The sequence below is a fragment of the Equus quagga genome, chromosome 5 (assembly GCF_021613505.1).
Source record: "Equus quagga isolate Etosha38 chromosome 5, UCLA_HA_Equagga_1.0, whole genome shotgun sequence".
Classification (NCBI taxonomy): Eukaryota; Metazoa; Chordata; class Mammalia; order Perissodactyla; family Equidae; genus Equus; species Equus quagga.
Window position 1 is genome coordinate 27,363,507 of NC_060271.1, and position 72,089 is coordinate 27,435,595.

At 41.8% G+C, this 72,089-nt stretch overlaps 2 protein-coding genes across 6 annotated transcripts in view; both read right to left on the reverse strand.

Moving 5' to 3' along the window:
• Positions 1-10,556: 10,556 nt before the first annotated feature.
• Positions 10,557-43,330, reverse strand: YTHDF2 (YTH N6-methyladenosine RNA binding protein F2). Of its 2 annotated transcripts, none has more exons than XM_046661348.1 (5): positions 42,985-43,330; positions 42,484-42,508; positions 41,830-41,909; positions 38,796-38,997; positions 10,557-14,268 (listed from the first exon to the last, which is right to left on the reverse strand). In XM_046661348.1, exons 1-5 carry the CDS (start codon positions 43,009-43,011, stop codon positions 14,240-14,242), a joined length of 363 nt encoding a protein of 120 aa, XP_046517304.1. In that variant the 5' UTR covers positions 43,012-43,330; the 3' UTR covers positions 10,557-14,239. The 2 variants fall into 2 exon arrangements, with proteins under 2 accessions (XP_046517304.1, XP_046517303.1); XM_046661347.1 differs by lacking the exon at positions 10,557-14,268 and adding an exon at positions 15,398-16,246 and having other exon boundaries at positions 37,411-38,997; positions 42,985-43,326.
• Positions 43,331-54,750: 11,420 nt separating this feature from the next.
• Positions 54,751-72,089, reverse strand: part of GMEB1 (glucocorticoid modulatory element binding protein 1) — a 28,407-nt gene continuing 11,068 nt past the window's right edge. For 3 of the 4 annotated variants that reach the window (XM_046662629.1, XM_046662630.1, XM_046662628.1), the window contains 8 exons: positions 71,298-71,410; positions 70,199-70,323; positions 68,493-68,596; positions 66,106-66,263; positions 64,099-64,230; positions 62,972-63,109; positions 60,600-60,722; positions 54,751-57,741 (listed from right to left, as the gene is read on the reverse strand). In XM_046662629.1, coding sequence (XP_046518585.1) covers positions 57,041-57,741; positions 60,600-60,722; positions 62,972-63,109; positions 64,099-64,230; positions 66,106-66,263; positions 68,493-68,596; positions 70,199-70,323; positions 71,298-71,410 — 1,594 coding nt within the window. In that variant the 3' untranslated portion in view covers positions 54,751-57,040. The remainder of the gene's footprint in view (positions 57,742-60,599; positions 60,723-62,971; positions 63,110-64,098; positions 64,231-66,105; positions 66,264-68,492; positions 68,597-70,198; positions 70,324-71,297; positions 71,411-72,089) is intronic. The other variant, XM_046662631.1, reaches the window with a different exon arrangement.

The following is a 72,089-nucleotide window of genomic DNA, read 5'->3' on the forward strand; positions in this document are numbered from 1 at the left end:
GACAGGCGACCGAGAGCTTGGACTTGGGGCCTTTGTTCTCGTCCGCCTGAAACCCCACGGCCTCATCACCCAAGCAGTCCCTAAGTCTCTGCAAACGGGCCTCAGCACACCCGGGAACTGCTTTCTCCGCGTTACCAAAGACTGGACACCAAAGCCCTTTCTTGGTCCTCATCCTCCTTCTCTCAGGAGCCGCTGACACTGTTGCTCACTAGGTCGGCTGGCCTGGGTCCAGCTCCTCCTGCTTCAGACAGGCCTCTTGTTGGTACCAGGTTATTCTTCCTGAAGTACGAATAGAAAATCTTGTTCCCTTGCTCAAAAACCTTCAAGGATCCTTACTGCCCACCGGTCTAAGTACAAACTCATCACCCAGACGTGCAAGGCTCTTCACAGCGCAGCCTCTGCCTGCACTCCCAGCTGTCTCTCACTGTCCCCCTCCATAAATTGTGTCCCTAAGCACACCCTCGCTGTTCCCTCCCACCTCCCTGCCTCTGCTCGTGCAGTGACTCCCTCCTGGAATCTCCCTTCTCTGCTGGTCAAATTACTTTCTATCATCCATCTCCATGCCACCGCTTCCTGGAAAGTCCATCTTGATCATTCCCAAATGTGCCCGTAATAATTAAACTCCTGAAACAAAGCCAACTTTCTTTTTTTTTTTTTTTTGAGGAAGATTAGCCCTGAGCTAACATCCGTGCCCATCTTCCTCTACTTTATATGTGGGAGGCCTGCCACAGCATGGCTTGCCAAGTGGTGCCATGTCCGCACCCGGGATCCGAACTGGTGAACCCGGGGCCGCCGAAGTGGAATGTGTACACTTAACCGCTGCACCACCGGGCTGGCCCCCCACAAAGCCATATTGAAATACACGAGTTTAAGCCTTCCTTGTCTCCTGCCTGTTTTCTGACCTTAGTTCTCCACGTTGCCTGTTGAGTCTGTGAGCTATTTGACAACTTCCCAATACATTCCTTCTCTGCTTAAGCTGCCCAGAATTGGTTTGTGTTGCTTGCAATCGATGCTCGTGACTGATCCCCCTGCCTTCCTCCTAGACCGCAAGCATCGAGTGAGATGCTGTGTACACAGGTGCTTGGTGAACACTGAAGCCCAGCAGAAATGTGCTTTATCATTCCACTGTGTATTCCCCCATCCATTGCTCCCGTCAGCCAGCCGCCTCCAACAGAAGAGAACCTGCAGAAAACTCGCAATCACATTAGCCAAAGGGAATGAAGGGCCAGCAGAGCTAGCGATGAGGCCAAAAATAGAGCACTCATGTTACACTCGATAATTACCTCCCTAACTATGATTTTTTGCAATTATATAATCCCAAACTTTTTTTTTTTTTTTGCATTGTAAACAGATAGCAAATAATCTCCAAAACCACTTACCAATGATTCCCGACTCCATTAAGGGAAATTTAAGTGCTTTGTTTAGATCCTCTGTTACTGAGTCACCAAGAGAGAGAAAGTAGCCATTTCCCCCCGCGGTTCCTGCTCCAGGCCACGCAGCCTGCCTGTCCACTTAGCCAGAAGAAACTCTCCCTTCTCTAAACAACTCTGGTGCAACTTTTTAAATACAATTTACATAAAGTGCACAGACCATAAGTGCACCACTGGATGAATTTTTACATATTTTCCTTAGACTCAGGGGTGCACTACCCGGATCAAGACAGAGAACGTTTCCAGAAAGTTCCCCCATGCCTTTTCCCAGCCAATACCCCGGCAGGACCCACTCTTCTGACCTCTATCACCATAGATTGTTTTGCCAGTTCTAGAACTTCATAAAAATGGAATCACATAGTATGCACTCTTTTGCTTCTAGCTTCTTTCATTCAACAAGTTTTTAAGTGCCCTGTTCGTTTGTTTTTTAATAATCTTCATCACTTTGCACACAAGAGCTTCCTTCCTTATGTACATGTCTCTCCTATACCAGTGGGGTCCGTGTCGAGTAGGACCCCCCACAGGACCCTCCACGAATTAGATGCTTGATAAATAGTTTCCAAATGAATTCACCAGTGCAGACCAGAACCGTGGACCCCATTTCTCTCTCCACCTTACCATCTCTGTCATGATGCTGTGCATATCTCGTGAGTACTAACTGTGTGCCAGGCTCTGGGCTGAGCCCTGTATACCCATTAGCATCACATAAATGCTTACAACAACCCTAAATGCAGGTATGACTTCGTCCCCATTTTCCCCATAAGGAAACTGAGACTCAGAGATGGCACATCACCTTCTCCAAGATCAGCTCACTAAGAAATGACAGAGCCAGGACTCACGCTCTGGCCTGTCCAACCCAGAACCCAGACTGCTAACCACCAGCCCTGCAGTGCCTTGAGGTTAGGAAAGAAGCTGAGGGTAATGGCCTGCGTGTCCCTTGTGACAGCTCCAGAGCCCCTCGCATCAGCCCAGCAATGCACATGTTATTATGCTTGTCTTTCCTACAGGTAGGAAAGCTGAGGGTCAGAAACGTTGAACCACCTGTTCACACAACTAGTAAGTGGCCAAGACTGAAGAATCCGTAGCAACATAAAGCCCTTGTTCTTGGCGGCACGCTCATGAGCCACCCCTCTGCAGCACGAGCTGACTGCCTGAAGGGCTTTAGCAGCGCGTCTCTGTGCGGGCTGGCTGTTCGCCTTCCTGACCCAGGGAGATGTCAGGATCAACGGCCTGCTTGAAAGCTCAGCACGGGAGCCTGGTAGACTCGCTTGTGCAAGGCTATGACTAGGGTGGCCGTGTCTGTGGCAGCGTTTAAGATCTCATCCTCAAATACTCTAAAAAACCAGATCCAAATGAAAAGGACGCGTCCTTTCATTCAGAGCAATATGTATTGAGTTCATGATGTGAGCCAGGCGTCGTGCCAGGCGTGGGGGAACACGGCAGAGCTGGCTTTTAGGCTCATGGAGCCTCCAGTCCAGCAGGGGAAACAGACACGAGTAATGAAGGGCAAGTTGAGGACCACAGGAATCTGTTACAGGGGTTCCGAACTGAGCCTGAGAGGTCCGGGAAAGCTGCGAGAAGAAATGAGGCTTAATCTTGACCTGAAGATGAGCCGGAGTCAGTAGTGAGGGGAGAAGAGTGTGCTTGTTGGAGGAGGGAGTTCAGGCAGAGGGAGCAGCATGTGACAAGAGCCTGAAGCAGGAAGAGAAAACACAGGCGGCTTCACGAGGGCAGAGACATCCACCTTGCTCACCCCAAGCACCTAATACCACACCTGGCCCAAATGAGGCACTCTATAAACACCTGGTTGCCTGAATGAATGCTTAAAAGAAATTCAAACTAGTTGAAGCAGAGTGGGGAAAAGAGCAGCGTGAGACGGAGCCTGAGAGGTGGACATCAGCCAGATCACGCAGGGCCTTAAAGGTTATGGTTAAAGGGCTTGGATTTTATATAAGAGAAATGGGAGAGTTTGGGAAGAATTTTTGAGACGTGGCATGATCTCATTTGCATTTTTAAAAAGTCGCTTTGGCTACTGAGGAGAGAATGGCCTGGAGAGGGGGCAGCTCAAGATGATGGTAGTGATGGGGATGGAGAGCCGTGGAAAGATTCAGGAGATCTCTGGGGGAACGAGCAGGACTTGAGTCAAGGGTGACTCACACAGGCTTCTGGCTGAAGCAACAGGCTGGGTGATGCGACCGTTCAGCATGATAAGGACCCTAGAGGGGGAGCAAGTGGGGAAGATGAGGAGTTTTTATACATGTTGAGATGAAGATGCCTAAGAAACATCCAGGTGGAAAGGCCGAGGAGGCTGTTGCACAGGGTGTGTGGGCTGGAGCTCAGGGAGAGGGCTGCGGAGAGAGCCCTGAGGACTGCTGACGTCTAGCTGGTAATTGAAACCACCAGCAATGAGATCACCCAGGGAGAGGAGAAAGCGAGCGGAGGCTAGGGCCTGGAACTCCACCTTTAATGACTACAGAGAGGAACAGGAGAAGCTGGCAGATGAAACCAAGAAGAGAGAGAGGCAGGTGGCAAACTGGAGAGCACAGGATCACACAAGCAAAAAGGAGGATGTTTTGAAAAAGAAGCAGTCCTCTGAATTAGGTAAAAATGAAGATTAAAATGTTTACAGTGGATTTAGCAATGTGGAAGGGGTGGATGACATCAGTTGCTGCAGAAACGTGTGACGATTACTGTTGTCTCTCCCGCCCTAAGAAAGGAGACTATCTTCTAGGGCCAGGACTCAGGAATCCCCTGATCAGGCTCTGCATGGGGAGACCTCACAACTTATTGCAATCTTTCCCCCTTTTTTTTAAGATTTTATTTTTCCTTTTTCTCCCCAAAGCCCCCCGGTACATAGTTGTGTATTTTTTTTAGTTGTGGGTCCTTCTAGTTGTGGCATGTAGGATGCCGCCTCAGCATGGCTTGATGAGTGGTGCCATGTCCGCGTCCAGGATCCAAACTGGTGAAGCCCTGGGCCGCCAAAGGGGAGCATGCGGACCCAACCACTCGGCCATGGGGCCGGCCCCTCTTTTCCGCTTTGAAGTTAGCGTTTCGTGTCTTTAGGGGAAAGAGAAGCTGTCTACGAAGAGCTTCAGACACGGGGGAAAGAATCTTGGAAAACATACTCTTAAAGCACCAGCAAGAACATGTGATTTAGCAAAGCAACCACCCGGAGTTCCATGATTCATTCATTCGACATCACGATTGTGCCCCTACTCTTTACCAGACACATAAATCTTAATCCATTGCCTATTTCTTTAGCCCCTACTGTATACGTTGCATAGGTAATTTCATAAGTCTTTTGTCCTTTCATCAAAAATGTAAAACTCTCAGAGAGCAGAACATTTTCTTTACCTTTTTATCTCCCACCAAAACAGGATAACCCAGCCATCCTGGGCAATTCACCATTCTCCCAATTTCCCATGAATCCATTCCCTCTTCCTAGAATGTCCTCCAACTGCATAAATCCCCTTCATTTTCAAGGCCCAGTTCAGATGGCACTTCCTCTACGACCTTTTCCCAAATGCCTCAAAGAAACTGAATCCCCCCCTCTCAGGACTCCTGAGGGCCCGAATATCCCTGGTCTTCCTATATAGAGTTAATGTGAGTGGGGCCTCTGTCCCCCTGGCCCAGCTGTGCCTCTTCTCACAATCCCTAGTTCCCACTGGAGTGCTTAGTAAACTGGTCGACAATCAGCTACCCTCTCCTCTGGTCAAAACAGGCCTCTGGGCCCCAAACTGTAAGGATCAGGGTGAGTTGAGAACTCAGAAGATGCTCCTCCAGTGCCACCTCCTGGCAAAGTGAAGTATGACAGCTCCTGATTTCGCCCCTTCCTCGTTCTGAGGTCCCCTCAACTCTACCTGTATTCTTTCTTTCATTCATTCTTTTGTTCTTTCTGTGCCAGGCTCTGAGCAGCCTGGTGAGCATGAGAGACTCAGTTCCTGCCCTCAGGGAGTTTAGAACCGAGTGCAGCCTCTGACAGAAGAGAACCAGCTTTCTCAGAGAACCAGCAAACCTCAGAACTGGCAGCTAAGCCAATCTCAGAACTGGAGAGTGACAGGAGCCGTGATCCTGAATGTTTGGAGGTGGCAAGAAAGGGGGCTGCTCCGGCTGTGCCTGAGGCTGCCATCTCCAGCGGCCAGGACTGGGGCACGGTCTGAGCAGGACATCGCCCTCTTGTGGCTACGTGGGCTCTCACAGACGGAGGCGCAGCTGTGCCGGGCAGGTCCTCCGCATCCCGCCTCCCACACACTCCCCATCACTTTTTTTTTTTAAGCTTATTAATAACAACAAAGGGAAACAGTACACCACACTACAAAACAATTCAGTGTCTCTCTCACTGCTTCTGAACGGCTGGGTCCTGGAACCCATGTGTTATACTCTTGATGCCCTAAGATTAGAATCTCAACGTTAGAGCTGGAAGAGACCTTCAATCTTTCATTCATTCCTCCCGTAAAGGCTTATCGAGCACCTGATTACGTGCCAGGTGTTGTGTTAAGTGCTGAACACATAAAACAAGAAAGAACATGGTAAACACTTTCGTGATGTTTATGTTCTCTTTGGGGAGATAGGAAAAAAAGCAAGTACACAACTTTTAAATGTTTACTTATTTATTTTTAATAATACCACCTGGTACATTACATGATTCAAAATACAAAACGGTCCACAGCGAAAAGCCTCCCACTCCTGCCCCAAGCCACCTAGTCCCCTCCATAGAGACAAGCAATATGATCGATTTCTTCTGTGCTCATCCAGAGAAAACATACGCAAGTACAAGCAAATATATTCTTTTCCCCCTTATTATACAAATGGTGGTATTCTATACACTCTCTACTGCACCTTGGGGTTTTTTTTCACTTTACAATATATCTTAGGGGCTGGCCCAGTGGCTGAGTGGTTAAGTTCGCACGCTCCACTTCGGTGGCCCAGGGTTCGGATCCTGGGCACCGACATGGCACCACTCATTAGGCCATGTTGAGGTGGCGTCCCACATGCCACAACTGGAAGGACCCACAACTAGAATATACAACTGTGTACTGGGGGGATATGGAGAGAAAAAAAAAGCAGGAAAAAAAAAGAAGATTGGCAACAGTTGTTAGCTCAGGTGCCAATCTTTAAAAAAAATATATATATATATCTTAGGAAATCATTCTATATCAATACATAGATTTCTATCTTTTTTACAGTTGTATGGTATCCCATTGTGTGAATATGGCATGATTTAAAATAATTTTACATTGTGATAAATGTTATGATACAAACAAGATAAGCAGGGAGCTGAATTTTAAAAGAACAAGGGAGATCTGGCTTTAGATAAGGTGGTCAGGAAAGGAAGCTCACACTTGGGAAATGACATTGAAGCTGAGTCCTAAAAAATAAGAGGGGATCCACCAGGGGAACGTGAGGAGGAAGAACACGCAAGCCAAACAAAGGACTGCCAAGGCAGGAGTGAGCTTGGCGTATTGGAGGGGCTGGAAACCACTGCGGCTGGAGCCAGATGAGATGGAGAAGCGCAGAGCCAGATGGTGAGGGACCTTGTAGGCCAGGGTAAGGAGCACAGGAGTGATTCTGAATGCAGTGAGAAGCCACTGGAGGATTCAAGAGAGAACTGGGAGGCTCTGATTTATATTGGTGAGAACCTTCACTTAGGCAGCTGTGTGGAAGGTGCATTAAAGGACAAGGGGGAAAGGAGGAGCTGAGCGAGGCGGCTGATGCAGTAGCCCAGGCAGGAACTAACAACAGCATGGAGAGGGTGGTGGCGGTGGAGATGAGAAACATTGACAGCGTTGGGATTTATTTTGGAGGTAGAGGTGACAGAATTGGAGGTGGGTTAATCTCACAGATCACTGAGCCCAGTTCCCTCTCTTCCCAGCTGACCGAGCCTAGTGACATGCTTGCCCCAGGTCAGAGAGCTCCTCAGTGGTAGGTCCAGGCTAGAAGCCAAGGTTTCTGACTCCTGGGTCAGTGTTCTATCACTCTACAGAAGCAGGAGTTGGAATTTGAGAATAAAAACTGTACTTTTAAAATTTTGTTAACCAGCCATTACTGATACCTTCAATTTTTAAGTTGTTTGACAGCTTCTTATTAGCTTTCTTGACTCCTCACCTCAGTGTAGAAAGAGGCAGGTCTGGGGTGGGTGGAATCTCAGCACTGTCTGTAAGCCTGGAGCAAGGGAAGGAGGCAGTGTGGACGATGGGGATGGCGAATGAAATAGGGTAGTCAGGAGAGACCTCGCTGATAGGTGACCCCTGCTGGAAAACCTGACAGAGGAGGAGGGGGTGGGCCTTGCAGATATCTGAGGGACGGGTATTCCAGGTGGGAGAGGCAGCTGGGGCGAAGACCCACTGACAGGAAGCTGGCATGTTTGAAGGGTAGCAAGGAGGTCAAGATGAGTGGAGTCGATAAGAACAGTGGAAAGGTGAGCAGGGAGAGCAGTGAGAGCAGAGTGGGAATGGGGGTCAGATGGCATAAGGCTTCATGAGCCGCTGAAGGCTTTGGCCTTTACTTTGAGTGAGATGGGAGCCATGAGTGTGAGCTGATAGGCTCTGATGTATACTTTCACAGGCTCCCTCTGCTGCTGTGTGGAGGACGGACTAGAATGCAAAAGTGGAAGTAGAGCCCAGCTAAGAGATTGTTGCTGTCGTTTAGGTGGGACAGGGCGGTGACTTGGCCCACAGACATGGCGAAAATTGGTCAACCAATAAGATTTGCTGACAAATGATACAGGATGTGAGAAAGGGAGTCAAACACTATTCCCAGGGTTTGGCCTGAGAACAGGAGAGATGAATTTGCTATTAAATGAGATGGCACAGATGAGGAAGGAAGGGGTTTGGAAGTCTTGGGTTTGAGACTTGGTGAGACATCCAGTGGAGGGGCCGAGCTGGCAGTTGAATATACCAGAGCTCAGGAGGCAGCCCTGGGCTGGTTATACATTTGGGAGTTGTTGGCACATGGATGGTGTTTAAAGCCACACGACTGGATGAAATCTATTGAGTGTAGAGGGTCAAGGACTGAGCCCTGGATCACTCTGGACTCAAGAGGACAAAAAGCAGAGGAGGAACCAGCCAAGGAGACTAAGTAGGAACAACCAGTGAAATAGGCGGGAAATCAGGAGGGATGCTGTGCTAGAATGCAAGTGAGAAAGTTCATCAAGGAGGAAACAGCAACAATGCCACATGTGTTTATGGGTCAAAAAGATGAAGACTGAGAATTAACCATCCGCCGTCACTAGAGACCATGACAAGACCACTTCTATCAGAATGAAGAGGATGAAAGCCTGGCTGGAGAGAGTTAGAGAGAATGGAAGGAGAAATGGAGCCAGTTTCCTCTTTGGGGTTTTGCTGCAAAGAGGAATGGGGTCACTGGCAGTAGAAATGGGAGAAACAACAGTGTGGTTGTGTGCTGATAGGAATGATCCAACAGAGGTGAAATGGGGCTGTGGAAGAGATGGAGATTTGATGGATCCATGTTCTTGAGTTGGTGAGATTCATGTCTAGTGTACAAGTGGAGGGCTTTTTTCTAGATGAAAACATGCAACGTCCTACGACATTGGTTCTCAAACTCAGATCCATCAGAATCACCTGGTGCACTTATTAAAGCACAAGATTGCTGGGCCCCACTCCCAGAATTTCTGACGCAGTAGGTCTGAAGTGGGGCCCGATAATCTGCATTTCTGATAAGTTCCTGGGTCGTGCGATGCCGCTGGCTGGGAGACGGGGTTTCAAGCAACACTGCTCTCCAATTATGTGAGCTGAGCAGACGTTGCAGAGGGAGTCTGTGATGTTTTGTTCTGATTGCTTCAATTTCCTCAGTCAAGTAGGGTCATTAACTGAGAGTAAAGTTGAGATACAAGATGGAGGTTTGAGGAAAGGGAGAAAGTACCAAATGAGCGTCTTGTGAGTAGGAAAGTGAATAGATGGAGGAAATGATGATTCTCCTCCTGAGGTTGATCGTGCATTTAAAATAAGACACTGGTTGAATGTTTTTTTCCAACCATGTTAAACCGCACAGGCGCAGGGAGGTGGAGTGTTGTATATAGCCAGGATTGTGCTGTGTCGATGAAAACAGATGAAGCAAGAGAAAGGCACAAGGTAGTTGATGGTGAATACAAGATGAGGAGGAGGATTGTGATGGACCCTGGAATCTAGGCTGGGAAAGGAGAAAGATAGGAGGCACGGTGAGGTAAAATGAAAAAGTTGACATACTTTCCTCAAAAGTGGGTGCTTTCTTCTCAAAGCCTTACCCAACTTGTCTTCCTGTCACCTCTCTGGGCTTCTGTTAGCATGACTCTCGTTTCCAGCCTCAAACCTTTCTCTTGTTACTTTTCTCTATAGCACTTATCACCACCTGACAAATCTGTCTCTCCACCAGAATTAAAGTCCCACTGAAGGCAGGTGCTTTTAGTTTTCTGCTGTTGCCCCAGTGCCTAGAACTCTGCCTGGCATGCAGCAGCCCTCCCTCACATTATCCTCTCCATCCAATCATGGCCGCTTACTCTCCAATCACATGTCCAGGACAGGTCCTACACTTCTGCACTGAAATGCCTTGATTTGGAAACATTCATCTAAAAATGGAGTGCCTAACTCTGCAAAAGTTGACAGGCTCTGGGGAAGCAGAAATCTGGAAAAGTCTGGGTTCTAATGCCGAAGAGGAACAAGGCTTGTTAGAAGCTTCTGCCAAGTTGCTTTTGATAATGGAGATGCAGGCCCTTGGGTTGCTGCTCACCCTAGGATCCTAGAAAGCTATCCATATTATGTTGTCATAGAAGAACTGGGTCCTCCTTTAGTCGACTAAAATAGAAAATTCAGAGGCCAGCCCTGTGGCCGAGTGGTTAACTAAGCGCACTCCACTTCAGCAGCCCAGGGTTTCACTGGCTGGGATCCTGGGCACAGACCTGGCACCGCTCATCAGGCCATGCTGAGACGGCGTCCCACATAGCACAACCAGAAGGACCTGCAACTAGAATACACAAGTATGGACTGGGGGACTTTGGGGAAAGAAGGAAAAAAAAAATTTCATGGAATAGTGACTAAGGGGGGCAGGGGAACTCTGCAGATGGTTTGGCATTATTCCATTTTTGTAAAACAACTTAAAATTATGTGGATTATATATATTTAGGAATACACAATGCTATATACGCTGATTTTATGTCATAAAGCAAAAGTTCTTTAATAAAAGGTTTAGAAGGATAGCAAATTGTTATACTATTTACTTTTATTCTATATATGTAACTGTCTGAATTTTTTTATTAGAAAAGCACTACTAGTTAAAATGAATTTAAATCTCTGCAAAAATCATACAAATGGCTTCAGACATCACTTCCTCTTTCCAATGAAGAAACGTGTGCTCAGAGCAATCCCCTGACTTGCCCAACATCACACAGCTGGTTAATGATGGAGCAGAGTAGCCAGGAGTGAGAGCTGAAGCTGTGAAGCAGATGAAGAGGCAAGGGGCTCCTGTGGTTTCCACCGAGATAAGGAAAAGCTAGGAAGGAAAATCCAATAGAGAAAGAGCAATCTTCTGGGTAGATGCCTCTCTTCTCTTCTTACAGGACCCCATGTGTATCTCCCACAACTCCAAATCGTTACAATGTAACCCTTAAACTGAATTCTGAGAGGACAAGAATCTTAGTTCCCGTTCCCCTAGTGACCAATAGCACCAACAGGGGCTCACAAAATACAGGCTGAATGACTGCATAGAAAAAACAGATGACTACACTTACATGCAAAACTGAACCAACCAACAAAATTGAGAGTTTCTTCAGGGAGCTTCACCCTTAAAGTGCAACTTTTAACTTTTTCTTTTTCGAGCACGTGAACAGCGCCTATGGCCAGTAGGTGGGGCCAGAGTAATACCCTTCGAACTTTTAGCCATTATTTTTGAGCATTATTTAAAAAGGTAGAAGCGTAAGCCATGCTTGACACTAATGGCATCTTTGCCCCGCAGCAGGGTAGCTCGAAATCCCATTTCCCCGGCCCTCAGGGGACCTAGCTCACCTGTGAGGCTAAGGGGTTTGGGACGGGGACTGGCTTTTGCGCAGGTGCAAAAGCAATGGCAGACACCATCTTGATCCAGTTTCCCGCAGTAGAATAGGCACTCGGTCAGGGCAGGGGGAAGCGTACAACAGAGGGTCTGTAGAGAGGCCCCGCAGGCTGCAGCGGGCTAGAGTTGGCAGGGTCGCGGGAGCACGGAGAGCATCAGGTTAGCAGGGAGAGCTCCTGCGGGCCACAACGCGGCAGCCAACCACGCGTCTGGGGGCCTCGCGCACGCGCCGTCAGTCCCCGAGCCCCGCGGCCGGGCGGAGCCGGGCGGAGCGGGAGGTGCCGCCCTGAGCACAGTCCCGGAAACCCGGAAGCAGAGCCCAGCAGGTTTGCGGGACCTTCTCCAATCCACTTGACCTCGCTGTGCATGGCTTATCCCATAGCCATGTCAGCTTTCCACGTTGCATGCAAACCCAGCAGCTGTAATGAGTATTACAGTTCCAAGGAAAGGCTTCTCAGGGTTTCACCAGCTGCTCAGAAACCACTAGCAATGAGTGACAGTCATAGGAAAGTGGTATTACTTTACAACGAAAAAAAAAAACATTGTAAACCCTGTCAGATCTGAACCCTAGGGACACTTACTCTCAGTCTCATTTTCAGAACGAAGGGTCCTACATTCGTGACAGACATTTCAAATAAATCATTTTTCAATTAAAGATCAAAATAAGCAATACTCAAGTGCTATATTAGCTCTATAATAAACAACAGAAAACTTTAGTATATGACCATTTATTTTCTCACAGGTAGAAAAAGCTCTGAACCTCTAAAATAGTTGTGGGGTAGAAACTAGGACTTCCAACACCTTGGCTCTCTATTCACAAGGCTAAAGGTAGAAATTATGGAAGGGTGCAAACCAGGCCACATTCTTTGGGCCTCACTCTAGGTGAAGGAGTATGTCAAGTGAACGCCCTCTCCATGACTCCAGAAGATTCATACATGGCACTAGGAAACGGAGGAAGAACTGAAGTGGTTAGGTGCTCTGATTAGGCTAAATAATTCTGCACGCACACCAGTGATAAAAACCTCACTTTACAATCTGTTGCTACTTAAAGAATTGCTTTAAAAAAAAAAAGTCAAAGATGGTTCCTAAATATTCTCCCAAAAAAGGAACCTTTGTTTCTTGGAAAAATAAGGCTGGGGCAGGGAAAATATAAGACTAGCTAGGAAGAGAAAGTAAGGAAGGGCTCCAAAAAACACTGGGAGCATGTCAAAAAGACACAGGAGCCACCTTGCAGGAGCTCCCAATGGCCAAAGCTGGGACAAATTTGAGGAAAAAAATAAGTAACACTGTCCCCTGGAATAAAATATCCCTAAGTAAACACTGATATAACTGAATAAATAAAATGGGAAGAAGGGACAGCTCCTCCTCATAGGATTCTAATTCTTATAAATGTAGAATAACAACATACACAGTGAATTAACATTTGGCAAACACCATGGTAATACTTGTTGCAGGCAATAACAATCCAAAGATGTCAAAATTAGAGAACCAAAGACTGATAGTTTTAAAGTATCTCTCGCCACGAGTTACTTATTAATTACAAAGGGAAAATCAGAAACTTTACAGTGGAGAAATTTGGCAAACACTACCTTAACCAATGATCAAAGTTAACACCACCAGTAAGAAGACATATGGACATCATGTATCCTGATATAATGCAGACAAGGGTACATGACTTTTGCGGTATTCTAGTCAAAAAATAATCTCAATCAATAGTATGAAATGTGAGACGAATCCAGTTCTGCAGTCTATAAAATAACTGGCTAGTACTCTGTAAAAGTGTCAAAATCATAAAAGGTAAAGACTGAAGAACTCACAGGTTAGAGGCTAAGGACAATTACATACAATGTGGGATCCTGGATTGGACGCTGAGCCAGAAAAAAAAGACATTCCTTGGACAACTGGCACAATCCAGATAAGATCTGTTGATTAGTTAATGGTACTGTATCAATATTTACCGTTTTTGATAACCACATTAAGGTTATATAAAATGTTGACATTTGGGGGAAGCTGAGGAAAGGGTACATGAGAACTCCCCATACTATTTTCATAACGGTCTAAAATTATTCCAAAATAATTTTTAAAAAATGGAACATGTTGAGGGAAGATAGCCAGTCAAATATAACTAAGATTAAATTGAGTGAATGTAAGATTTATACATTTTGGGGCCGGGCCCGTGGCTGAGCGGTTAAGCTCACACGCTCTGATTTGGCGGCCCAGGGTTTCACTGGTTCGGATCCTGGTCACGGACATGGCGCTGCTCATCAGGCCACGCTAGAAGGACCCACAACTAAAATATACAACTATGTACCGGGGGTTTTGGGGAGAAAAACGAAAAACAGAACCTTTAAAAAAAAAGATTTATACATTTTGTTCATATTAAAGGTTTAAAATGCTTTGAATTGACACTAATGGTATGTGGTGAGATTATTCAGGTTCCCCTCATCTTTAACAAAGGAGAAAAATAAACAAACATGGCTATCCAAAGTCTTACATTCACAAATGACAGAAGTATTGAGTGCAAATAGTCAAAAGTCAACAATTTCCACTAGCAAAGCTGTCATTAGTAAATAAAAAAATTAGTTTAGCTGCATTTTGGGGTCTTCACCAAACCAACTTTTAGAACAAACTCTTTTTTATACTAAAGGCCAATATGTTCGGATTTTTTGTTTTGTTTTTTTAACACACAAATCCAACATCCCAACCCCCTCAGCACTCAGGGAGAGCTAGACGAGCAGCCTTGTCTTGTCAGGGGCTCCAAATTCCCTTCAGTGTGCTCCCAAAGCCATACCAGAATCTGTGACATGAAAAGAAAGAGTGAGAAGCACTGACTTTAACATTCAAATTGCAAAAAAGCATCTTGAATATCTCCAACTTGAATGTCCAACTTGAATACAAGGTAGGAAAATCTAGGTAAAATTGCTTTTGACTTTGCTTTTCTCAGGATATTTTCCCTTTTGAAGGTGAAGTACTAAACAATTAAGTCCATGGGAGTCCTCTAGAAGTCACAGAAGTTTGAGTTAAAATTGAAAACACTGAATGTTACATTTCTAATTCAGAAATTGGGCATCTTCAAACTGATGAAAATACAAAGGATGCCCCTGTTTAAGGGGAATCTATTTCAAAAAGCTTGGCAAATAGGAATAAAAAATTTAGGTGTACTGTACTGTGCCTCAAGCAGCAAAAAGTTCTCACCTAGACTATAATGCTAATTACAAATCAGCATTTATTACTTTTATCACACCCTTGATTTAGTAGCCTGGGATGTGTAGAATAATATGAATAAGTTATTTGAGGGCAAACACTATACAACAGTATTAAAACCCATTTTCAGAACCCCCTTTTATTATGTAAGTTCTCACACATTTAACTAACTCTCCAAAAGTGGGACATCTTAAGGGCTAAAAATCTTTAAGGCAGAGAAGCCTTAAACCTTAGAAAATAAAAAAGGATGAATCAAATACCATTACGGTTATACGGTTGGTTCACAAAGACCCAGGCCACTGCAATTTCTTATTCTTGGACCTGCATCCATGCGGAATCCTATCTAAATAAGCCGTATTTCAGATGAAACGCTTACATCCTTGATACTGGGCTCTAGCTATTTTACACATAAGCTATCTGGCCAGGCTTCCACACGGTGAGCACAGTGCCTGGCATCTAATAAACACAGTCAAATATCTGTCCAATGATTTAGCTCTACCTTCTCTGGGAAGTATCCAGAAATAAAGCATTACAAATTCTGGCCCACCTTGCTTTGCAGAGGTTATGGTTATCCAGCCTTGGGTACAAAAGCAAGTCTGAACTATTTTGTCTCAACAAACTTTCTAAAAATAGTCACCATCTCACCTCTTAAAGCTCCTTACACTCCAAATCCTTCATAAAATATAGCAAACTCAAATAATACTAAGAAATGGTACTAGAAGTGATGCTCAACAGGATCTCACGTTTATTGAGAAGTGATTAATGGTAAAAAGAAAGGCAATGCCCTTTCCTCATTGGCTGAACAAGAAACTGAAGAAACATTCACTACACGTTTTACAATATTTTTCTCTTCCAAAATGCATTTCTGTAAACAGGTTTTTACCACTGTTCTTAGCTTTGAAATCAAATTAATCCTGACTTAATCGGTATAATGTACAAGAACAGAACATTTCTTAGGACTCCTAGTACTTTACTTCGAGTAACAAAGGATCAGAGAAAATGAACCACCCTTAAAGACACAACCTTGGGTAACACTGTTAAATTCTCCAAGACAAAAATTCTTCATAAAAATGTTCTTCCAGTTCGGAAGGGAAAAACCAAATTCCCACTTTCTGGGGTGGAGGCCCAAAACCTTCGAAACTCAAGTGTTCTCCAAGTGCAAATGTCAAAATGGGGGGAGGAAAGGGTTTAAAAATTAGAGAAAACTGTATGCACTTACGGACTTTAAAATCCGGAAAAACATAGTAAAAAGACAAAAAACAAAGCATTATGCTCTGAAATCACAACCAAAGCCAAAATAAAAGGGACATTTTTCACCTAAGCTACCTAGAGGGATTTTTTGTTTAGTTTTTTTCTTTTTCTTTTTTTTTTCATTTTCCAGTTAAGTCCTATGTCTTTTGTGAAATTCCAATACTTAAACTGCAAGTCTGCAATCGTCTCTGAAGTCAATGAAATTAAGAAAAAAGTCCTAATTCTCTTGAAGGTCATTTTTTTCCTCTTAGGATATGCAGATGCAACCGTTGCTGCAGTCTGTGCGGAACTGCCTTTTATTTCCCACGACCTTGACGTTCCTACAGAGGTTAAAAAAAAAAAAAACCAAAGAATTAGTTAAAACTTATCTGAACAGTCTTGCTTAAGAATTAAAACTTCATAGAATAACAATAGAAATTTAACTATTTGTGCTAGATAGAATATAGTCCACAAAAAGTGACTTTAACTTCTTATATTTTAAACCATAGTAGTAACACTCAAGCATCCCAATTAATATAAAACTATTTTTCTTCGACTTTAAAATTTCTTAGATGACTAAACAGAGTTGTTTTCCTATTATAGATGGTTTAGGCTAATACTTCTCAGTCCCTCAAAATATGGGCCTAATGGAAGTAATTCAAACATACATCAATAGCCTGAAGGAGGGAAGCAGCATATAAACCCTAACAGTATTACGAGAGTCTTCTCATACTAGTCCCAAGGCCTTAGATCCATAAACCTCAATGTTCTTGTTTGTAAACGAGGATCCGTATCTTACAGGGCTGTGGGAGAATTAATGAGCTGACATACAGAAAGCTTAGTCCACGACAAGAACATCATTCCCTTTCCCTAGGGAGAGGTTAAAATCCACTTAAGAGGTGGTTTTTGAAAACTGACTGCAGTACTTGTTTTCCCTGAAATAAATCTAACTGCTCATTTAAGAATCTCTTTTTTTTTCTCCCCAAAGCCCCCCAGTACATAGTTGCATATTTTTAGCTGTGGGTCCTTCTAGTTGTGGCATGTGGGATGCCGCCTCAGCATGGCCTGATGAGCGGTACCACGTCCACACCCAGGATCTGAACCGGCGAAACCCTGGGCCGCCGAAGCAGAGCACACAAACTTAACCAACTGGCCAGGGGGCCGGCCCCTAACAATGATTCATTATGAGCCTTTCATAAATTCATCCTAAACAGTCTTCCATTTCACACACTATCTCATGTATTGGAATTTTTAAAAATATGACTCAATTGACATGCTTTTTAAAAGCAAAAGCATTAAGTGGTTAGGAGCACACACGCCTGAACTTACACTTGATTCATCAATCTCTTTGAGTAGAGTCATTTGCTCCCATCCACCCTATGGTAGCTATGGTTCTAAAGTTAAATATGACTCAAAATGAATGGGCTTCCATGTTCCAGGCACTGTACATAGTAATTTTTATAACCACCCTGTAAGAGCTGTATTATTCCTGCTTTAGAGATAAGAAAACTAAAGTTCAATAAAGTTACTTGAGCAAGGTTACCTAACTAAATAACAACCAAGATTCAAATGTAGAGCCATATGGCTCTTTCTCTACACCATGTTATTACAAATATTTACATAAAAGTCAACAAATTTAAGTGAGGCTTTCTGATGGACTAACTATTCTACCACTAAATTACTCCATGGACATAAAAACAGCAAATTGTTTATTCAGAAAGAACAGTCTTCTTTTTGTGATGTCTCACTTCATGTATCTAGAATTCAGGGATAAACTCACCAACACACCAAGATCTGGGATATTATTTTTTAAGTAAGCCATTTTGAAATTTCAAATTTAATAAAATAACTCACCCATACACTCCTATCTCTGGAAATCAAACTCAATTCAAGAAAAAAAATTCAGGGGCTGGCCCCATGGCCGAGTGGTTAAGTTCGTGCACTCTGCTTCGGCAGCCCAGGGTTTGGATCCTGGGCACAGACATGGCACCGCTCATTAGGCCATGTTGAGGCAGCGTCCCACATGCCACAACTAGAAGGACCCACAACTAAAATATACAACTATGTACTGGGAGGATTTGGGGAGGAAAAAAAAAAAGCAGGAAAAAAATTAAGAAATGAAAAAAAGAAAAAAATTCAGTCCAACATAAAAGAGATGTCAAAAATTTTAAAGTTCCTGGGCTGCGGTACTGATGCCCTCACCCTTTTTTTGCCCTTTCTATATACATTCCCAAAGTTTTGATAATGAATATATCATTTGTAATAGAAAAAAACATAATTTTAAAAAAATCTCTGGGGGCCTGGTCCCGTGGCCAAGTGGTTAACTCTGCGCACTCCACTCCAGCAGCCCAGAGTTTCACTGGTTCGGATCCTGGGTGCGGGCGTGGCACCGCTCATCAGGCCATGCTGAAGCAGCGTCCCACATGCCACAACTAGAAGGACCAACTAAAACTACACAATTATGTACCAGGGGGCTTTGGGGAGAAAAAGGAAAAAGCATAAAATAAAATCTTTAGAATGCTTCCAGCATTCTTAAAAATAAATAAAAAAAAAAACTGGAAAAAAAAATTCTGCCTATTATCACTTATTTTAATGTACTGTAACCCCAGGAATACAAATAAACTTACGTGCCCCAAATTTACCACTAAATTAAAAAACCCAGACTTTGCGAAATCCGTTTTTCCCTAAGCAACACACTTATATGTAAGTTCATTAGCATGCTTAATAATGATATTTAAAATATTTAGTCAGAATAAATTCAAAACAGCATTGTGGGGGCCAGTCCCGTGGCTGAGTGGTTAAGTTCACGCACTCCACTTTGGCAGCCCAGAGTTTCATCTGTTCGCATCCTGGGCGCAGACAGGGCACTGCTCATCAAGCCATATTGAGGCAGCATCCTACATAGCAGAACTAGAAGGACCAACAACTAGAATATAGAACTATGTACTGAGGGGCTTTGGGGAGAAGAAGGGAAAAGAAAAGATTGGCAACATGTTAGCTCAGGTGCCGATCTTAAAAAAAAAAAACAACAACACAGCATTGTGTAACTGCACTTACTGCGTCATCTTATTTTTTAAACAGAAAGTTTGTTCCTCTTTATAATGTGCTACTATGCCCCACAAATGCCTCTCTGTTCAATTTTGCCCCAAACATAATGTAAAACTATTCCTGAATCTTAAATACACAATGATACCAAGAAGGCAAGTACAACCTGCATCATAATGTACAGCCATATGCCATAAAGTTTATTTTAAATTATGGAAATTATACAAGTGACATTAGCTGCCTTAATCTCCTGACCAACAACAAGAAAACATCACTTTGATAGAATTCAGCAAGCTGAATTGCTCTTCTCTTTCCAAATACAGTTTTGCTGTGTACATAAAAAATAAGCTTATATATTTACAAATAATAAAGATAACATCCATCTTCTGAGAGATTACAAAGATACTTAAGCATTTACATCCTTGGTTGTTAGTGCCATCGAGTTGATTCTGACTGCTAGCGACCCTGTGTACAGCAGAGGGGACCTCTTTTTGGGCCATCCTCTCACCTTCCGGCTCTATATCAGACAATGTTCCACTGCAATTCATAGGGTTTTCATGGACAAGTTTTTCAGAAGTGGGTGGTCAGGTCCTTTTTCCTAGTCTGTCTAGTTTGGAGGCTTTGCTGAAACCTGTCCACTATGGGTGACCCTGGTATTTGAAATACTGGTGGCATAGCTTTCAGCATCACAGCAACACATGGCTTTCAGAATATGACAACCAACAAACAGGTGGTTTGGTTCCCTGAAACAAACTTGGGATGATGAGGTGGTGAGAACACCGAATCTTAACCACTAGACCACCAATTCACATCACACTATCTTGAAAAATAAAATAAATTAATTTGGCATGAATAAAAAAAAAAAACGGTAAATGACTCACAAGATTTTAAATATCAGATTAGGTTTTTTAAACATTAGTCTCATTAAAAGTATAGATTAGGGCCAGCCCCAGTGGCCTAGTGGTTAAGTTTGGCGCGCTCCACTTTGGCAGCCCAGGTTTGGTTTCCAGGTGTGGACCTCACCACTTATCTGTCAGCAGCCATGCTGTGGTGGCAGCTCATACACAAAAAGAGGAAAACTGGCAGTGGATGTTAGCTCAAGGCAAATCTTCCTCAGCAAAAAAAAAAACAAGTACAGATTATAAACAGGATCCTCCCACTGCCCAAATGTGTGACAATTTGAGCATTATATAACTTTAAGGATAAGTAAGTAACAGCATAGTAATATCTGAACTAGGCTAGAATTAGCAATGGATGCTAAAACTGAAGGGTGAAAATTTGATGAAGAATAAGATATTTATACACTCTCTATTTTCCCACTTACTAAAAGGAAATAGCTTTACAGTGGAGAACCTGATGAACACCTTAAATAAGTGATCAAAGTTAACTGTCCCAATAACGGCATAAACAGACATCTTATACCTGCTAATGTGATGCAATGAGGACACAAAGTCGCTTATGTAGTATTCCTGCCAAAGCAGCATAATCTGAATGTACATAGTGAGGAAACCTTAGACAAACTGAGGGACATTTTACAAAAATAAACAGCATCTACACTCATAAAACTTATATAATATTACAAACCAATGTTACCTGAATAAAAATAAATAAATAGCATACACTCTTCAGAAATGTCAGTGACATAAAGCGAAACAGGTGGCTGGGTGGGGTATGGGTGCATATAATCTTTGCAGATAAAGAGACATTGAAAACTAAAAGATCCTGTACTGGACCACAAAAAACCTGCTATCAAGGACATTACAACTACTGGTAAAATATGAGTAAGACCTGTAGATTATAGTATTCTGTCAATGTTAAACTTCCTGATTTTGATAACTGCACTGTGATTATCAGTGCATGTTCTTGTTCTCAGGAACTACACAGCAAAATATTTAGATGAAAGGGGTATGATGTCTAGAACTTGCTCTCAAATGGTTCAGAAAAAAAAATTACACATAACAAAAAGAATGATAAAGCAAATGTGGCAAAGTATTACATTGGTAAATCTGGGTGAAGAGTATGTCAGACTTCTTTGTACTATTCTTGAAATTTCTCTAAGATTGAAATTATTTCAAAATAAAAAAAGTAGAAGGAAAAATGACAGTTTTTACTTAATTTTTCCGCAAAAATCAGCTGCACAAAATGTTTAACAATTCATAAAACTTTGAAATGTGTTTATTTTCTCAGACCTACACTAAAAGTCATCAAACACAAGGGTATTCTGGCAAAAATGAAAATAAAGCCTGCCTAGCAGCTTTTTACAAGTCTTTTAGAATGAGAAAAGATGACAGGGAGAAGGTTCTAACACAAGGATCAATATTTTTTTAACCACTTTTGGCTACTAAAAATCTTTTAGTTTCTTTTCTTTGTCCTCCTTCTTTCCAAAGCCCCCCAGCACTCAGCTGTATACTCTAATTGTAGGTCCTTCTTCTTGTGTTATATGAGACACCACCTGAACAAGGCCTGATGAGCGGTGCCACGTCCGCACCCAGGATCTGAACCAGCAAGATCCTGGGCCACCAGAGCTGGAGCACACAAACTTAACCACTCGGCCACAGGGCTGGCTCCATAAAACCTTTCAGTTTCTTTTTTCTTTTTCTTTTTTTTGAGGCAGGTTAGCCCTCAGCTAACTACTCCCAATCTTCCTCTTTTTGCTGAGGAAGACTAGCCCTGAGCTAACATCCATGCCCATCTTCCTCTATTCTATACGTGGGACGCCTACCACAGCACGGCTTGCCAAGCGGTGCCACGTCTGCACCCAGGATCCGAAGTGGCAAACCCCAGGCCGCCGACAAGTGGAACGTGCGCACTGGCCCCAAAACCTTTTAATTTCTATAAAAATTTCTCTTACAGGTTTTCTTTCACTTTTGTGACTACTTCCTATCACCACTGAGAACAACTCCACTAAATGCTCTGACCATATTTATGGTCAAAGGGCTTCACTTATAGGTCAGCTGTATTAACTGACATTTCTAATCAACCAGTCGTACTCTGGTAATATTCAATAAAGAAACGGTAAGGGGCAGGAGAATGATGATGGATACACAACAAAGGGAAAAGAACAGAACAACACATAAAAGAAAACTTGGATCTCCAAAGAGTACAAGTCCCAGCCAGAACTGCCATAAGCACAACATACATTTGTGTCTTGTTGGACACTCCATAAAAATATTTGAAGATGCTACTAAGCCCCTGTAGCAGGGCAAGTGGTATGGCAAGTTGGTTTTCCCCATGGTGTTGTCACATGAAGCCTGCCTAACACTTTCTTAACCTAGTGCCCCTACAGCCAGGTACAAGGCAGCTACAGTGAGACCTGTGGTAGGAACAGGTTGGACTGGCCAGTCCAGATTAAGCTCCTACTACAGAGTGGCTGTCCAGAGGAGCAAAGAGGTAAACATAAGATCCTCAAGCACAAACACGAAATTAATTACAAAGTCCCAGTTAACCAGAAAATAGCTCAAATGCTAAAGCGAAGGGAAGATGCATTCCTAGAGCTCAAGGATACCATGATGGTAATAAGCAAAGAGTAGAGGAAAACAGCAAAGCCAAGATTTTCCTGAATTCACAACCCACCCCAAAATTCCCACTAGGACATTCATCCAAATCTTCAAATCAGTCGACAATCTCAAAAAAGAAAGAAAATTAAAGAAAGTATAAACTAGGGTAAGAAGTTTTTAGCCTTCAATATCTGGTTTGTCACTTAAATAACTAAGGCAAAACTCACACTATCCACCCTCCTCACCTCAGCCCCTCTCGACTTCACATCTATGATTATAAAATACTTCATCTCTAGAAGAAATATCCTAAAAGCCACAAGGTGGCAATGTTACTTAAAGTCTGCACATTTGAAATCTTTTCCTTTAATACATACAGTAGATCTCTCTGCTTATTTACTTTTCCTCTATTTAGCTTATGATCCTTTCTCATTTCTACTACCACCCCTCTCCCTCCACTTTTAAGTGGACCATAAAACACAACTGGAGCATATTTCTATTTATCTGTTGGGGATAACTTTAAAACCTGATGATTAACCCCCCAAATTTAAATTTACTTATATAGCCCTCAACTAATTTTTCCTATGTCCCCATGGGCTTTGTTAGAAAAGAACACAAATTTTAGCGCCTCTGGCTAAAAATAAGAAAATGCTTAGATAGGCTAACATGAAAAAATGTGCTTATACTAAAATCACTCTCAGTGCTTTATATGGTTTATCAGATTATCTTTATAGTCTCCGACACTGTGAATAAAAGCTAAATGAGTATAATAGCAGAAAGACTGAACATATATACTATTCTGCCTTCTACAGCTGAGAGAACAAAAACATTTTCCATCACTTCTCCAACTTAAAGTAGGACTGTGATATTTTATTCAAAATATCTTCTACCTTCTCATCCCCTTTTGAGTTTCCTAGGTGCAGAAATAAACATTCAACTGGAACAAATTTCTGGAACTGAAGTAGGAGCACCAAGATGAAGTAAATGCATTAATTAAGAACCTTTCCTACCATAAAATTCTTCTCCAAGACTGTTAATTAGTAGCTGAACTCGAGTATACATTTCACCAAAGAATCAGAAGTAAAAAGCCTGAATAATCCATTATTATCAGTACCTGAATAATAAATCTGACTAGTAACAGAACAAAGGGTAAGATAAACAGATACATTAACATTTTTCAGCTTAACTAAAAGTAAAATGAGAAAACACCAGTTCTAAACCAAATGAAATACTCTGACAGGCTGGACTATTCTCTGAATCACTCCTTGGCTCCCCGATAAGAACATGTGAACCAAAACTAATTTCACAAATAACACCAATTTCTCACAACACTTCAGGTAAATAAGGTTTTTAATAGCTTGTCAAATCCCCTACTCCCAGCATAAGCATATTCTGCATGTCACAGATAAGTTCAGAAAGAAACAATCAATCATTAGAACATGCTTTCCAGCTACCTGATAAATGATACTCTCTTTCAGCTCCACCTTCAAAAATTTCCAAAGGAACCCTCCTCAACACCTCCATTAATACCTCTCTAGTCCAAGCTAGTCATCTCTCACCTGGACTTTCCCTCAGATTCTTAACTGACCTCCCTTTCACTCTTGTGCCTTCGAGTCTATTCCAAGGATTGAACCCCAAAACGGAAACCCAGTAGCACTATTAAGTACCATGCCAAAAGTTACTGAAGAATTTGATGACTGATTCAAAGTAAATAAAGGTGTGTATATTTATGCATATATAAAAATACACATATATATGCCTTACGGATCATAATAATCATTCAGAAAAGACTTGTATGCAAACACTTCATTTATATATTTAATCCTCCTAAGAAACTGATAAGGTGTTCTCCCTATTTTTAAAAAAATGCTAAGACTCAGAGAAGTTTACTTGTTCAAATCAGTGATAGTGGAGATAAGACACCAGGTCTTCTGGGGCTGGCCCAGTGGCCGAATGGTTAGGTTCGCGTGCTCCGCTGCAGTGGCCCAGTGTTTTGCCGGTTCAGTTCGAATCCTGGGCGTGGACATGGCACCACTCATCAAGCCATGCTGAGGCAGCATCCCACACGCCACAACTAGAAGGACCCACAACTAAGAATATACAACTATGTACCGGGGGACTTTGGGGAGAAAAAGGAAAATCTTAAAAAAAAAAAAAAAAAAAGACACCAGGTCTTCTAGAGCCCTGAGAGCCTTTCCGCTACTATACATGATATGTTAATAAGATCACAGAATCTAGGATTCATGCTCTATTGATAATATCAACCTAATATATACATACACCTACATATTTTTTAAACACCCATCATATGTAATATCCTTAATAGATTCCCTTCTCACATGCCAAAGAACTGACTACCTTTAAAAATCAGCCTTTAACATCTCAGTTTGAGCAACCTAAAGACAGCTAGCAGCCACTAAATCTTTTTTTTTTAAGATTGGCACCTGAGCTAACGACTGTTGCCAATCTTTTTTTTTTTTCCTGCTTTTTTCCTCCCCAAATCCCCCCAGTACATAGTTGTATATTTTAGTTGTGGATCCTTCTAGTTGTGGCATGTGGGATGCCGCCTCGACATGGCCTAATGAGCAGTGCCATGTCCGCGCCCAGGATCCGAAACCTGGGCCACTGAAGCAGAGCACAAAAACTCAACCACTTGGCCACGGGGCTGGCCCCAAAATTGAATTTACTGATGAATTTTTTTTTTTTTTGAGGAAGATCAGCCCTGAGCTAACATCTGCTGCCAATCCTCTTCTTTTTGCTGAGGAAGACTGGCCCTGAGCCAACATCTGTGCCCATCTTCCTCTATTTTATATGTGGGACACCTGCCACAGCATGGCTTGATAAACAGTGCCATGTCTGCACCCGGGATCCGAACTGGCGGACCCGAGGCCACCAAAGCAGAACGTGCAAGCTTAACTGCCGCACCACCAGGCCAGCCCCATCCACTAAATCTTATAGCTTAAAATTATCTAACCACTCTCTCAAATATTAATATGTTCATAAAAAGGAAGATACAATAAAAAGAAGACTAAATAGGGTTTGCCCAGTGGCGCAGTGGTTAAGTTCATGTGCTCTGCTTTGCCAGCCCAGCCCAGGGTCCACTGGCTCAGATCCTGGGCGTGGACCAATGCACCGCTCGTTAACCCATGCTGTGGTGGCATCCCACACAGAACAGCTGGAAGGACTTACAACTAGGATACACAACTACGTACTGGGGCTTGGGGAGGAAAAAAAGAAAAACACTAAATAATGTAAAACTTCAAACATTAATGCCTCTTAGAAGTAGCCATAATGCCTCTAAAAGAGTAGCTGATAACATGAAGTTACACGTGTAGGATATTAAGCCAAAGACAAGGCCACCTTTTAATGGACAAAAGTGCAGACAATTCACTGGAAGCTCATAACATTGACAGCTGATGGAAAGTAGGCAAACTATTCAAAGAACTCTTTTAGCCTTTATATAAGACACAGTACTGAAATGCACAGCCAGGCTTATCAGACACATGGTGAATTCTAACACTGTTTCTAAAGATTCAGTCCTGAGTCTAGTAGGTAACAGAAACTTGCCATGGGGGGGGAGGCTGGACTACAGTACAAAGGAAGAAATTTTAGAAAGAAAACTTAAGAGGTAAAATAAGCATGAAAAATTGGAGGTGGGGGGCACACAAAACACTAATGACACACATAATCTAAGAGTTCTCAAACTTTAAATACAAGAGATCATCTACAAAGCTGATAAAATGCAGATTGAAAAGCCTCACCTCCAAAGATGCTCCTTTAGTAGGTGAGGGAGCACAAGAATCTGTAGTGTAAGTACTCTCAGATGGTAACTCGCACAAACTGAGGAACTTCTCGTCAAGCATTTCTAATCCTGTAAAAAATACCTAGGGAGCCTACTAAACAAAATTTCTAGTTTAGTAAGTCTGGGAGTAGAGCCTAGTTATCAGTAATTTTGTAAATACTTTCCAGATGACTCAAAGTTTGTTTTAAATCATTGTTACCATTTTTTTGGAGTTTATGCTCTGAAGCTCTCACTCAGGTCCACCCTGCTCCCCCCTCCCATCCCTCTGCAGGTTCACGGACTCCAAGCAAAGCAACATTTGTCATAAATGACTTTGAATTACTCAAGAACTTGTCTGGGTTCTAGTTCTAGCTCTGCCACTAAAGTGGGGTAATCTTGCAGTTTGTGTACAAAATAAGAGTGGGGTAGACTAAAACTTTCTCAATTTTATAATCTTTCAGAGTACATTATCCATTCTCCTTTACTTCTGCTGCCCGGCACTGGCAGCAACTTTCACAAGGTTAGGTAGAGCAGATCCAATTCACTCCATATTGATGCTTGTGATGAGGGAAGATTCAACTTGAGTGCTTAAATAAAGGTTTAAATTTCAATTAATTATGTTCTCATATACCCACAGAGACAACTGGCTACAGGCATCAGCAGATAACAGAACACTGTTGGTAGCTATTTTAAATGATAAATGTGAAGATGCAGCAAGGATAAGAACAAAAAAAGCTTTGGGGAAAAACAAATTCCAGCTCTTCCACACTTCTATAACCTAGCTAGTGATCTTGAGAAAGTTACTCCTTTTTGAATCTCCGTTCCCTAAGTGTAAAATAAAGATACTGCAAGGGATCAAAGATATGAAAAGTGCCTAGATGTCAAAAAAAACGGCTAAATACGGGCCAGCCAGGTGGTACAGCAGTTCATGCGCCCTGCTTCAGCAACCTAGGGTTCGCCGGTTTGGATCCTAGGCACGGACCTATGCACTGCTTATCAAGCTATGCTGTGGCAGGCTTATAAAACAGAGGAAAATGAGGGGGAAGGCCCTGTTGTGGAATGGTTGGCAGAATGGTTGGGTTGACATGCTCCGCTGCAGCAGCCTGCGGTTTCACCAGTTCAGGTCCTGGGTGCAGATGTGGCACCACTCGTTAGGCCATGTTGGGGTGGCATCCCACACACCACAACTAGAGGGACCCGCAACTAAAATATACAACTATGTACTGGGGGGAATTTGGGGAGGAAAAAAAGCAGAAAAATAAACAGAGGAAAATGAACACAAACGTTAGCTCAGGGCCAATCTTCTGCAGCAAAAAAAAAAAGGGGGGAGGGCTAAATATGGGTAAATGCCTGAAATATTAAGGGGAAAAAGCAGGATAAAATAAATACTATATAGAATGATTGTAACTGTATAAACTACCTGTGTAGGTAAAAGATGACAAGGAAAAATGCCAAAATGATTAAGTTTTGTTAGAGGAGAGGAATTATGGATGATTTTTCTTTCATTTCCTACACTTTCTGTAATTTGGCTATATTTTACAGTGAAACAAATGCAAGGGCAAAATCTGCAAATATTAATATAAAATTTGCACATTGTAAATTTCTTACATGCACTTTAAAAATTCTACATGCTATCCACACCCTGATTACCAAAAAAAGTTCACATGAAGTCAAAAGGTTATAAAAGTCTACCCTTTTCTAAATGGCTTCATGTATTATTACACTAGTGTAATACACAGCCAACTTTTTAACTTTGACATACATAGCAGAGTACCAAATATCTCCTAAGACCCATCAGATATTAGAATAGCAGTAAGTGCAAATGAGTTGGAAAGAAAAGCAACTGCCCGGCTCTTCCCTTTCCCCTCCATATCCAACAGCTCAAACTTGGGGATTTAGCCATTTTCTTCCTTCATCTCTCCACTACCTTTTCCTATCTATCCTTCCAGACCCAACTCAAATCCAGTCTTCCAAAAAATGTCTTGACTCTAGTCATAACTGGTCTTGCTATTCTGTACTTGGTCTCATAGTATAACAGCCCATAATAACTAAATGAAAGCTGGTCTTACTTCACCTAAATCTCTTTAAGGCTTGGAAGATTTTGTGGGTGGGAAGGGGCTAGAACAATAAAGAAACAAATACAGAGTCTGTTGAATGATGTGCGGAGACCAAAACCTTCAAACCCCTAACAACAAAGCACTCATGTTACTTTTATTCCAGATAGCTGTTGGCATTTGCAATCCTCATCTGCTACCTCTCCGCAGTCTCTGAATAAACTGATTACACCCCACTGCCTGAAATTCTATTCAAAATATAGCCCTTTCCTTGTTCTTTCTAAAGCTCAGACTATGCCCTCTCAAACTCTCACTTGCTCCCTCTTTAACCCATGCTTTAAATTTTACTTCTGGGAGTTCTTTGTTAGGCCCTCTTCTCTCACTGTGTGTTGGCTCTAGAAACTCACTACAAAAGTAGGAATACCAGCTCTGCTTTCTTAGCTTGTGTGACTACTCTGCAAAGTTATTTACCCTTTTCTGTGCTTCAATGTCTTCATCCATAACATTGAGAGTTGCACATACTTCACAACGAGAATTAAAGGAAAACTTACGTACAAATATGTAAAGTATTCAGGACGGCTGTGTGATAGACACTGTACAGAACATTGAATAATATCAGCCATTTTTTATTACCAATACTCTTGAATAATCTTAAATTCTCCCATAACATTACCTATTCTGAGGGCTGAAAACTCCCAAATTTCTATCAACAGATCTCTCTCCTGAGCTCCAGATCTGTCACCTTACTACCTACTTTCACCTTACTGCCCCACAGGCACCCCAAACGGTATTTCCAAAAGCCAACATATTTCCACCCCTAACCATAACCTGCTGCTCTTCCCATATTCTCTAAAATTTTTCTAAAATAACTAATCAACAAATACGTGTACCACATTCTTCAAACCCAACTTCCCCATCCCCATTGTCTTGGTTCAGGTTCTCAATGTCTTTTTCTCCCACTATTGTAAAAGCCTCTCATTTTGTCTTTGAGCCATCTACACCTCTCTCTTTATCAGATGAGTTTAGGTAAGTTGCTAACTTGAGTTTCCATTTACCTATCTGTAAATATAGAATATTGCCTCCCAGGATTGGTGTGAGGGTTAAAGACAGACTATAAAAGCACCTAACAAAGTCAGTGCTCAGTAAATGTTTCATCCTTCTATCTTCCAAACTGTCACTCCACACTAACCACCCTCTCTTACAATCCAACTAAAATAAAAGTATAGGATAAAAATCCAAAGCCCTTCATATACTGGACCCAACCAACCTCTCCAGCTTTATCACTTACCATTCTTTTCCACATTAAAACTTCTCATTATTCTAAAAACACAAGTATTCACAAGACCATGTTTCTGAACATGCTGTCTCCTTTTCCCAGAACGCCCTTCTCCACATTGTTCTACCTGACAGACTCCATATACCACAACAGAAGTCCATGGGCTTTAGGGTGAGAGACTCTGTGGCTCTTTGGGTGTAGTTCCAACACACTTGCATTTGTCACTTACTTATTAAGACAAAAGTGAAACAACAAATACATATGTCAGAACTTCACTGGTTCATCAATGATTTTGAGCAACTTCTCTGCTAAAATGGATAATAAATTTTCAAATTCTAGAAGACTATTTCCTCAAATTTTTGTGTTATTCAAAATATGTCAGAGCTACAGACATGACACACTGAGTTTAACCTGCATTAATATTTTCTCCGTCACTTTAAGTCTAGAAAATAAACAAAAATCAAGTCCTGATTTGTATATAACATTTACCAATTCCTATTGTGTAAATAATATGGCTGAGCTCAAGCTACCAATGTGATGTTACTGAATGTGGGGTTGAGAAGAGATGTGCAATAGCACAGTTACTATATATTGATACAATAGATGTAAATAACCTCGAGTGATGATTTTGAATATTTATTAGTTTAATGGTAATAACAATGGTAGCCTAAGTTTATGTAGTTTAATTGTAATTTATAATGTTACAGACTGTAGTTTATAACATAAATTAACGTAAATAGAAAAGCATTTAAAACTTTTTACTACAATGTATTTGTTTATGTAATTTGTTAATAATGACTGTTAACAACCAGCTTGCTAAAATTCTTGAAAGCTCAACAGTTGGCTCACACTTAGCCAGCTCCAGCACATCACCACACCTACAATGAAATACCAACTTCACCGCTTACTGTAAGACCTTGTATAAATAAGCTCTTTGAGCCTGCTTCCTCATCTGAGATATGAGAATGATATATTAGATGATAGCTAAACATTTTTGTGCACTATGTGCCAAGCACTGTGCCATCATCTGAGTGCTTCTTACTTATTCTATTTGGCACGGCTCAAATGTTATTTACTCCATGAAGCCTTTCTTAATTTTTCCAAATTTATCACTCTTCTCCATAAAGCCAAAACATTTCTTCATTCTCCTATTACAATTCTTACCCCATATTTTATCCATTTTGTTGTCCTCCTAACAAGAGGGTCTGGTCCTAGAGCAAAGATGGTGCTGTGTTGACCTGTTCTATCCCAGCAATTAACACAACATTTGTTGAAAGATGGATACAAAGGGCATGGTTCAAAGAGATTCAAATTCAGTGTCATCTACTCTCTTCTAGTCCTCCTTTAAGGAGGCTCAGAAAGACATTTTATCTATCCACAAAGCAAAGCAGGTAATGAGTAACACAAACTGAATTCCCTCGACATTTTGGCAGAGAGACAAGTACATTTGTCTGCAAGACAGAAGCAGACATAGCCTTAAAATTTTACGAAAAGTTCAGGTTTGCCATGCTAATTAAAACAGGATGCCCATTCACTAGTTCTGAAGAAGCAATTTAAAACAGCAATGGAGTGGGGAAATGCTAAATGGAAAGGAAAAACACCCCATGGTTATTTATTTCCTAAGGATTTAATAATAAGAAAACAATATATTTAACTCAAGTGATGTTTTCTTCCTGATATATCTCTCTATATATTTATTTTTTTTAGTTTTTGGTGAGGAAGATCGGCCCCAAGTTAACATCTGTTGCCAATCTTCCTCCTTTTGCTTGAGGAAGATTGGCACAGATGGCAGCTCAGCAACAAACTTCCTCCATTTTGTAAGTAGGATGCCTGCACAATGTGGTTTGATGAGCAATATGCAGGTCCATGCCCAAGATCCGAACCCACAAACCCTGGGCCACTGAGGTGGAGCACGCTAACTTAACCCTATGCCACCGGGCCGCCCCCTTCCTTTCTGACTTTTCTATCACTAAAACTTGGATATTTTAAATTTTTTCTATTGTAGAAAATAGAGCCAAGGTGATTACCTCAAATATTTCTCAACAAGGGACTAAATGTTCAAATTAAAGGGTTAAAGAGGAGCGCCAACCCTAGTGGCCTAGTGGTGCAAGTTCAGCATACTCTGCTTCGGGCGGCCCAAGTTCAGTTCCTGGGTGCAGAACATCAGTCATCTGTCGGTAGTCATGCTGTGGTGGCAGCTCACACAGAAGAACTAGAAGGATACAACTAGAACACAACTGTGTAGTGGTGCGTTGGGGAGACAAAATAAAAAAGAGAGGAAGATTGGCAACAGATGTTAGCTCAGGGCGAATCCTTCCCACTGAAAAAAAGGGGGGGCTTAGGAGGAAAAAGATGGTTGTAGGAAAAAAAAAAAAAACTTCCTTATAAAGAGAAACATTACTCGTGCCAACACTGTAGGAAAACTACATTAAAAAAAAAGGAAACATTTCTCTTAAATAATGACTTCTATGTTCCTTTGACAAGTAAATCTCTAAACATCCTTGGTAACAATTTTCTCATTAATACACAGTAAATACATTAAAAAATAACTACCCATATATCTAACCTATACTAATATTCACTGGGAATCCACCAATCCTTTCTGTCACCCATGTCCTTCTAGCCTCAAGTCCTTTCTTATTTTTTATAAGTATTTAGGTCAGAAATTATAGAATAGAAACAATAACCTTCCTAAAAAAGACCTGTTTAGTAACATCAATTCCTCTCCATGAACCTCAAATATTCTGTTGGGCCAGCTAACTCTTCTCTTATCCTTGGTTTCTCTGGTCTACACTACCCCATATAAGAATCTTCTCTAGAACTTTTTTTTTTTTTTGAGGAAGATTAGCCCTGAGCTAACATCTGCTGCCAATCCTCCTCTTTTTGCTGAGGAAGACTGGCCCTGAGCTAACATCCATGCCCATCTTCCTCCACTTTTTATATGTGGGACACCTGCCACAGCACGGCTCGCCAAGCAGTGCCATGTCCGCCCCCGGGATCTGAACCAGTGAACCCCAGGCTGCCGAAGCACAACGTGTGAACCTAACTGCTGCACCACCAGGCCGGCCCTCTAGAACATATTTTAATAAAAGTTCTTTCAGTCTCTTCTTGAAATTCTCCTGTGACTAAGAACTCCATTTTTAGAAAGTTCTCCTTTTCATTTACAAAAATCTTCCTCCTTATAACATCTACCCATTGGTTCTAGCAGTGTATTTTGGTAAGGAGAATAAACCTATCAGAATTTTAGAAGCATCTGATAACAGCTATCATATTCCCCTTCTAAATTCATCTCTTCTATGCTAAATACTCTGCTAAACACTAGGCATATTATGATGAGAAATAAGACGGCTCCTCCATCCTGATTCAAATTACACCTTACTCCTCATTCTTTTAAAATCTAGTCCTTTTTTCTTAAAGCCAACTTTGTACCTGTCTCAGCAGATTCCTTCCACATCAAACTACATAAACTTTTCATTCAACTCCCTTTTCCTAATGTAATCTCCAAAGTTCCCTTTTGGGAAACCCATTCCACAAATACCAATTACACTTGTTCTTGAATTGTACAGAAATTCCTGTTCCAAGTTATCATCTATACAGTGTCACAGATTTGGGCTGTTCTGAACCTATCTTCACTCTTTCCAAAACACCTCTGGCTATCTTCTATACATCTTTCAAGGCTCAGCTCAGAGATCACTTCTTCCAGGATTCTTCTACAACCAATCCACCCATGCCCCAGGCTGGGTTAGGCAATCTTCAAGCTTCCAAATTGGTACCCTGTGCATACCTTGAGAAAACACTTTCTGTTTTGTACTGTTACCTGTCACTAATGTAAGGCTCCCTGACAATACACTCCTGGTTTCTCTGTAGTGTCTAGCACACAGTAAAGTTGTTTGAAGAAAAGATGAATAGCTTCATCTCAATTCTTAACATAAAGCATAAATTTTAAGCATACCCAAACACACTCCAAGTCACTACTTTTAGATCTTCTGCCTGAAAACAGGAATAATTCCAGAGGTTATTTAAGAAATCCTGCTATTCTCACTTAATAGCAATGAAATTTTTAAAAATATATGCCTTAAGCTATTGTCACTATAATCATATCTTATCTAGATCTCACTCTCTCTCCCTACTCTCCCATTAGCTTTCCAATTATTCAGAAAAATCATTTACCCAAGTGCCTGACTGAGTCTAACATTGGGCTAACCTTTAAGAGAATTATACAGTCCTTAGTTCCCTCTACTACGTTCTTCTTATTTTTACCTATAGTTAAAAGGCTAGAAACGAAAGACAAAAATTAAACCAATATTAGTAGATTTATAAAAAGCCTATCATTAATGGAGGCAATAACTCTCCCTTTATGCCAGACTATTCCAAAGTTGAGACAAAGAGAAAACTCACTTTTCTGAAGAGCTGACAGTAATTCTCTCAAAAAATTTTTCAGTAAGAAAAAGGCCTATATGGCAATATTTAGCACAGCCAAGACCTTCTAAAAGCACACATCCCTTGACCCAGCAATAACACTAAAGGACAGATGTGAATCAATATTTATATCAAAGAATTTCACTGTACTGTTACTTTACCTAGAAAAATTAAAAAGTAGCTGATATATTCAACAACGGACTGGTAAATTATAATAAATCTATGATAGAATACTATGAAGCCATCAAAAGTGATGTCACAGAAGAACATTTAACCTTTAGGGAAAGGTTCTAAACAAAAGCAGAAAGCAGGTTGCAAAATAGTATCTGAAGTATACAATAGAGTAACCAAATATGGAAGATGTCACTAAATTTTGCTGGAAGTTTCAAGCCAGGCAGATCCAATGCTTGAAGGTTCTATGATATTGAATTAGATCAGGTGACAGAAGAAATCAGTAATACTAGGCAAAAACGGCTTTAGTTCCCGTTCAGGGTCTTCTGCCAAATACACGCCCATACACAGAACTTTAGAATAGCTGTGACGTTTTCAGGACGACGTTTAAGTTATTTCCGTACTTATCGTGTTACTATGCTCATTTGGCATTAAGATTTTTTGCAATATTATAAATACAAAGGAACACCAACACCCCACCTAAGGGAGTCTACTGCCTCAAAGAGCTATCCGTCCGTTCTCATGAAACTTGTTTTGTCTTGAAAGCCTAATAAAGACTGGAAGAACAGTTTACAGTCAGTTACGTAAGGATGTTAAGGATAATAGTGGGCAAACATAGGAGTTAAGGCAATACTGACTGAAACGGTAACTGGGTCTAGAAGCAATCGTAGGGACCTTCCTGAAACCTCAGCAAGCTCTTCTTACAGAAGGTAAACTAAAAAGTAATCTGACACAAGTAAAAATCGAAGTTTTTTTTATTTCTCTTTTTGGTGGTCTGTTTACCAGCCTCAGAACAATGAGGATATTCATTCATCAAAAGTCTTTATGGAATGGTGTTAAGAAAGATCCATTAGTTAGCTTAACAAAGACGCTAAACCTTGATTATTATCACAGTCTATGAAAACACCACAAGGCTGGTCAATTCCAACATATGAATCTTACACCTACTTATTAAGTTCAATTACCATTCAATGAACCACTCAAGCGAATTTAATACAAATACATACCTGATTAAAAGTTTACATAAATTAACAGTCCTCAAATGTGCTACTTCGTTTTTCTTTTTTTTTTTTTAAGGAAGATTACCCCTGAGCTAACATCTGCTGTCAATCCTCCTCTTTTTGCTGAGGAAGACTGGCCCTGAGCTAACATCTGTACCCGTCTTCCTCCACTACTATATGGGGGACATCTGTTACAGTATGGCTTGATAAGCGGTGCTAGGCCCACACCCAGGATCCGAATCAGCAAACTCCGGGCCACCAAAGCGGAGTGTGCAAACTTAATTGCTATGCCACCAGGCTGGCCCCTGCTACTTCATTTTTAAACCCAAGTTTCCTCACTAGTTCTAATACACCCAAGTTTATCTTAGTATCTATGCTGCGCATTCTTAAAAATATTCCTCTCTGCCTTTCTGCTTTTAATCACAAGATGCAGGACAAAACTTTGCAGATGAAAGCAAGCAGATTCTTAATATGGGATAGATATTATGCACGGTTCAAGTGGTTAAACCAAGCACTAGAATGCCCCTCACACCCGTTAATAATCTGTCATGCCACTACATGATGCCTAAAGGATCATGGCCTCCTTCCCTGTTCCCCTAGAAAGAGGAGCCTGTGAAGACATCTTTAGAGCCTTTCAGATGTCTGGTAAAAACAATCAGTAAACTAGCTTTTTCTGCAAGATTATGGCAGATTTCAGGTTAAACTGTTAAACTTTGGGGAAAGGAAGAAGAGAATTTAAAAGACAAAAAAGGACAAAGTTTTTTCTGACAGCCAACTTTTCAGTAATCTGGCTCCATATCCCCAATACTTTTAGCATCACTGACAAGCATATCTTCATTTCTTAATCATCTACACACACTAGAAGACAAGATGGAAACCATCCTACTTTAGTTAAACGACTATGCACCTGATTTTCTGTTCTGGAGGTGCAGACTCTACCAAAGAGCCCTCCTACTGCTCAAAGGAACACACGTTTATAGAGGCATAACAAGTGCTTCGGATCCTAAAGCAAAGATGTAAGATCCCTAGGAACTCATGACAAATTTAAGGAAAACATATTTATATAAGCTTGTTAGCTTTGGGTTTTTACTTTAGATTTGAAGCTAACTGCTCAGGATTCTCTCAACCATTAATATACAGATTTTTTTTTTTTTTTTAAGATTTTATTTTTCCTTTTCCTTCCCAAAGACCCCTGGTACATAGTTGTATATTTTTAGTTGTGGGTCCTTCTAGTTGTGGCATGTGGGATGCCGCCTCACCATGGCTTGATGAGCAGTGCCATGTCTGCGCCCAGGATCCAAACCCGCAAAACCCTGGGCTGCCGAAGCAGAGTGCGCAAATTTCACCACTCAGCCATGGGGCCGGCCCCTATATATAGATCTGTTAAAAAAATTTTCTCCTTGCCCATAATCTTTTCACCTACTTCCTACATTTAAATACAGCTAAGTCCTAGATAACATATGGTCTGCCCCAAAATTTTACCATTCTCTAAATGGTAAAAGTTTACATTCACTCAATACTCAAGGACCCAGCATTACTAACTTTCAAAATAAGTTCAACTCTCTAGTTTGGACCTATTTTCCATCACTCCGCCCAAGATTACCACTTGTACAGAGGAAACAAAAGAGAGTGAGTCTTCAGGAATACAACAAAATGTTAAGAGCAAGAGGCCAGCTTTTTCTGATTATCTTGTTTTCCAAGTTTTATATAATAAACATTAATGGGAAAAAGGTTCTGAAAAAAGTAATTAAGCAGAACACTAGGAAGGATAGGAGCAAGGAAGAAAGTTCTGAAAAACATCCCCATAACACTGCCCGTCGTCAGAAAGCAGGCTCAAAAAGCTATGTCAGGACTTGGTGACACAACTCCTCTTGAAAATAACCACAGTACTCTAGGTCAAACGTTAATTGCAACAACACTTTCATCTTTTTCTATGCCATTTTACAGTCTCAATCTTTTCCTACTTTAATTTTCATTATTCTGTCACTTCGATTATTCCCTCTGCATTTCTTTCAGGCTCATTCTTCACCAACATTGTTTCTGCTTTCCTTTAAGCCCACATTTCTGTCCTCCATTAATGTTCCCACATTCCTTCACACTGAGGTTCAAATAGTTAAGACCAACTATACTTCCATAAAGGGTTCAACTGTTAAGTGATAAGTGTGTTGTTTACAGAGCTCTTATTAATGGTTCAGTATAATACCTCTCCTGTTCTCTCTAGTTCCTTCTCCTTCCCTAAGTCTTAAGAATGGTAAGCTGGTTACCTTTTTAACACTTTCTTCCTCCTCTTGGCGTTTCTCATAGTGTGAGAAGTCATCAAAAATGGAAGTGGTGTGCTTGTAGCTGGCTATGATTTTCAACACCTGCTTAGCCTTTTCCAGAGGCACTTCCTGAGTGTCCCTGGAGTTGGTCACTGGTTTATTCTCGTTGTTCTCTAGGCGAATGTGTCGCAGTTGGCTATTGGGAACGTCCTTCACAAAAATCCATCTGACATCAAAACGACCCTTCCATTTGTCCTGGGACCACACACCTGCACATGTGTTGTAGTCCACAGCAGATTTCATTTCTGCAACGCCACAGAAGTGTCCACTGCCGTTGACACTGAAAAGTAAGTAAACGGGGCCTTTCCCGTTCATGGAGCGATAAGCAGCATCCAGTCTCTTGTTACCATGCTCTGTGCTGCACCAGATATTATACTTAATGGAACGGTGGATATCGTCCTCAGAGTAGCTCTTAATGATGAAAACCCGGCCATGTTTCAGATTCCAGTCAAAATCCTTGGGGTTATAGTTATTAATGGATCGCAGCTTCTCCAACACTGGGTGAGGTTCTGAAGGAGTAGATCCAGATCCGGCCTGAGACTGTCCTACTCCATTACCATCCACCCCATTATGACCGAACCCACTGCCACGGTTCCGAGGTGCTACCCAGCGGGTTGGCTGAGCTGCCTGTTGCTGAACTGAGAGCTGGGCAGGCTGTGGTGGAGGTGGGGGCAATGGCTGTGTCTGTTGCCCTACTGATGCCTGAGCCACTGGTGGGCTATTGTTAGCCTGCTGACCTACAGGCTGGGGAGACCCCTGGGTTGACTGCTGACCTATATTCTGAACCAAAGCCTGTGAGGGGGCTTTTGCCACAGGACCCTTGTTATCCCAAGTTCCAATATCCATGTTATGTTTTATTGGGGGTGGTGGAAGACTTGACCCTGCAATACCATTCTTGGTCTTCAACTTAGGTTGCTGTTTTGCAGGCTTGCTAGCAATATCAGCCCAAGATGCTGGTTTTGGAGGAGCAATGGTAGCTGGAGGCAAACTATTGGAAGCCACGATGTTACTAGTAATGGACCCACTACCAACAGCAGAGCCTACAACTTTTGGAACATTGCTTGCAACTTCTGTGCTACCCAACTTCAGTGCTGCCATCCCTTGGTCTATGGTATTCATGCCAGGAGCCTTATTGAGGGTCTCACTAGCAAAAGCTGACTGTCCATCAATCATGGCTCCACCTAAGGAGCTAGGTGCATAAGCATAATTGCTACTATATCCAGAGCTCTGAGTAGACTGTCCCTGAGAACTGTTATTTCCCCAAGCTGAGAAGTCAATCCCACTGGGAAAGAAATTAAAACCATGCTGACCAAGAAATGGAGTGCTACCTAGGGCTCCTGGCTGTCCAAACATTGCATCTGGTAGGAAGTGAGGCTCTCCGTTGCTCAGCTGTCCATAAGAAGTTAGATAGGGCATGGCTGTGTCACCCCCAGTAGACCAAGCAGCTTCGCCCAAAGAATAGGGGAAGCCGATGGAGGGACTGTAGTAGCTGGGTAAGTAGGAATCTGACATGGCAGTATACGCGTTATTCTGTGGAGGAAAAAAAAAAACGGTAAATCAAAACTAAACACAAAAATAAATGAAACAATAACCAGGACATTTCCTCTCCCAATTATTTACACAACTCAAAGGTTTAAGCCACTAATATAAACAAGGAGAGTGACCATTTCAAACGGTCTCTTCCCATGAACTTGCTGGTATTTTTATATCATAAGATATTTTGGCTTAATAACTGAAACGTTTAAACATTTAAAGTTAAGATGACATACAAATGAATATGGGCCTTAACTTTAGCACAATTTGGAAAAGGGAAAAGCCATTATCTCACCAACAGAGTAAGTCTTGCTCTATAGAAGTGCTGAGATGAGGCTTTTAATAAAACCAGCATCTCTGGATTGAAGGAATGGGAATTTTGGCATAATGGAGGAGTGTTCAAAAGAGCTTCCTACCAAAACCATACTATACTAAGGAAGACAACAAAATGAAAAGAAAAGAACTGGAAGTTTCAAATTCTATCCCAAAAAACTGTGCAACCATTCCTCAACCATAAACCAAAATGCAAGGTTCACTATATCTAGTTTAGCGTTAGCCTCTTGCCAAACCATCTGGGAACATCAGTAGATGACATTATTTAATTATAACCTGGAAAGGAAATGCACCATGGCTTCCAGAGGATTTAAAATGTTACTCACTGTTCTGCTTCACCTATGAAATTAATGACTGTAAGCTGAAATGTACTTAAAAATAGGAGTATAATTCTAAAGACACCATACAATCCGTATCTTTAAAAAAGGAATCATCCTAAAGAATAACAACCAGAAATATAAACTTACACCAACTAGTCTTTACATTAGAAGACATTACACTGCAAAACCCCCAATCATTCTTGATCTTTAGTTTGTGCTGAAAAGTATTTTAACTTTTTTAAAGCTTTATAGCTCAAAGAACAGTCCCTAAACAAGAAGTGAGAGGTATATAAAACTGGCCCCTATAGATGTAGATACAGCTCAACTCAAAAAAGAGAGTACTTTATCGTAACTTCAAAACAGCTCTGGTATAAAAGAATCCACTGACTAATCAATAGGGAATTTTGCTCTTAAGAGACTTGGATGACCATAACTATGTCAGGTCTTAAATCTGTACTGTCAAAGCCAACAGTACTTCTCCCTAGCCACTAAAACACATCTCTTGAAGATTGAGTGTTTCAACTGATGTGGTTTGATAAAACGGTGCTTTTCTCTGCTAATTTAAAATTTTCCTTAAACAAAGAAAAGTCTTTTCACACACTCTGAAGTTTAAGAGAAGTTATTTCTTGAAGATAATGCTAAAACTTTAACAGACCCAAACTCATTATGTAGAGAAAAGCAGTCTATAATCAATGGATTAAATCTAAAGGATTATTCCAACACAAGGCAATGAAAAATTGGTTAAAAAGTAGATGAAATACTCTTGACAATAAACTACAATGGACAAAGATTCTCAAGTTATTTATCTATTCAACCAAGATCTGTATTTTCCCCTCAAATTTTCAAAAGACATGTAAGCTTTAGCTTGAGAAATAAAAAACAAACACTTAATATCACAGGTTATGCCACTATATTCCTGAATGCCTACACCTTAACTGGCAGGTTCCCACATGCCCCTGAGCTCACAAATCTGAATTAATTACACAATGTTTCACAAGAACTACCTAGAATTCTGTTTCCAAATGCTCCCACTCTCCCTGTTATAACGATTATGTAAGCAAACTACTTCAATAGCAGGAAACTATTAATAGTTCATTCCTTTACTTCCTTTCCTACTTTTCCTGATTAACTGGTTGTCTTCTGTGAAAACTTTTCTCCTATCACTTGCTTAAGCGGTTTCTGTACTTTCAGTGCAAAAAATTTTACATAGAGAATGTGAAAACTTTATGTAAGAATTAGGTCCAAAAATGGGCATGCACTATCATGTGAACTTATTCAAGACTATTATACATGTCAGACAGCATCTGTTCAGAATTTACACAAATGTTCCATAAGCTTCTTCACCTTTTAGAATATTTTGGATAAGTTATTGTCAATTTTCCTTTTGGTTTATTAGTCTGGAGAGTTCTATTTATTAGCTAAAACTTTGTGACCACGTCTTTGGGATCCAAGATGTTAATATGAAAGAACCGCCAAATCAAACAAGTTTCCACATGCACAGGTCACATCAACATGTGAACTTATATGCAACTAATCTACACGTTGGACGACTGATTGCACTGCAAAAATCTCAATCTTAGTTTGTGCTAAAGTATTCTGTGCTTAGTATTTCATCTTCCTTTAACTCCATTTCGTAAGTCCTATAGTTCTCTTAAGTGAGAAGCCAGAGGTTTACAAAGTTGGTCTCTATAGATACAGCTCAACTCTACAACGAGCACCTAACTCCAAAATAGTTCTGATAATCTAAGAACCCGCTAACTAGTTCTGCAGCACCGAATAAAGTTCAGGTGATTTTATATCAGTTTTCCCAACACACATGAATCCAATTTTCCTAAAAGAAAAAGGGTTAGGGGATGAAAATTCAGAACACCTAACACTGGGAAGTATTTGTAAGTTTTGCACTCTTCTATTCTTGGTAAGGAGGAAGAATTACTCAAACAAGTGTTACTGTTACTACGCTGTAAAATGTTATCAATATTAGTCTCAGGATACAATGTCTGCTGACAACAGAGGTGGGGATCTTAAAAGTCTATTAACATTTGTAACAACTGTTTTTACAACACATTGACTGGAATTAAGAAAGTCACCCCCGGAAAAGAGATTTACTGACAGGGCGGAGAAGGTATAACGGTATACTAGACCCTTTGATCAGGCATGTAAATGGTTAACTACTCACTGGCCTTGCCTGCGGACTCAAGTAAGGTTCAAAATCATCATCGTTTAATCCATCCTTTTGATGTACAGATCCATTTTGTACTAAAGGAAAAAAACTCAAATTAGGAGTGTCTCCATCGCACAACCTCCCCCCCAAATTAATCAAACATATTCTAACCAGAGGAAAAAACCTTACTAAACAGAGCAAATCAGTTTGAATTTCAGAACGATAAAGACGAGAGCGAATGCTGAGCAACATCCGTCACTGAAAATGTCTCCCTCCACCCAGAGCAAGTTGATCTAAAAAGGTCATTTTATTGGCTCCTCTCGATTTCAATTCCCTCCCGCTTCCCCTCCCCCATCACATGTGAGTACTTCCAGAGTGCGATCCACGAGGATGAAAAACAAAGGCCTTCTAAGACCTACAGGAAACTAAGGACCTGGGACATTTCAAAACCGCATCCACCCCCACCCTTAATGAATTACTCCTTGTTCACTAAAAAGCTGTTGGCCAGCTGCAAGAACACACCAAAAGGGTCAAATACTTAAGTGGCAGGCACCTGCGAACTAAGCGGCTTCCGAAAGGTCCTCTCCCCGGGGCGCTTCCCGGAGACCCCGCCCCCACCACTCGGGGGCCCCCCTCCCGGCCCGGGGCCACCGGCGGAGCTGGGCTCACCTTTGTTTCCTTGACCTTTTGGTCTCTGCGGGCGAAGGAAACGTCGCCGAGCAGCAAGTCGTCCGAGGAAGAAATCGAAAAGGGAAGACAAATTAAAGCCGGGCCCGAAAGGAGATAAAGGAGCAGGCCTGAGGGGAGGCGTCAGGGATGGGGGCAAGGGGGAGGCTGGAAGCGGGAGGCGGGGGAACGCGCCAGGCCGGCGGGCCCGCGGAGGACGCGCCAGAAGCGCCGCGAGGAAACCGGCGCTTCAAGGAAGGGGAAGGAAACAAGGAAGAAAACGCGGCCCGCTGAGAGGAGGGAGCGCGGCGCGGCCGGGGGCCCGGAGACGCGGGCAGAGGCGGCTGAGCGCGAGGCGCTGGGTGCGGCCAGCCTGCGAGGCCCGAAACCCGGCCCGCCAGAGGCGCCGCCTGGGCTCGGCCCGACCGGGGGCGGCGGGCCCGGGCCTAGTCAGGCTCCCTCTCGCCTCACACAATGGCCGAGGCATGCGGGCCGGGCCTGTACCTGCTCCAAGAGGCTGCTGGCCGACATGGCTCTCGGATCCTCACGGGTGGCGACGGCGGCGGACTCTCCTCAGGGCTGCGGCGGCGGCGGCGGATGAACCCCGGCGGCGGGAGCAGGCAGCGCGGCGGCGGCTTTTGTCCCTGACACTCGGGGGCCTCGGCGGACGCAGCGGAGACACAGCGCGCGGCTCGGGCTCCGGCTCCGATTCGGCGACGCTCTAGCCCGACAGCTCAACGCCCGTCTCTATGCCTTTACGCGCGCGCCCGCCCCTCGCAGCCGAAATAAGGGCGCCGAGCGGCGGAGGCGGGCGGCGCGCGCGGCGCGACGCTGACTCTCACATTCACTCACCCACGCGGAAGGGGCCCGGCGCGAAGCACCCCGGGAATGAAGAGGCGGGGCCGCAGCGCCCTCTGCTGGGCTGGAGGAGCGGAAGCGGCGTGCGCTGCCTCCCCGCCCCCACAGCCTCGGGATTGGGGCCTAGGAGGGTGGGGGCGTTCGGGGTCGCACCGCGAGGTTTTGACTAACACCAGGAGAGGGTAGCTTTAGCCTGAGGAAACACACAAAAGCCGGTTTTTCAGTGAGGAAGCAATTCCCGAAGTCTGAGAGACCTTAAAATAAACCTTCCCAGCTACAGATGGCACCCCACCCCCATCTGGGGGGGAACCCAAAGAGGGGTCACAGAGCCCCTAGGGAAACGTAATGGGGACCCTGCCCCGAGAAAGACATGGTTGGGGGCCCCAGGGGCCTGATTATCTTCTTCTGTTAGCAGACTGCAAAAAGAGTGCCCAGAGAACAAAAACATCCACAAAAAATCTTGTCCCTTGAAAAGGAGATTCACCCTTTGGCATTGCACGGAGGAGAATCTACAATTCTTTCTTAGCCAAGTCACTGGCCTCCGTGATAATCTGTTAAACTGTGGGCTTTTTTTCCAAGAAAAACACACTTCATACATCTACACAAAATTTTACATGTACTTTCAGTCCTGAGAACCTATAAATCTATGGACATCAAGAGGGAATGTCCTTATTTGGGAAGGAGGAAATTTAACGCTATTTGAATACCTGCTGTGAGTTAGGCTTCCTTGTTAGGTGCTTTCAAACAGAGGCTTTCCGCATCTTCAAAGTAGCTAACAGTTTCTCCATTTAAAACTGGGGAAACAGGTTAAGTAATGTGCCCAAGGTCACAAAGCTTTTAAATAGCCGGTGTATCTGACACGAAGAGGAACACAACAGTGTCCCTCCACCCCCGAGAGACATCCTGTTTTCAGGACCCAGAATCCAGAGATCCAAAGGATGGGCAAAAGCATTTTTAATCAGAGGCAAACCCAAGTGAGGCAGGGATATTTGATATGAGGACAGCGCATCTCCTGGTAGCTTTTGTTATTGCAAATAGTAGTAAGCAGATAAATAATGCACTATTCAGGGTCAACCTGATACCATCCACTCCCTGGATACAGGAGGCTTTGGTGGACTCACTAGTAAAATAAATAACATAGCATCTTGGATTTTGCAACATAATTTTGCTCAAAGTGCTCAAAGCATTTTCTCTGCCCATGATCACATTTATGGTTGGAATGAATAAGGTCAGGCATCAAATGTGATGGACTTCTGGCAGACAGTAAAATGTCAAATTTCAGAACATAGATGCCACCAAGGGAATTAAAAAAAAAACCTAGTAATCCTTTTTTTTGTTAAGATACTCAGCCAGTTAACCCCACGGCCAAGATTTATGTATAAACTGGAAGCAGTTGCGTACACTTACCCTTGAAAGCAGCATGGTATGGGAAAAAAGAGGATTAGACCAGGAGTCATATCCTCGGAGGGGGAGGAATAAATAGTGGCCTCCCCACCAGATTTACAATACTAGGTAAATTATTAAACCGTCCAGAGATTCCCTCATTTGATAAAGGGGTAATAAAATCTACCTAACAGATTTGTTATGAAGGTAAATTTTTTAAAAACATAAAACAACACAGACATTAAAGTAAGTCTGGTACACTGAAGTTCCTTTCGTATAATCTCATTAAGGGATGATGGTGAACATTCCCTCCTTCCAATGATATCTTCATAGTGCCTGAAATTTCTATTCCTTTGGGATTACTCTCTGTCCTCCAGGAGCTCCCAGTTAAAATGCAAATATGCTTGGGAAAGGATAATTTCTAAACCTGGATTAGTTTACCAGACTGGCTTTAACAGGCTCCTGAACAGAACGCACGTAACTCATATATTTAATCACTGGGAGAGAAGAGGGAGAGGAAGTCTGGAGAGTAGGGTATCAGTTTATGGGGACAGACCCTTAATGGTTTGAGAAAAGAATACGATGCTGGAAATGGTTTTGGGTTTGAGTTTCAGCTCTGCCACTGGGTAGATTCAGCATTCAATCCATCTTTTAACATGTGTTTACTGAGGGCCACGCAATGTGCTGGACAGAGTCTTAAGAGTTCACATCCCCTTGAAGCTTATAGACTAGTCAGAAAAACTGACAGTAAGCAAATAGTTATTCAAATAGTTATTCAATTACACTTGTGCAAAGTGCAAGGAGAAGGCATAGGTGGACCTGCCCTATGGTGGGGGGGGGGGGGGGGCAAGGAAGTTTTCCCTAAGGTCATGAGCTTCAGCTAAAACCTGAAGGATGACCAGAAATTGACCAGACAATGAGGGAAAGGAAATGCGAGAGCAATGTGTGCAAAGGCCCCAAGCAGGGAAGGAACTTGGCACTCGTGAGGAACTGAAAGAAGGCCAGCATGACTGATGCATAATGAGAGACAGGGTGGCAGCAGGTAAGACTGGAGAATTGGGCAGAAAGGAGAAAAATACGAACGTTAGTCGTTAGCTGCAAATGATGATCAGCTAGTAAAGGGTTGATAGGAGCATAGCATTCCCAGGTTTATGTTTTAAGAATTTCACTCTCGTTGCAGTGCAGAAAATACATTTAGGGATAAAAGAGTAGATTAGGAGTTAGAAGAGCATTGCAGTAAGTCCAGGCAAAAGATAATGGTGTAATATAGTGGTACTGAAGACAGTGAGAAATGGACAAACCAGACATTTTAGGGGGTAAAATAAGAGGTCTTGGTGATTGGATTTGGGGGAGGACACTAAAGGAGAAAGAGGTATCAAGGATGATACCTGATTTGATTTGAGCTAATTGGGTGGATGAGGGGCCATTTTCTTTTTTTTTTCTTTCTTTCTTTCTTTTTTTTTTTTTGGTGAGGAAGATTTGCCCTGAGCTAACATCTGTACCAGACTTCCTCTATTTTGTATGTGGGATGCCTCCACAGCGTGGCTGATGAATGGAATAGGACTGTGCCCAGGATCCAAACCCATGAACCCAGGCCACCAAAGCAGAGCGCCTGGAACTTTAACCACTCTGCCATGGGGCTGGCCCCAAGGTGCCATTTTCTAATGTGGGGAACACCAGAGGAGATTCGTAGGAGTGGAGAAAGATTTACCTTTGGACATGCTGAGTTTCAGGAGAACATAAAACATCACATAGAAACGTTCTGTAGACAAAGGGTTTGGGGCTTAGAGAGAAAAAATAGGGCTGGGAATACAAATCTTGGAGTCTTTGGTACAGGGATACTAGTTGAAGCCAAAGGAGTCCATGAGATTTCCTGAGAAGAGAGAGAGAAGAGCAAAAGACCCCACACCAAGCCAGAGATAGAAGGGGAGACACGGAGAGTAAATCATTTCCTCACTCAGAATCTATTTCCAAGACTGTAAAATAAGGAAGTTGGACCAAAATAACTCCTAAGTCCCTTATAGTTCCACCATTTTAGACCTCTGGAAGATGGAAACCAAAGAGATCCTGGGCATACGAAGGGCGAGGAAGGGATAGGAGAGAGAAAAGAAGTAGGAAAAGATGGCAGATTTTACATATTCTTCAGAATTTTGCCATGGGCTGGGCTGGGTCCTAGAGCTCTGGTTCTCCAACTTTTCCAGCCTTCAGGAACAGTAGACCTCATTGCCCAAGTCACCTGCTTAGTAAGGCAGGAAGAGAAGAGATCTCGTTAGAAATGTTTATATACTTCACACAACTGCCAGTGTAAAAACCTATTTTTAAAGATTTCTCCTGGCTCTCTACAGTCCACACAGTGTACAAAGCTTGCCGGTCTCTGGCCCTGTATATTTCTCACTGCGTACTCGTGCTCCTCAACTTTTTCCCAAATACTCTTTTTTTTTTTCGAGAACCCATTATTTTGCATATGTAGTTCTTTCTGCCTGAGATGCCCTTGCCATCTGTGCCACTCAAGTCTTATCTGTTCTTCAAGACCCTGACCAACAAAGCCTTCCTCCAAGCAGAAAGAAGGTGCTCTATTCTTTGTTTACCCATAATATTGGTCATATCTCATTATTGTAACATTTTAGTGTATTAAAACTATCTGCTTACATCAATATTTGTTTTTCTTTTGGAAGTCTTGAGTTGATAATCTAATGAGAGTAATGAATCTTCGCAGAAAAATGCACATACATCCAAATTTCTGCCAATGATCTCATTAAGTAGCCCCTTCCCCAAGTCCATCCAGCCCATGGACCCCAGGTTAAGAGGACCATCCCCTAGCTTACATATTGCCTCTCCAATCAATCTATGACTGCTTGCTGGACAAAGAACATTTTTATTAATCTTTATAATCCAAAGCTAAGTAAATGTTGAATTAATTTATCGCACTCATTTTCAAAATTCTCCCTAGTAATGTCAATCCCCATTTTATTAATGAAAACCTGGTGGGGGCCAGCCTGGTGGTGTAGCAGCTAAGTTCACACGTTCTGCTTCAGGGGCCTGGGGTTTGCTGCTTCAGATCTGGGGGGGCGGACCTATGCACCACTTGTCAAGCCATGCTGTGGAAGGCATCCCACATATAAAGTAGAGGAAAATGGGCACGGATGTTAGCTCAGGGCCAGTCTTCCTCAGCAAAAAGAGGAGGATTGGTGGCAGATGTTAGCTCAGGGCTAATCTTCCTCAAAAAAGAAAACTTGGTAGGGCCAACATTTGTGTTAAAAAGTTAAAAGCGCAGACTTAACTAGCTTAATTGAATGTTAAAGGAAAGGCACTGTGGAAATCCCTAGAGAAGTTGATGATTGGCTTTGTCATGTGCAGGTGTGTTTTATGAATTGCTGAATGGAGGTATCAAGAGAGCAATGTGAGAATGAGGCTAAAGGAAGAAAAGGCCTACAGCTGGGCCAGATGGCCTTAAGACACTAGGAATTCACAGCTGTGTGTAACCAAGGGAAGCTGTTAGAGACATCATGGGCAGGAAAGAACAAGAACCAAGAAAGAGCCAGCAGTAAAGGAGCCTTGAAGATTCAATTCAGAGTCTAGAGGTGAGAGCAGAAATTTTCATCGGTCCTCCAGGAAGTGAGAAAGGTGATAACAATGTAATGTGGTTTTTTTTTTGAGGAAGATTAGCCCTGAACTAACTACCACCAATCCTCCTCTTTTTGCTGAGGAAGACTGGCCCTGAGCTAACATCCATGCCCATCTTCCTCTACTTTATACGTGGGATGCCTACCACAGTATGGCATTTGCCAAGCGGTGCCAGCTCCACACCCAGGATCCGAACCGGTGAACCCCGGGCTGCAGAGAAGCAGAATGTGTGAACTTAACTGCTGTGCCACCAGGCTGGGCCCTATAATGAGCTTTTTATAAAGCTAAACTTATTCAATGTAAAGGACTGTTCTTTATTCTGACGTTATTTCTCTTTTTGATATAAAAATGCCTTTTCTTTTCAAATGATGCCAATATGGGTTGACCACTAAAAAAATCCTTATGGGCAAGCTCGTGGTGTAGTGGTTAAGTTCGTGTGCTCCACTTCAGCAGCCTGGGGTTTGCTAGTTCAGTGCAGACTTAACACACTTGTCAAGCTGTGCTGTGGTGGCGTCCCACACACAAAATAGAGGAAGATTGGCAACAGATGTTAGCTGAGGGCCAATCTTCCTCACCAAAAAATAAATAAATAAAATCCTTCTTTGTTAAAACATAATGTTGGGAACTCCATGTTGGTTCCCCTCTTTATTAATACATGGAATCTAAAAGTGCGAGTAGCACTGTGGTAGGGAACACCTTACAGTCTCAATCTAAGACAGAAGGCTAGAGAGAAGAAAGAAGGGCAAACCAAATTTCTGGAGATAACACCAAGGGGAAATGAAGCCAGGAAACCCCTAGAAGGACTGGTTCAATTATATGTCTGTGCCAAGAAAAAAGTAGTTAAACCAATGAATGTGTGTCTGAACTATTTGTGACAATGTTTTACACATAAATCCTTCCCCTTTGATCCTTGGGTGGTAACTGCAGAGAACTTAAACAAGGCAAGAATGTGAGAGCTGTGTTCAGTTTGCTCAGAAAGGCTAACCAGAATGTCTCAGTCAGTGGAAGTGTCAGCTTAGCATTTCTGAGGCATAGTAGATACATTTTTGTCCCTGGAGCAGGGAATATTTGCTTTTTGCTCAGTTGGCACAGGCTTTGCAGTACTACCAACGTTCTATGGAGTAGGTTCCTTGTGTAACAGTTGGCATGTGGGGTTGGGCTCTGCACAGTAGGAGCTTAGCAAAGAAATGAAGGAGTTCTAACCAGGGACTGTGACATCAGCATCATCTCAAACAGGGTTATTAACAAAGTGATAAATCAGAGCTTCTTGTGACAGACAGATGATCTGGGTTCTAAAATCCTTCATCAGGTAAGTGGACTTTCCCTCCCTCCACTACTCCCTCTCCAGAACTCGTGAGAGATGGTCGACAAGACTTGCTGCCCATCACAGATAGCAGAATCTGATCAGTTAACACTGCCCCAGATCTCTGAAATCCCAGCTAAGTTGCGTCCTGATCTAGGCCCAGTCCTATAACTGAAAATTTTAATATACTAAAAGTTGAGGGCCGGCCCAGTGGCGCAGCAGTTAAGTTCACATGCTCAGCTTCTGTGGCCCAGGGTTTGCCATTTCAGATCCTGGGTGTAGACCTACACACCGCTTATCAAGCCATGCTGGGCAGGCATCCCACATATAAAGTAGAGGAAGATGGGCACGGATGTTAGCTCAGGGCCAGGCTTCCTCAGCAAAAAAAGGAGGATTAGCAGTAGATGTTAGCTCAGGGCTAATCTTCCTCAAAAAAAAAAAAGTTAGGGGGCCGGCCCCGTGGCCGAGCGGTTAAGTTCGTGCCCTCTGCTTCAGCGGCCCAGGGTTTCACAGGGTCAGATCCTGGGCGCGGACATGGCGCCACTCCTCATCAGGCCAGCTGAGGCGGTGTCCCACATGCCACAACTAGAAGGACCCACAGCTAAAAATACACAACTATGTACCGGGGGTCTTTGGGGAGAAAAAGGAAAAATAAAATCTTTAAAAAAAAAAGTTGAATGTAAACAAAACAACTTAAGTAATGACTAAACATGTTACCAATAAAATACCATCATTATGAAATGATTTGTTGAAGGGTTCCTTTTAGGTATTAAGCTTCTCTAGTACATTTAAAGACACTGTTTAATAAATTTGATTGGTATACAATGCTTCAAATGTATCTATTGTTTAAAGTAGAATATAAATGTTAGTTTCTTCATTGTATTGTTTTGTTTTTTTAAAGATAGGCACCTGCACTAACATCTGTTGCCAATCTTCTTTTTCTTTTTTCTTCTTCGCCCCAAAGCCCCCCGGTACATAGTTGTATACTCTAGTTGTGAGTGCCTCTGGTTGTGCTATGTGGGACGCCGCCTCAGCGTGGCCTGATGAGGAGTGGTGCCATGTCCTCGCCCAGGATCTGACCCTGTGAAACCCTGGGCCGCTGAAGCAGAGAGTGCAAACTTAACTGTTCGGCCACAGGGCCGGCCCCTCGTTTCCTCATTGTAAAATGAAGTAAATAAGGCTATCCACCACAAAGGATGGTTGTGAGAACCAAATGGATTAACATGTATAAAGTGCTCAGAACAATGCTTGGTACACCGTTACCCTTCAATAAGTATTGGCTGTTAGTAGCATTATTATTCATGCACCGGATATCTACTGAGTTTCCACTACATGCCAAGCACCATTCCAGAGACTGTAGAAACAGCAGTGACTAAGACACAAGAAAGGTCCCTGCTCTCATAGAGCTTCCATTCTAGTTGGGGAAGAAAAAATAAATGTACGTCAGATGATAAGTAAAAAGGAGAAAAATAAAGCTGGGTAAAAGGAAAAAAGGAAGCACAGTGCAGGGGGAAGTTGCCATTTTTATAGGGTGGGTGGTCAGGGAAGTCCTCTCTGATAAGGTAACGTGAACAGAGACTTGAAGGAAGTGAGGAAATAAGCTTTGCAGTTATCTGGGGGAAGAGTGTCCTAAGAGATTATTGAATCAAAAAAATAAATTACCTGAATAAGTAGTTCTAGGTTTGTAATAGGGAGTGACAGGGTCCGTGAAGAAGCCATGCCCCACCTAAGACGGGCCTCAGTTCCAGTCAAGTGTGGCTGTGAGGAAATGTGGACCCAATGTTGTCAGATCTTCTGGGTTTCTGTGGGTTTTGTTTTTTGTTTTTTGTTTTTTTTAAAGATTTTATTTTTCCTTTTTCTCCCCAAAGCCCCCCGGTACATAGTTGTGTATTCTTCGTTGTGGGTTCCTCTAGTTGTGGCATGTGGGATGCCGCCTCAGCGTGGTCTGATGAGCAGTGCCATGTCCGCGCCCAGGATTCGAACCAACGAAACACTGGGCTGCCTGCAGTGGAGCGCGCGAACTTAACCACTCGGCCATGGGGCCAGCCCCCTGGTTTTTGTTTTTTGAAGAAAAACTGTATCTTGAACTTTTCACATGGACTGTCCAACTGTTTGAAACTCTGTGCAGGCATAAATGCATATACCTGTATATGCTCATCAAAAGACATGTACGAGAATCTTTGGAGGCATTATTCACAATAGCCCCAAACTGGAAACTACCCAAGCGCCCATCATTAGAATGGGTCAGCTGCGGCATAGTCACTGTTTCTACACAGCAACGAGAAGGAACCAACTACAACTTCAGACAATATTATGGGTGAATCTCAAACACAATGTTGACTGAAAAACAGCTAGCTACAGAAGAGTTCAAAAATAGGTAAAACTAAGCTATGGAGTTAAAGAACTAGGTAGTGGTTACCCTGGCTGGGTGAGATGCTGGTAATATTTTTTTTCTTGATTTGGAAGCTGATTCCAGGGGTGGGTTCAGTTCATTAAATTTACCAAAATGAACAGTGATTTGTGAACTTTCCTGTATGCATTTATACTTCAATAAAAAGTTAAAACAAAACAAAACAAAAAAAATGTGGGCCAGAGTAGGTATTCAGGCTGGATTAGGGCTGTGGGCTTCCAGTTTGCTCTCTAATTCATAGATTTCTTTAGAGAAAATAGCAGAGATGTTTTAAAAAACCAAATTTATACTTTGAAATACAGGTAAATCCCCCTGTGTATGCTTCCCTTAGAGAAGCTCCTACAAAGCCCCATGAGGAACTCGTCCTTCCTTCTGGGTTATTACCCAGCCTTACATTTACCCTTATATGTGATCCAATACTATTGTTCCTTCTTGTTCTCAAATCAGAAAAATAAATCCATATATACTACATTATAAGCCATAACTTTCAGTAAAGCTACAGAATTGGAAACCACAGATGCAGGAGGAGAACTCAGAAGCAATTTCCAAGTAGGGTGTGGCCTCCTTTACGTTGAGAGGGTATCAGGACTCTTTAGACTGAGAGGCTCATAAGATGTAACAGAAATTTCAGGCAGTTGTGAAGACGTAGCAGGAATCATACTGGGCTGAAATAATTTATCCAAGAAACAGGCATGTCTTAGCCTGGGCCACAGACCATAGGTCGAGAATGAATTGGGTGTAAAAGAGAGGTTTTTGATTCTAGATGTTCTGGGGAAGTTGCCTATAAGTCACTGCACAAGCACATCCCAAAGGTGCTTTCAATTCAGGTGATTGATAGAGTTAGGAAGGGTGTTTTAGGTGGTGAAGCCTGTGATCTATGGTTGTATGCTGAGGTTTGGGTCTTGGCAGTGCCTTGAGTAGAAATGATTGTCTTGAGTTGAATGTGTTACTGACACAGCACTAAGGTACTTACTAACATGGCAGAATTTGGTAACCAAATAACGTTTGGTTCCCAAAAGCAAGGGCTAGAGATGTAGGATTATGGATAAGGAAGTTTGAGCAATGTAGAACCTTCTAGAGGAAGTCAAACTGCATAGCTCAGGACTAAGAAAGGTGTTCCAGGATTGGGAAGGAGACCTGGAGCAAAGAGAGTCCAAATCTGGCAGAACTGGTCCCTTGGAATCCCTTGTCTAGTACAACAACTTTGGTTGTTATTGGAGGACATTACGAGAATTTGTCTCTGAGAGGACTGTTTCCTCTGGAGTATTGCCCAAAGTGAATCACAACCTCACGCCTATTTTGAGAATTCAAACTTTTCTTTGTCCTTTCCACCTCCTTGATAGTACTAAACCCTGGACCAGTTACAACTCAATGAACTAGTAATTCCATATTTCATGCTCGATTTTACAATCTTTCTAATCAAATTTTACCAATACCAATACTTCCCACTATACAGACTTACCTTTAGAGCCTTTCACGAAATGGGATAAAATGCCACCATTAAAGGGTGTCAGACCACCGGAACTGAATATTAATTTCCATGGTATTTGGATTAACACTGGTCCTCCTTCCCTAATATGGGCAGAGGTGTGAAAAAAACTTCACATGAAGTGGTTTTGAAGCTTGAATATTCAAGTCTGTTGTCCATTTCCAGAATGACTGGGAGTTTTTTTGTTTTGTTTTGGTTGTTTGAGGCGGGAGGGGCAGGAAGGAAAAGAGAACAAGGCAGGGGCCAAGCAGGGACATGGCCAAGGCGAGGCAGTGGTACAGTTGACTCTGAGGGCTTTGTGGAAACCATGTGGCAGGAAGGTTTGGGGCATTTACCTTCTATAAGCTAAACTCCAGTTCTGCACTGGATTCATCTGGTGGAAACCCAGAGAAGCCAACACATGGCTTGGCTTTCTCTAGTCCGGTACTCTCAGGAGAGACTGCCCATACTGCTGACTCTGCCTAGCTCTGGAGGCAGAAGCAGCAAGAGACTAAGGAGTATTTTTTCTTATATAAATAAGAGAAATAAATTAAATTTCAACTACTTGAAAATGGAGTACAGAAAAACTAGCTAAAAATGGTCTCTCCTAACTCAGCTTAGGTATACACCTTCTCCAGGGAGTGCTCCCATCTTTGCTGACCCCTGCCCTAAGCTAGGTTAGGTGCTCAATCCTTTGTTCTCACAGCTTCCAGCCAATAGCTCTATCTCCATACTTACCCCAATATGATGATCTGTTTCAGTCTCTCACTAGAGAAGGCCTTAACTTTTTGTGCCTTTGGTAGTCCTCTGAAACCTATGGACCAATTCTCAGAATGTTTTTCAATGCATGAAATAAAATATATAGAATTACAAAGGAAACCAATTATATTGAAATATAGTTCTTAACTCCAGATAACCTCTGGAGTACGAATTCCTTGAGTGCAGGGACTATGTCTTCATCTCTGTACTGCCAGTGCCTAGCACAAAGCCTGGCACATAGATGGTACTTACAAATGTTTATTTAATGAATGAACAGAAAGATAGATGGCTACTGCCAAGTTAGCCTGAGGAATGATTCATTGCAACTGCTTGCGCACATACCAATGGCTTGCATATGTCTCACCCGGTCTGAGATCATCTAGACCAGGGCTGTGAGGGAACCCACACTCAACAACAAGTGCCATAGCATCTAGCAATAATGACAGGCTATTGGAAGACCAGGAAAACAACAAGGCTCATGTATTTCCACCAGTCAGAATATTCAGATAGTGAAAGTAAACACGCTGTCTTTAGGAGGAGGAGCTCTCTTGACTTTGGAAGCATGTTGTTCGTACTACTTTAAAACACTGCCAACAGCTCTGACGGAGGAAAGAAAGGGACCTGAGCTAGCATGTAGGTGTTCTCCAGGGCTCCTGCTCTGTCCTGAATTGGGCCTCTTGTCTCTGCGAAAGAGAAGTGTCCCTAAAAACCACAATAGGGATTACCTGCGCCTTTCTAGGTTCAAGTAGTAGTTTTAGGCTTAGTCAGAAATTTTGTTTTTGTTTATGTACCAAGAGAAAATGTAAAGAAGCAAGAAATAAAAGCCACTTCCCTCACTAAAGATACATAAATGGCCAAAGGTTTGTTCTAAGCTGGTTGCTATGTCTGTTGAATGTTTCAAGGAAAATAAAACCCCAGATAATTTTAAAGCTGAAAACCACAACTGTATGGGGTTCAGAAATCTCATACTTAAGGCTTTCAAGATTGTCCCTCCCAAATTAGTGGGCTTCTCTAACTATATAGAGCCATCTGAAGGATGGCAGAACGCGGTTTTCACGTGTTTGACGACAGGGTTTCCAACATCTGTTGGAAGAAACATGGCTTCAGGTGGCTGCCCTCTTTAAAAAAAAAAAAGGAAACTACAGGTCAAAGTTTTGCTTTTAATTAAAAAAAAAAAACAAAAATCCTCCCACTCCTAAGGTGTGTGCTTTCTTTTTTGACCTATTTTTCCTTTAAATTGTCTGCAGTTTCCCTATGTTTTTCCTAGTGCAGTAAACAATGCAATCAAAGAAATAAAAACCAGGGTCCACTCTTGCCCCCAAACACTGACGATGGTCAAAGAGAAGGAATCACAGCACGGAAAATGGCCCAGCTCTAAATACACAAACAACATAAAAAAATCCCCCCAAAGACATCATTATTGACATTGCTGTACATTTCCTACAATGTAACGTGGCAGACAATGCTTCTTTCCCAGGGAGTCCAGCTCGCTCAGGAGGAGACATCTACTCAGTGCCTCAGGATAGGCTGGGGGTGTTGAGTCTTCCCTGCCAAGCCTAAGGTTTTTTTATGAGCTCAATATCTCACAGAAACATCTGTGGTATAAATGGTATAAATGAATCTAAAAGGGGATGAAGGCAGGCAGGCACCTGTCACTGTTCTCAGAATCAGCCAAAAAGCTGAAGAGCGTGGGATCCAGAAGACAGATGCCATTAACAGTTGAAGGATGGAGGGCTGAACAAGAGGAAGCACCAAATGAGTGGCTGCTTTTGGTTCCAAAGCCAAAACATGGCCCCACCAAAGAGGGCAGCTGGTCTGGATGAGGAACTCCCCCGCTCCTGGGGTCATGCAGTAAAAATGATGGCCTTGGAGCCCCACCCCCATGACAGCCACAGTCCAAGAACCAGAGCAATTTACACCACAAAACACACTTTGCAAAGGAATGGACTGATCCTAGTTTAGAAGGGTTAAGTGCTTTGACAAAGTCGGGGGCAAGGTGAGCTTCAATCCCAAAGCACAGCTGTGACATCCCTGGATTGCTATTTCTGTAAAGCCGCAGGCCCCTGATGCTGCTTGTTCCATGGAGACGTACCCTTCCACTTATCACTGCCCTCTCCTCAAAACGGCACCCATGGTGGTAACCCTCAGAGATATCAAGAGGCATCAGTTGCACTTCTGGAAGTAAGATAATTTCCTTGCCCCATCCTGGCCAAAGCACTTCCCTTTTTAAGCCGCTGCTGGCATGCCACCTTCCCCTCCAAGCAGAGTTCAACTTCCTTTTGTTTCAGTTTTGCACTGGCCTCTGAGGGCCCTTTCCAAGATACAAAATAAAGTATCCTTCTGCATCCATGTGTGAGTGGGTTGCCTTCCAGTGTCAGATCTCTGTTCCAGAGTTTGGTCAATGCATCTTTATGAGAATAAAAACACATGCGTACACAGATAGACTAGTCTGGAAAGAGCTTTCTGGATAGGGTTTCCGGTTATCTTGATGCCTCCCCTAAAAGAAATAACTTTCTTGGTGTAAGAGGCTTAGGACATTGAGTGACCTACTCTCAAATTCTGGAAAGGCAGCTTGTTTTTGTCCATTTTTCAATGAGGGTGTGGGAGGGACCCAACATTTTCAATTATAACAACGAGATTTTGTTTTAAAAAAAAGGATCCTACGTGGAAATGAGTGGGACAATGATAAAAAAAAAAAACCACAAATAATTAAAATTTGAAACCAAAACATATCTCCTGGCCCCAAGATCCCCAGTTAATCCTCTAAGACTACAATCTCCACGTTGTGAACTTGATGCTGGTGTTCTTCCATCTCAGCTACAACTTTCTCCTCAGTCCTCAGTTCTGTCTCCAAAATGACTGCTTTGCCCTCAGTATCCTCAGCCTCTGGGTCTGGGGCTGGGTCAATCTCAATGATGGTCTGCCCATCCTCTGAGGTGCTTTCAACAGCCTGGATTGCCGAGGTCAGGCCAGACTCCATGGCCACCAATTCCACAGGGCTCACCATAGTGGTCATGTTGCCCAGGGTACTCCCATCCTGCATGGCGGTGGAGCTTAGCAGTGCCAAGCTAGATGAAGGGTGGATGGTCACTGTTTCTGGTGAGCTGCTCTTGGCAGAGGAGACCACTGTGGCATAGCGGAAGAGCTGAGGGCCAGAAGGCAGTGTGTGGACAGTCACAGGACTGGAGCCCTGGCTGAGGGTAGCCACTGGAATATTGCCCATGGAAAACGACTGACCCACTGGGGTGATGGTGATGGGTGAGATGACTGTGAACTGAGGCTGCTGGACAGGAGGAGAAGGGCTCAGGACAGTGGTGGAGGCTGGCCGCTGGAGCCGGGGCCTTTTTGGAGGCTTAGGAGTGCTCACAGGCATCAGTACCACATTTTGAACCGTCTGGGACTTCAGCCTGTGATCCTGAGCTTGCTTCTTCTGCTCTTCCAACTGGCGTTCCAAGTCTATGGAAAAAAAGACAGACTTTGTGTGGAGGGAAGTCTAATCTTGGGAACAGTAAACTTGGAGTGAGGAGACCTGGAGCCTTGTCCTGGTTTTGCCACTATGTAGCCTCAGGCAAGTCACTTGATTGTTTTCAAGAAGAAACTAGACTGGATGAATTTTTTTTGTTTCTTTTGCTGAGGAAGATTGGCCCTGAGCTAACATCTGTGCCAATCTTCCTCTATTTTGTATGTGGGATGCTGCCACAGCATGGCTTGATGAGTGGTGTGTAGGTCCGAGCCTGGGATCCAAACCTGTGAACCCCAGGCCGTCAAAGTGGAGCGTGCAAACTTAACCACTACACCACTGGGCTGGCCCCTGGATGATTTTTAAAATCCCTCCAGTAATTACATTTAATTGTGTGATTATAGGCAGGGCAACAATTCAGAATCTTTTTAAGCTGTGATCCTACTATAGCTCAACTCCAGGAGCTCCTGTGGCATTTTATCACCTGTCACCAAAATGCAAACCAAAGAAGCCTCCAGTTGATCTAGCAGCTTATATACACCTTGCCTGGTCTACAGATGAAAATAAGGAACATCTGCATAATCCCTTTGTATCTGCCGTGGACCGACAAAGGAGCTACAATGGTCACTCTGAAAAACAGTGATTTCCAAAATGTCCTTCAAGGCAGGTTCACCTTGCTGGTGACCCAAATGGCCTTAGCCTACCATTAGCCCCCAGAGAAGTCTACATAAAGTTACAGAAGAAATCCCTAAGAATTACAGAACTGAAGGAAGTCTTGGAGTTCTAGCACATTCATTTCAACAGAGATTCAGAGAGGTAAAGTGACTTACTTGAGGTCACAAATCTTGGGCCAAGACAAAAGTCTCCTGATGGCCAACTTGGTGGCTTTTCCACCACAATACACCTGTCACTATCCCTCTCCCAAGTGTCCAATCTAACCTTGGTGACCACTGGTGAGTCTGGTTCTACAACAGAACTTCTCTACTGCTTAGTACCTGATAAGCATCCAATAAGTAGTCAGTTTCACCTGCAGAGCACTTTGCTTCCTATTGAACACCAAAAGCAAGTTAATTCCTTGCTTGGAATAAAAGGAGTAGGCAGGGATTAAGAACATGTTAAAAAATTTTAAAATACTGCCCTTTAAGGTTACAAAATACTCCATTTTTTCCCTGTTCAGTAGTAATCAAAGAAATGTGAACCTAAACAAGATACAGATTAAATCTATAATTTTAAAAAAAGCTAAATCAGAGAATATTATAAATAACAGCGCCCAATTTTGGTAAGTTCAAACTGGTGACATAAATTGGTATAATCACCTTGGAAATTTGACAATAGGTCACAAAAATCCATAAAAAAATTATCAATACCATTTAACCTCAAGCTTAGTCCTCGGAAGTAGTTTAAAAGGACATAAAAAGAAAAAGTAGGGCCAGCCCTGTGGCCTAGTGGTTAAGTTTGACACGCTCTACTTTGGTGGCCCAGGTTCAGTTCCTGGGCACAGACCTACACTGCTCATCAGCAGCCATGCTGTGGCAGCAACCCACATACAAAATAGAAGACTGGCACAGATGTTAGCTCAGGGCCAATCTTCTTCAGCAAAAAAAAAAAAAGAAAAGAAAGAAAGAAATAAAAAGAAAAAGTTATATACATACAAGCTCACAGCAATAATATAAGCTACTGAGGAAAATTTTGAAAATTCAAATGTCTCCTAATAGCATGTCTATGTGAAGTACTGTGTAGCTAACTCAGAAAAATATTAATATGTCATAGTGAAAAAAGCAGAAAACAAAACTTCATGTATACTATAATTAAAACTATCTAAAAAAATAATATGGACAAGTAACCAGAAGCCTACATTTCTAACAAAAACCATTTTTCAGATGGTGTAAAGTTTCAAGGTGGAAGATAGCATTGGGTTGGGAATAAGAAGACAGAGTTCTACTCCAGGCTTCACTGTCAAGTAGTGGTGTGGCCCCAGGCAAATCATTTATCCTCTCTGTGCCTCTATTGGGTCATTTGTAAAATAGGGATTACAGCCTATAACATCCTCAGGAGGATCACATGAAAAAGGGCATCTCTAAGAGTACTCGGTAAACTGAGTTTAAAATATAAACTAGGCATAAAAATAAGTTTAAGACAACATAAATTGTTCTTCTCTTACCAAATGATCTTTGCCTTTTGGCTTCATGACTGACTATAATACATCCTGCATCATTCAAAGGCTGAGAGTCCAAACCTCTGACTTGTTTGATATCTTTCATCTGCCTTACCCCCCCCAAAAGCGCCTCTTGATTCTCTCCAGGTATAAGTGCCAACTCCCTCTGTTCTTCTACCATACCCACTGCTATACGCCTCTGTCACAAAACTGAACTACTCTTTGGACTTATTTCTATGTCTGCTTTTCCCTTGAGTTCCTTGAAGACCATGAAGAAATGGAGCCTGTCTTATTCAACATTATATTTCTAAAACCTAGTGTGGAGACAGCACAAAGTAAATACTTGATAAAAAGAGTTAAATTATCCACGTCTTCATAATTTCTGATTACCACGAATAATAGAGAGGGTGCTAAATTTATATCTATCAAAAGATGCAGTATCAATAATATAAAAAAAGACAAAGGCAAATTTGTTTCTTCTGCTACCAATATTACTGGATTAATGGAGCATTCTAGCCAACCTCTTAATCCTCCAAAAGATATAGAAGGAGGACTATGATGAAGAAGAAATGAAAGAAAGAAGGAAGGGAGGGAGGGAGGGAGGGAGGAAGCCAGTCCTAACAGAAGTCAACAAAGAAATGGCAAGACTCAAGGATATTAGCACAGTATCACCTAAGAAGAGAGAGAAGCTAAACACACCTGTCAGAGTATAGAGAAACTGCTCTTCCCCCTGCTCCACTTGGTTCTTTCTGTTGTCCAAAACCTTCTTGACTGTGTCCATCAGGCCAAATGTATGTGCTACATTGTTGAGAACAGCGGCATCTATTGGAAACAAAAGACATGCCTGTTGAGCTAAAACAGAAATGCTCCACCAAATCCCTGTTTTGCTGCTTATAAATGTGAAACAACCCAGAAATGGCAGGATGATTCTAATCGCATTTTTTAAAAATTTTAACAAAGATTTATCACATGTATAACTAATTTTGATTTAATTGTTATATTTTTATACATCTCTCCATATAAATAAATACAAACATAAGGAAAAAAATCTTGCATCTGGTTATAGGTTCTGACTTTTGGTTTAGAAAACATGGTCATAGAATCTCAGTTTTGCTGTTTCCTCCTATCTGTGTGACCTTGGATAAGTCATTTCATGCCTCAGTTTTCTCATTTGAAAAAAAGTGGGACTAATAATACTTACTCTGCAAGATAGGTATGAAGATTAGAAATATCATATTTTATTTATTTTTTTTTTTTGAGGAAGATTAGCCCTGAGCTAACATCTGTGCCCATCTTCCTCTACTTTATATGTGGGACGCCTGCCACAGCATGGCTTGACAAGGGTCCACACCTGGGATCCGAACCGGCAAACCCAGGCCACCAAAGCAGAACATGCAAACTTAACTGCTGTGCCACCAGGCCGGCCCCAGAAATATCATATTTTAACATGGGGACTGGCATACAATATTATTAATAGTATTATCTGTCTCCCTTTATACAAAACTTCTTGAAAGAGTTGTCAGTAATTGTGGTCCTTACTTCCTTAAATCGGATCACTTCTCCACCTATAACTCTTCCACAATCTTCTCATCCAGTTCCATGCTTTTAAATAACATGTACAAGCTGAGAACTCCCACATGGAGATCTCCAGCCCTGACCTCTTTCCTGCGTTCCAGATTCATACTTCCCCGGATTCATACTTTCATCTAGCTGAGTGACAGCTCCATTTGAAGGCCTCATAAGCATTTCAATTTAACAAGTCAAAAACTAATTTTGATTTCTTCTCCCAGTGGTCTTCATCTCAGGAAATGATATCACCATTCACAGCTCAGGCCAAAACTGTATGAGTCATCCTGGATTTCTTTCTCTTTCACCCTACATCCAATCCAAGATTTGTCAGTTCCACATTCAAAACATATCTCCAGTATGATCACTTCTTCCCAGGTCTACCATTACCCACTCTAATCCATGCCACCATCATCTCCTGCCTGGAGTAATTCCTTCAAGAGTTTCCCAATCAATCTTCTTGTTTCCATTCTTGCCCCATATAGCCTATTCTCCACACAGAGTGTGGATCTTTTAAAAGTGTGAGTGATCTTTTAAAAATATGAATAAATCTGATAACTTCATTCCCCTACTCAAAATCACTATGATGGCTTACCATCACCTTAAAATAAAGCCCAAAATTCACCAAAGCTTATCTAAACTGTCCGCTCTGTTCCTCCCCAACTTCATCACCTATCACGCTCCCCAACCTTACTACCTGCCACGTCGATGCTTCTGTAACTCTTTTAACCCATCAGGCTCATTGCAACTTTAAGGTCTTTGTTCCTTCTGCCTGGAATGTTCCTTCTCCCAGCTTGTCACATGGCTAGCTTCTTCAATTCAGATCTCTGCTCAAATGCCACCTCCTTAAAGAGGCCTTTCTTGACTACACTATCTAAAATAGCCACCCCCATTCTCCATATTATTTGCCTTTTTTTTACTTCAAGCATGTAAAAAAAGATTTTTCTGTAAAGTTTGTTTAGGTGTATTTACATTATGTATGAGTTATAAAGAGGTAATAAGATACAACCAACAAATCTAAGAATTCAATGAACACACAACCTTATGAGATCTCATCATGACCCCTTTTGGTATCAGATGATTAGAACATCCTTTTTACATTGTGCACAGCAGCAAGCACTCTGTGAATATTCAGAAACAGCTATAAGTACACACAATAGTTCTGTAGTTCTGGAGCCTTTAAACTAATAGAATATGAGAATTATCTAAAACCAGGTAGATTTCTCCAATTTTCAGACCATTTATATAGAGACAGAGAGAGGTTGCTTCCTGGCACCATTTACAAAGGCAAAAATTACCTTTGCAAAAAGCATGGCCAGATCTGACTTCAAAACCTAGTTATGAACTTTGAACAAGTAAATTAACTTTTATGAGCCTTAGTTTCCTAATCTGTAAAATGGGGATAATAACACCTATACCTCACTGTTTTCACGAGGCTAACAGGATCTGCCTACAGTTGTTAGTGTTTAATAAATGACTACTATTGTTAGGATTAATACACTTACCTGTGACCTGGAAGGGAGCCTGGATGAGGCGCTGTTGAACTCCCCTCAGTAGCTCCTCTATTTCCTTCTGTATATTGCAGACAACCTCTTCCATCAGTCCTACATCAGCTATTCCTTTCCAGAACATCAAAGTGTCCTCTGGTACAAGAGGGATAAGACAGAGGGTAAACAAAGGATACTATATATTCTTAGGCACATGTCTACAACATATTAAATTCAAAATTATTTCAATTCAAAATGATTTCTTGTTGGGCCATTTCTGGGAAAAGGGAAGAAGCTTTTGAAAAACTAGCTGCCTCCCTGAATTGGTACCTAATTATTTGGCCTCTTCAGCAACTAAAGGGATTTGGGATAATTGCCTCAATTTGTCATGGCTCTGGCTATAACGAGCAGGTATCGTCCTAATAAAGATATTAAATTAAATATTGTTTATTTAAATAATTTAATTTAAAATTAAATAATATTTAATATTTTAAAAGTTAAATAATAAAGATATTAAACTAAAGATATATTCGTCCTAGTCCTCTACTTAAAAAAATAACAAACAAAACAGTTGCATAGGTGAGGTGATAAGCTCCCCGAGGGCAGAGGCTACATCTTTTCATCTATTTATCTAGCCTCTAGCAACAGTGCCAACCACAAACAGGCAGCAATAAATATTTTTTAAATGAATTAATGAACGGAGGATAATGTGAGGCCTCTCCTGGTCCCCTCTAAGTGAATCATCATTAATCACCATCCTCTACACAACCTGCTACCTAATTTTTCCTTCTAACATCTTGCAGCTTGGTTTAGCCAAGAAATGTGCCAAAGTTGGAGGCAGTTTGATTGGATGAAAAGCATGGGCTACAGAGTCAAACAGCTGAACTCAGCTCTGACACTTATTGGTTGTGTGACTGGTCTTTGGCAAGTTGCTGCACCTTTCTGAATCTCAATTTCTTCACGTGTAAAATGTGACTTTGCAGGGCTGTTGCATGGATTAAAATAAGATGTTTGCAGCTATAAGTAGTATTAATATGCATGAGAAAAACCAGCAAAAGTAATTAAGATGCCTTCTGTGTCCATAATCATAATAGTGATAAGGATTACAAAATCCCGCAAGGTATCTGAGCCCTATAGAAAAGTACCTGAAATTTCCTCTGAGTCTTTTTTCACGCCCTCTTCTGTGGCCATGGTGACAGCAGCAGTGAGAGCCGAGTTCCATTCCAGCCCTGCCTCTTCCATGCTCTCTTCTGAGATGGCAATCTGTGTGATGCTACCTAAAAGCAGTCCATTGGAGGTAAGGCCAGTGAACTTTATGGAAAAATCATAGCTATTCTCTGTCTCATACTCACAGTCAAAGAGACCCTGTTATTTTAACCTTCTGACCTTTTGCCTGCAGGTCCATATATTAAAAACTAGAATCCTAAGTAAGCCAGGATGAATATTGGATTTTCTAAAGAAAACTTGCCTTGCAAAAGAAAATGCTCTCTTCTTACTCTGAATAGAAAGTGAAAGATAACTTATAAAATCACAAAAGAGCAATCTGCTTCCTGAGCAGGGATGTTTTTGAAAGAGACTGAATGAAGGTGGGTATGATTGCCGGGCTGCCTACCCGAGACTTAGTGAGGATGAAGAGGACCTAAAAAAATATAAGAGAGGAGAATGGTGCTTAACCAAGAACCCTACTACAAGCATGTTTGTTACTAAGTATCTAGAACATCTGAAGTTGCTATAGCTTATTTATCAGCCTATGTAAAAGAAAGCAAGAGATATGAGACCAAAGAAAAATCAGATAAGAAGAGATCCATGAATAGCAGATTCACAGAGAAAAAAACTCTTTGTTATCAATTGTATATTAAGATTTTTAAAAAAATTTTTCCTTCTTCTCCCCAAAGCCCCCTAGTACATAGTTGTATATTTTAGTTGTGGCTCCTTCTAGTTGTGCCATGTGGGACAACTCAGCATAGCTTGAAGAGTGGTGCTAGGTCCGCGCCCAGGATCCGAACTGGCGAAACCCTGGGCTGCCGAAGCAGAATGCGCGAACTCAACCACTTGGCCATGGGGCCGACCCCCTAAGATTTTAAACAAAGAGAATTGAGAAAAATCAAACTGATCCAGACAGACAAGTGTGGACTCTACATGCTGGAGGATATCAATAATCAAGCAAAAAAGTAGTATCAATATGGATAATCATGTAAAGGAGTTTTAGCCAAATAAAAAGGAAGTAAATAATGACAGCATTTTCCATTTTTCCAGTGAGTCACATGACCAAAAATCCAAGCTGCCAGATATTTTATACTTTCCTGGAAAGGACTTGGGTTCCAAGACAGTTGGCTTCTACTCACCCAGTGGTTACTCACAGAATATTAGGGCTGATCAAAAGAAACCTCAAAAACTTTAAAGCACAGTACTTCCCTTACCTCCTTTAGGGTTCTTGCAACTCTGTCAGGCATACTTATAAGTCTTCTGGATAGAAGTTGAGACTACTTCTATCCAACTGTGCTAAGTCTCCAGTTGGACTAAGTGAATGCTTAATAGTAACAATTTCACACAGCTACATCATTCCTGGAGATGGGCAGGGAGCCCCAGTCCTAAGCTCAACAATACTGAAGTTAAGTGTGTGCCCATCCTGCCTTATTTGAGAGGAAGCCTCAGCTGGGTTATCTGGATCCCTTCCAGGCAGAGCTCTTTGATCCTTACAGCACAGTCTCCAGAGTCCAGCCCAGTCAACAATTCATCATCTTTGATACATCTCAGTTCAACAATTGAAAACCATCCACCATTCTAATCCACCTTCCTGCTTTGACCACTAATAGAGCAAAGGATTTTCAAAACAGTCTAATTTCAACCTAGATATGCCAAGTGGCACCAAAGTGAAACAGCTGAACAAGTATTAGAATTACCAAACCATCCTTCTAATGCTTACCATGCATTGTAACAAAGAAACAAGGAAGGCGGTCTGGCCAATAGGAATCATTTGGGAGAAAATGAAGAGGTCTGTTTCTAAAGCATGGAATCCCACCCAAGATTCTCATACTTTACAGAGACATCAATGCTCATGAGAATCAAAATTAAGAAACACAAAGAAGAAATGAGAGGGAAAGTGCTATTGAAAAACATAGCGGGTTTTCAGGTGGTTTCCTACCCCCTACCATCGGCCGAAGTGGGTGTCTGCACCACACTTGTCTGCTGTCCTGGCACTGGAGCTCTTGCACTGCTGATCAGAAGATCAAATTTGGTGCTTCTGCAGGTATTGGAGCAAACCTTGTCATGTTGGTAAAAATCAATCTGCCCGGAGTCCATCATTTTCCTGTGCAAAGGGAGATAAGAAGGACCAGTTCAGTCCGCACTTCTAGAGGGAATTAGGCCTCGGGGACAAACTTGCTGAGTCTACTCTGCAGATTAGCAAAACCTCAAAAGTCATTAGGTTGCAAAAGTTCTAACTGGGGCTATAAAATTTTCATTGGTCCTGACCACATTTACAAGTATTCCTCTGCCTTCCCCAGTCTACACATTTTGAGTACTCTTTTATTTCCCCTTATCACTAAGCTTTAGGTAAACACTCCTGACAATAGCTATTTCCCCATAGAATTTCACTAAAACCAAACCCTAAAGGCAAAAAAACTAGCTCATACCCCAGAACAACTGAGAAATGTCACAGGGGAATTAGAATTTTATGATGAGATTCTGATGTATTAGTATTTATAGATCAGCAAGATCTGTTTCCACTTTTGGAGACATAAAACTTCAGCATATTTTCTTCCTTAAAAAAAAAATTGATAACATCTCTCCTATAAATACAGAGCAAAGTTGCTTATACTAAACCCCCACTATAAAATGTCCTTCTAAGTGGATCCACAAGACATTGTTATTATAGGTCATGTGCAAAACCGTGGAGTATTTTAATTATAGTAAACTCTATGTTATAACGTTACTTGGCTTTCACTAAAGGTTTTTTAGGCATTCTGATTCCTTTTTACATTTGCAGAAAGTAGGCATATGCTTGTTTTTCTGGGCAAATAAAACAGGCCAAGAACCATGAAAATGAAAGTTAAAGGTATTCCTCCCCAATTTTATTCAACTACTGATTTCTGTACACAAATCATCTGGGGTGAATTTTTTTAAATTGTCTATGACTATAAAAATAATATGTGAATAAAAAATTAACATTTTCTGTGGAAAATACAGAAAGCTGTACAGAAAATAACTAACCTTTAAAAAAAATCCCACAACTCAGAGATAACATCAACATTTTGGCATATTTTCTTCTACTAAATTTTACTTACATATGTGTATTTTTTAACACAGCTAAAATCACACTGTTTAATCGACTTTATCTTTTGTTTTCTTTCTTCACATTATATCATAAGCATTTTTCCATGTAAAAGCTCTTTCTTAAAGATTGACACTTGAGCTAACAACTGTTGTCAATCTTTTTTTTTTTTCCTGCTTTTTCTCCCCAAATCCCCCCGGTACATAGTTGTATATTTTAGTTGTGGGTCCTTCTAGTTGTGGCATGTGGGACACCGCCTCAGCATGGCCTGACCAGTGGTGCCATGTCCGTGCCCAGGATCCGAACTGGTGAAACCCTGGGCTGTTGAAGCAGAGCACGTGAACTTAACCACTCGGCCACAGGGCCAGCCCCTAAAAACTCTTTAGAAATATTTTAATAACTGCATTATATCCCATAGTATATACTCATACCTATTTAGACTAGCCATAACTTACTTTAAATATACCTTGACTGTATATTAAAGCAGACTGTAATTTTCCCCATAATAAATAATGTTGCAATGAACATTTATGCGTGAATCTCTACAAGCACTATAGATTTTTAAGACAAGTTCCTTGAAAGGAATTAAAGACAAAGGGTAAAATGTTTTTAAGGCTCTTGATACAGTTTTGTGGGGAACTTTTAATTCTTGACCATATTTTAAAATTTTCTATCAATAGGCAAGTGCTCAAGGAACCAACTAAGGTCAATCTTCACCAGAGGGAAAAAATTACAATAGTAAACTTGTTGCAAAAAAGGAGTGGGGGAGGGAATATTACACTTCTCTAGGTTTATTTCTGTGATACAATGATGGCAAAAATTACATTCCCTGTGCATAACTGTTACTTATCAACAGCACCCTTCTACTTTATCAGATTATCCCAGGATTTGTCAGTCAGCCTACACTTGTCTGTGGTTGTCACATTTTCTCAGCACCAGTCTTAGCTCTGCCTAGGCTTGGTGATGTCAGGCAGGACTGTCATCTACTCCTGAGCTCCTCTGCCCAAAGAGGATCCTACCCACCATCCTGACATCAGAAAAATTTGCCCCAGATGCTGAGAAGAGTTAATTAATTCAATATTCCTTCTCTCCCAGGGATTTTAAGAACAGGTTGATGAAAGTCAAATAATGCATGGATTGCTCAAAACAATCCTTCAGAAAGAATAAAATTTGAAATTACAGAGCAAAGACTGGATTCTCTGGATTCTACCATGATTAAGTGTCTCAAGGTCTGTTGAAAGGTATGTGCTTGCCATTAGAGCTCACCTGAGCATGATTCCACCCAGACGAATGGCTCTCTTCCAGTCCTTTAGGGTGGACTTGCCAGCCAGGTGAACAAAATGCTTGGGGCTGATCAACTGATCATTGAACTAAAGTGAAAAGAAAAGTCTAAAATAATCCAATGTCAACTTAGACAGGACGAGAAAGAGGGAAAAGAAGGAGATGATAACTACTTGTTATATACAAAAAATACCCACACAACCTCTTAAGTCATAGCCTAATTATCCAGCCTCCTGTCCTATTGTGCCAGAGATGATCCTTCTCTAAGCACAGTGCCCTGTCCCTGATTCAAAGCTACAGAAGACACAAGGAGGATCAGACATCAATATATTGCTTAGCATTTAAAATCTATTCATGCCCTTAATCAGGCAGTTGGGTCCAATGTTGCAAAGGCTGTTTAAATAAACCCAAGTAATCTATCCAGCTTTTTTTTTTTTTTTGAGGAAGATTAGCCCTGAGCTAACTACTGCCAATCCTCCTCTTTTTGCTGAGGAAGACCGGCCCCAAGCCAACATCCATGCCCATCTTCCTCCACCTTATAAGTGGGACACCTACCACAGCATGGCTTTTGCCAAGCGGTGCCATGTCTGCACCCAGAATCCGAACCAGCAAACCCCAGGCTGCCAAGAAGCAGAACGTGTGAACTTAACCGCTATGCCACAGGGCCGGCCCTCTATCCAGCTTTAATGATAAGATTCACGATGTGGCAGAAAGAATAAGCATGGTTATAACCATATTTACTTCTACCAATAGCAGTGCGGAGCCTCAAAACTCTGTAGTCCTTAATGATGCTAGGATGATGCCACTGAGGGTGATTACTATCAATGGGTACAGCTGTGGCTACCAATGGAGTTAGAATAAGCAATTATTTCCACATTGTGCTCTCGTGAAGATTATTTACTTATTTAGTGAGGAAGAGTGGCCCTGAACTAACATCTGTTGCCAATCTTCCTCTTTTTTGCTTGAGTAAGATCATCCCTGAGCTAATATCTGCACCAATCTTCCTCTATTTTGTATGTGGCATGCCACCACAGCACAGCTTGATGAGCAGTGTGTAGATCCACGCCCAGGATCTGAACCCACAAACCCCAGGATGCCAAAGCGGAGCATGCAAAATTAACCACTATGCCATGGGGCTGGCCCCCAAGATTATTTAATTCATCATTAATAATTTCCAATACACTCTACCACTATGCACACCAATGTAAGGGATTTTACATATATTATCTCATTCATCTCCTAGCAACCTTATAGTGTGTATATATCATTATTTGTATTTTAACATACTCTGAAACATCTGAAATGAAACATCTGAAGCTCTGAAACATCAAATGACTTGTTTAAGATCACCCAGCTAGTCAGTGATAGAGATGAGACTCGATTCATTCATTCATTCAATAAATATCTATTAATCATCTACTATAAGCCAAGCACTATTCTAGGTGCTCGGAATACAATGGTGAACAAGACAGACAAGTTCCTTGCTCTCATAGAACTTGTATTCTAGTGGGACTTAAACCCAGGTCTATTTGACTCCAAAGTCCTTGTTTTTTCTCCTGTGACACAAGGGGACTATAGGCACAAAATCAAAAACATTGATATGGTGGAAGAGAGACAGGAGGCATCAAACACATGCCCTTTGAAAACAAGGAACCCCAAAATAGGCCATGGTGAGGAGAGAAGACAATTACCTTGACACATTTCACATTTATTCCTGGACATACAAACTTCTTCCAGAGGAGGATGGCTTTGCTCTCCCCACAAGTTATGGGGTAAGCAATTTCCATATCCTCATTTGCTTCTATAGTGCTTGCATCTGAAAATGGAAAAAATATCAGTTATTTATCAAACACTCTTCCCCAAAGCTTAAATTCAAAATCTCTAGTCTTCTGGTTCCTCTGACGGTCTAGCAGTTCACACTGGCTGGTATTGTTTCAGAATCCTCTGGAAGAAGTTTGGCATAACAGCTCTCTTACTGAGCTCCCACTATATGCCAGGCACTGAGCTATATGCTTGTACATGTTTAATCTTATTCAGTTCTTACAACAATCATGAAGCAGCAATTGTTTCCTGTATTTTACATATACATTTGTGGGACTCAGAAAGGTGAAGGGACTTTCCCAAGCACATACAGCTAAGAAGTGAGAAAGTGGGAGTCAAACTCAGGTTTGTCTAATTTCATTTTTCTTTTTTTTTTTAACTGGAAAATATTCACCCTGAGTTAACTTCTGTGCCAGTCTTCCTCTCTCTTTTTTTCCCTCCCCAAAGCCTCTGTACATAGCTGCATATTCTAGTTGTAAGGCCTTCTAGTTCTATGTGAGCCACTGCCACAGCACAGCTACTAACAGACGAGTGGTGTGGTTCCGCGTGGGGAACTGAACCCAGGCTGCCCAAGCGGAGCTCAGCGAACTTTAACCGCTAGGCCATCACGGCTGGCTCAAGTTTGTCTAATTTCAAAGTTTCTTTCCACTGACTGCCTTCTAGTCAACACCTCATCAGTCTTCATCAATAACTTCCCTAATAACAGGATCAAACTTGAGGCTCCAATTTCTTTGTGGGATTTTTACAGATGAAAAATATTCTCAGCAACTATAGCAAACTGATGTTAAACAATCAACTGACAGCCCTAGCATCTCAGTCAGTGGTGTTTCTAGATGTGCCACCATCAAATTGATGGCTGCAGCACTGGTAGGGCACACCAGGTATGGGGAAAAAAACAAAGCACGAAAGGCAAGAAATCTCAACCAAAGAAGCTAATGTCAAAGGTACTAGAATAACAAAAAGACTTACCAATCCCTTCTTCAATTTTGTGTATTGTGTGTGTTTCTACTGCCACAACTGCTGTGTTGTTCTCCGACCCGGCTTCATAAATCCTGTTGTAAAAGTGTCCATCGATAAACAAACTACATAAATCATGAAAAAATTAATATTCACAGCATGGGGTTAAGAAATTTGTTTTAATCTATCTCAAAAGGACTAACATAAATATACTTCACAACTTTATGTTAATGCTGTGACTAGTTCCCCATTGTATTTAAACTCTAAGCTCTCCAGGTCTGCTTAGCAGCTACTACCATGGAAATGAATCAACAACTTTCCTCACCTCAAAGGAAAGTTCCACTTGCCACCGTTTTACTCCAGAATTTTCCCTTCATAACTTTAAAAGCTCATAACACAAAGTGTTGCTTCAAGTATAAGATTAAGTCATATTATAGAATTATCCTAACAAGACTATAAAGTAATACTGCTGGACAGTCCGAGACAGGAATAACCTGTTGACCATAGAAGTTATTGTTCCTTGTTGAAATCCAGGCACTTTAGCATTTTTTAGCACTTTAGCATATTTTAAGGCACCATAACCAAACTATTGACATGAGCAAAGCCTAGTGAAAAAAAAGCGAGAGAAAGACTATGCCCAAAGTACCTAGCAGTAACTAGAGGTCCCACTTAGGGAAAGTGTCTCTCTAAAATGTTTCTACCTTCTAAGAAATGAGTTCAGATAACCTAATACGACACACTGATGTCCTTTGTTTAAATTCTATAGTAAACAATGTGTTAACTATTGCATCTTGTTATTTGAAA

Bases quoted from the DNA above. Each gene is read 5' to 3' on its own strand.
- YTHDF2 (XM_046661347.1), bottom strand. From the start codon at position 43,011: ATGTCGGCCAGCAGCCTCTTGGAGCAG. The intron at 41,910-42,483 runs GTGAGCCCAGCT...TTTTTCCTTTAG, and splicing joins AAAAGGTCAAGGAAACAAAG to TACAAAATGGATCTGTACAT. The intron at 16,247-37,410 runs GTAACCAGCTTA...TAACCTCTGTAG, and splicing joins AGGAAGAAAGTGTTAAAAAG to GAACGTCAAGGTCGTGGGAA.